Source organism: Pyrus communis, chromosome 16 (assembly GCF_041283825.1).
Source record: "Pyrus communis isolate YQ-2024b chromosome 16, ASM4128382v1, whole genome shotgun sequence".
In the NCBI taxonomy this organism is placed as follows: Eukaryota; Viridiplantae; Streptophyta; class Magnoliopsida; order Rosales; family Rosaceae; genus Pyrus; species Pyrus communis.
In genome coordinates, this window is record NC_142580.1 from 20,183,413 (window position 1) to 20,255,501 (window position 72,089).

The 72,089-nt window shown below is 38.7% G+C and overlaps 1 protein-coding gene and 2 pseudogenes across 2 annotated transcripts; all 3 read left to right on the forward strand.

Annotated features, from left to right (window-relative positions):
• Positions 1–41,731: 41,731 nt before the first annotated feature.
• Positions 41,732–45,816, forward strand: LOC137732831 (uncharacterized; annotated as a pseudogene). The gene is made up of 9 exons (XR_015957595.1): positions 41,732–42,380; positions 42,483–42,637; positions 42,735–42,905; positions 43,689–44,097; positions 44,209–44,327; positions 44,434–44,512; positions 45,244–45,361; positions 45,506–45,550; positions 45,652–45,816. The product of XR_015957595.1 is annotated as an uncharacterized LOC137732831 (transcript).
• Positions 45,817–46,235: 419 nt separating this feature from the next.
• Positions 46,236–47,185, forward strand: LOC148690122 (uncharacterized). The gene is made up of 2 exons (XM_088687342.1): positions 46,236–46,321; positions 46,945–47,185. Exons 1-2 carry the CDS (start codon positions 46,257–46,259, stop codon positions 47,159–47,161), a joined length of 282 nt encoding a protein of 93 aa, XP_088543468.1. The 5' UTR covers positions 46,236–46,256; the 3' UTR covers positions 47,162–47,185.
• A 2,930-nt stretch (positions 47,186–50,115) lies between these two features.
• LOC137712441 (uncharacterized) lies at positions 50,116–51,195 on the forward strand (annotated as a pseudogene).
• The last annotated feature ends 20,894 nt before the right edge of the window (positions 51,196–72,089 follow it).

The following is a 72,089-nucleotide window of genomic DNA, read 5'->3' on the forward strand; positions in this document are numbered from 1 at the left end:
ATGACATAGCCATATGTTCCCTCCACTACTCCTATAAATACCCTTGCATTCATTCATTCAATGACATCTCATTTCATACACAACACACCACAAACACATCCCTTTCTCTCTTAGCCGTGAGTCTCCCTTAGAATCCAAAAACCATCTTTCCATTTCCATCACTCCTCACTCCATTCCACACTTCCATTCCCCCAAACCAACTATCCTTAGACCTTATGCTACAATAAAGAGGAAGAGAAGAGGGCCTAAACGTTCATACAATTCAAGTTTGAGTTGTTGGAATGTTTAGGTGTTTCTTTGATTTCAATGTTTAATTTTAATTCTCTTTGTTTTGTATGAGGAACTAAACCCCCCCTTAGCTAGGGGGTGATTCGAAATATATGTTTATGCTTGCATTTTGATTTGATTACTTCTAATTGCATTTCATAAGTTGTTGATTCAATTTGTTTAATCGTTTGATTGATAACTTATTTATGTATGTTTATTAAGAATGCGCGCTTAATTTTCATGCATGAATATGACGCTAGAATATAAGTGATTTTCACCTAATCGTTATGAACTTATATTCACAAGTAGTGGAGGTTGCTTATAAACAATCGCGTTAAATGAATTCTTGGCACGAGTTTCATGCTCATCATAGTAACGAATGCCTCGTCAACACTTATAGTTTTCATAATGTTTAATGATCTTTGATTGTATCTTTATTGTGCTGTTCACGTAAAGGACTTTTGGAGAATGTTGTGAATTGCGTTGCGCTAACCCATCCAATTCATTAACTTAAGGAAAACTTGACGGTTAATTTAAGCGGACCTAATTAACCCGGGGTGATGAGTTTCATAATTTATCGAAAGATCAACTGGAAATCTTTTTATTATGCAAGTGTAACATATGTGGAGATGACCCCCTTAGCTATTCTATCATCCATTCATTCCATTTCATCAATTTCATATTTACATTCTGTCTAGTTTATTTAACTTGTTTCGTTATTTCAATTTTCGTATAAACTTAAATCCCCCTTTACTTTAATGTCAATTTAGTTAGAAATCATTTTAGTTTGTGTTTTTAAAAGCATTTTGAGTCTTTGGTTTGTCTTAGTGTTTTAAAGTTTAGTTTTACATTCTTTGAGTCTAGTTTAGTGTTTTATATTGTGTTTTTACGTTTTTGAGTCAAATCCAAGTGATTAACAATCCCTCCTAATCCCCGGTCCAGAACGATCCCTACTTATACTTATACTACAATTTGACGAAAAGAGGGTTTAATTTGTGTGCGTATAAATCTCGCATCAAATTTTGGCGCCGTTGCCGGGGATTAGAAAATTTGCTAATCCCTTGGATTGTTTGTTTCTGTATTGTCTTTTAGATTTAGTTTTTTTTATTTGTGTTTTGTTTGTTAAGAACAAGATGGCACTTGATAATGCTTCTCTTTTGTCACAACTCATGGAAAGGTCCCAAATGCAAAGAGTTGATATATTTAATCTTCAATCAAGGAATAACGTGTTTTCCAATACTTACAATTCGGATTGGAGTGATCATTCAAACTCTATGTGGTGGGAACCTCAAAATGCTCAACAAGGAGGATATTGGCAGCCACCACAACCTCATATTCAATATGCCCAACCAAACTCAAGTTCGTCAATAGATTATAATCAAAAGCTTAATGAATTAATTTGTTTGGTGCAGGGCTCACAAATTCAAGACAATGAGGCTCAACAAGAAGGATATTGGCAGCCATATGAGGAGTTCTATTCAACGCCTATGCAGCCACCACAAAGGTTGGACCACTTGGATAAGCAAATTGGGCAGATCGCGGAGTTCGTAGGACAGTTTCGAGACCAAGGCGAACTCCCTAGTTCAACAATTGCAAATACGAAGGGAGAATTTGAAACTGCCAAGGAAATCATGTTGAGAAGTGACAAGGAGGTTGGAACGGACCCTCAACCATCAAAATCAAATCACAAGGAAGAGGAATACACCCAACCCACGGAAAGGGTGGAAACACCTTTACCGGAGGCACCTATTGCTCCTATGCCATCTAATACAGGTATGGTTGTTCCAAATTTCATTATTCTTAACCCTGTTCCAAGATTCATGACTTCCAAGGAAGAAGAAGGTGAAAAAGACATCTTGGAAGCCCTTCCAAAGGTGACAAGTAAGGAATGTCATGAATTCATCAAAGAGGACGTTCTTGAAACCACAAAATCCAAAGAAGTTAAATTTGATGACATTGGACAAGTCATAACCATCACTTGCAATCTGGCCAAATCCAATATCCCTGAAATTTTCAAAGGAGTGGTGTTTGTCATTGAGTTCTTATCGGACAAAACAAGTAAGTTTTTTTTTCCAAATTCCATTAGATTTTATACTAACTTGCTATTTTTTTTTGAATCAGGCACCTACACTAGAATTCAAACCACTGCCGGTTCACTTCAAGTATCACCTTCCATTCAAGGACCAATTCCATGCCGTTTGATTTTATTTATGTTAATAAAAAAAAAAAAAAAAAAAAAAGAAAGATACTAAACATGGAGAAAGGTGGAGCTTCACAAAGGTTGTTTGCGTGAAGCCCCACTACGAGGCGCAGAAGCGGAAGGCATAGAAGCGGGAGGCATAGAAGCGGGAGGCATCGGAGCGGAAGCCATCAGAGCGAGAGGCATCGGAGCTAGAGCATTCCAGGCCTCAATACTTGGCCAAGCGCTGGATGACCCAGGAAAAAGGTGCCTCTGGAGATAAGACGCAAGCCTTTGACGGTCACTGTGAATTCGACCCTCAGATTCTTGCAGCTCATCAAGCTTCCTCTTCATCCCCGACGAATAGTTATTTGCAAGCACATGCAAACTTCTATTCTCGTACTTAAGCTGCTGGATCTCTTGCTTAAGTCTTTCCACCTCTGCCATCAACGATTCCACTTGGCGGGACCGAGCAAGCAGGCGTTGGCCCATGTTGGACACAGAACTCGCACACTGAACACTAAGTGCGAGGGACTCTTGAACGGCCAACTCATCGGACCGTCCTGACAGCAGCCTACTATCTTTTGGAGTGAGGAGGTTTTTAGCTACTATTGTAGATGTTGTGGCGTCCTGCATCACAGAGTCTTCACCTGAAAGAGGACCGTTAGAAGATAAAAAAGAAGGGCGCCATACATTACCTTGACGGGGCGCAACCGGATCGCTGCTGAGACTCAAATCTAAGCTAAGGTTCGATGAGTTTGCCATTTTTTTTCAACGATATTCAAAGAGAAGGGGTGGATGGAGTTAAAATTTCACAAAGGGCCGGAGTCGAGTTTCAGGAATGGGAAATCTTCAGAGTGTGTGTGTTGGGGTGATTGATAGCTCTATAAAAAGCCAAGACGACGCGTCCACCGATTCAAAGAGCCGGATTTTCCGGCGTAATTTAGGCGACGCCCCCTCGGCTTTTCAAGAAAACACGTTCAACTTTGTCAAAAGATTTCTGACAAAGCTGAAAACACGTGGAGGCCATCATCGCATCTACACATCTTTAGCCGACAAGCGCAAAGTTCGGCGATGCTTTCTCTGCTTTTCAGAAGACGCGTACAGCTTTGTCAAAAGGAGCCGCATCTGCACTACCACGTGTCGTTCAGAAAGCGAAGGGGCGTCGTTCAGAAATCGAAGGGGCGCCTGCTCAGAAATCGAAGAGGCGTATTCAAAGATCGAAGAGGCGCCACTATTTCAAAGAGCCGGATTTGCGGGATCAAAACGTTTGTCGACAAGGGTAAAAACTACCACCACTTGATATTATCTCTATATATGTCGACCTTCGTCTTTTATGGCAGGGCAAACCTGAAGAAAATGCCCAACTCTCCCTCACCTCTGAGGGCGGACTCCCAGCAAAGCCTTTCAAAATACTCAATTCTTTCTTCTTCCCCAAAGATGATACCAGATGCCTGGAGTACATATGACCCAGGAGGAAACGGCGGATTGAAGCATGTGCTGATTCATTCACCGCTTCTTCAAAGCAAAGGTATCTCATATCATCAAGGTCAAAAGCAAAAGTATCTCATATCATGCTCTTTCCCTGTCTTTTTCTTTGTCCTTGTTCTTACTTGCATGGCAAAGTAAAAGAAGCAATCAGCCGGCACTTGGAGTCAGTCTTCCGATCTGGAGCCAACTGCCTGGAATCTATTCCTGATTGCTTACCTAGCGTTGCTCTCGAGTAGTCATCTTCAACGGTTGTTACACTTCCAGAGAAGGGACCACTCCTGCAAAGATTGAACAAAGAAACAGATAACAGGAGGAAGCTCAGACCTTCGGGGGAAACCAAAAGAACCATCCTGCTGCCCAGTTCAAGAAGTAGCACAAAGGAAAATCAACGATGGGCAGAAACCAGTTCAAGAGTAAGCCTGTGGAATCACAAAGATCAAAGCCTCAATGCAATCACCAAGGAGAAGAGGGAATTTACACTCCATAACCAGATTTGCGTCCCTAAACTCTTCTCTTTGTTAATTACATTATGCCATGTTTAATATGTTTAGTTGCTTTTTGTGTGTTTACTTATGTTTTGTGTGAATCTATGCTTAAAACATTGAGGACAATGTTTGATTTAAGTGTGGGGGGGTAACTAATGTTGTTAATGCAAATTCGTGGGATTTTATCACCCACAACTTCAAATGTTGTTCCTTGCTGTTTTAAGGTGCTTTTAAATTGTTTTAGAATGTTTTAGTGTGTTTTGTTTTATAACTCCGAAAATCACATAAAAATTTGAAAAAAATGTTTTGAAAAGCCTAAAAAGAGTGTTTTGAGTCGTTTTTGTGTGTTTGTGTCTTAGGGTACCTTCCAACACAATGATAAGGATTTGGTTTGTAATTGCATGACGGTTAAAAAGAGTTATAAACATGGATGAAAGTTTGATTTACTCTTGGTATATGCTTGGTTATGGTTATAATGTATGACTTCACATGCAATCATAAAAGAAAAATTCATTTTTGTAACATGCTTGAAGAAAGGAACTCAAACAAACGCTACAACCTTGTGAGACTTGAGCCTAAACATTCTTTGAAGAGTTATTTTCTGTGATTCTTTGTTTTCTAAAGTTGTTGCATGATCTCATTATTCCTTGCTTGGTTGCTACTTAGAATGCAATTGTATCATGCTAGAACTAAATGCTAGAACTTATATCCATTTCATTCAAAGCATTGAATTGCATAACATATATCAAGATAAAGTTGTGTAGTTGCCACCATAGCCAAATAGCCTTACTTCCCATATTTCGTATTTGTTGTAAGTTTTAATCCCTTTGAGCCTTGTTTAGCCTATGTTCTTTGTTAACCCATGTTATCCTTACCTAGCCTAGAATAGGACCATCCACACCCTTGTTCTTAAAAGATAGTGAGCATGACTTAAATGAATTCCTTTTGAGTACATTATGAAAGAAAATGAGTGTGGGGGAGAGAATGTTTTGTTCTTAAGTGTTTATGTATGTTTTGAGAGTCAAAAGAAAAGAAGAAAAAAAAATTGTGAAAAACATATGAAAAAAAGAAAAACAGAAAAGAAAAGAAAGAAAGGAAAAAGAGCTTGTTCCCCCTTGTTGTTCAAAAGATTGAGTTTTCATTCAAAAGTGAATTCTACGTTAATTCAAATGCTTTGCTCGCTATTTCTTTAAGAACCTTTTTTTTCCATATCTCTTCTTTGTTAAGCCAAACACCTTTAGCCCCGTTACACCCCTTTGACTTCTATCTTGATCGTTATGTGTTCAATAATGTGGAGTTTGGCTTTGATATGAGCTTATGGTATCACTGGTTCTCGCGTCTAAGTAGTAGCATTCCATTCAGGAGATCATATCTTAACATGCTTATTAACTCCAGAAATTGCTTCCTTTGAAATACATATATGTGAGTGTTCGTTTTTATGATTACATCAATCTTCTCACATATAACTAGTTTAGGGTGTGTAGTCAGAAAATCTGTGTGAAAAACGAGAGCATATCTTGTAAGGATTTGAGCAAATTCTCTAAGGCATGTTACTACATTCAAAACATGGTTTTAAATGCTTAATTGTGAAATAGTATGTGGTGACTATGATTAAGAATGTATTCAAGTGTGAAGATGACTAAAATCTATGGGAATAATGATTTTTAACTTGTCTTGTGCATTGGAAATCCGTGAGACGATTGTTGGAAGGTGTAGGTTGTGTTTTGTTCGTTTTGTCTAGTTTCGTGTTCTTTTGTTTTGTTTTGCTCGAGGACTAGCAAAAGATAAGTGTGGGGGTATTTGATAGGAGCATATTCATGCGACTTAAATAGCTTGTTCTCGTGCATTTACGTTATGTTTCTTTAGTTATTTTAGTACTTTAAGCTATTTTCGTGTGTTTGTAGGTCCAAAGGGCTAAAGGAGCAAAAAGATGCATTTTGGAGACTTTTGGAGCACTTTTGGGCTAAGGACGGATAGCTTATGCTTGAAGCCAAAGTGTTGGACGAAATTGAAGACCTAATTGGAGCCAAAGTGTTGGAACCTTGTTCTCTTTAGTTTTAGGACATTTAAACCTTTCCTAATCCCAATCATGCCATGCATAACACACATCCATTCTAACACATTGTCATTGCACATGCATTTCCTTCATTAGTTAACCCACATGCACTTATCACTTATCATCACCACTTAACCACTTATCATATCATAACCACATATCATATCACTTATCACTTATCACTTAACATATCATACACTTATCACTTATCACTCATAATCATCTACACATTTCAACCATCCACCTACTTCACCTACAACATCCACCTACTTCACCTACAAATGACATAGCCATATGTTCCCTCCACTACTCCTATAAATACCCTTGCATTCATTCATTCAATGACATCTCATTTCATACACAACACACCACAAACACATCCCTTTCTCTCTTAGCCGTGAGTCTCCCTTAGAATCCAAAAACCATCTTTCCATTTCCATCACTCCTCACTCCATTCCACACTTCCATTCCCCCAAACCAACTATCCTTAGACCTTATGCTACAATAAAGAGGAAGAGAAGAGGGCCTAAACGTTCATACAATTCAAGTTTGAGTTGTTGGAATGTTTAGGTGTTTCTTTGATTTCAATGTTTAATTTTAATTCTCTTTGTTTTGTATGAGGAACTAAACCCCCCCTTAGCTAGGGGGTGATTCGAAATATATGTTTATGCTTGCATTTTGATTTGATTACTTCTAATTGCATTTCATAAGTTGTTGATTCAATTTGTTTAACCGTTTGATTGATAACTTATTTATGTATGTTTATTAAGAATGCGCGCTTAATTTTCATGCATGAATATGACGCTAGAATATAAGTGATTTTCACCTAATCGTTATGAACTTATATTCACAAGTAGTGGAGGTTGCTTATAAACAATCGCGTTAAATGAATTCTTGGCACGAGTTTCATGCTCATCATAGTAACGAATGCCTCGTCAACACTTATAGTTTTCATAATGTTTAATGATCTTTGATTGTATCTTTATTGTGCTGTTCACGTAAAGGACTTTTGGAGAATGTTGTGAATTGCGTTGCGCTAACCCATCCAATTCATTAACTTAAGGAAAACTTGACGGTTAATTTAAGCGGACCTAATTAACCCGGGGTGATGAGTTTCATAATTTATCGAAAGATCAACTGGAAATCTTTTTATTATGCAAGTGTAACATATGTGGAGATGACCCCCTTAGCTATTCTATCATCCATTCATTCCATTTCATCAATTTCATATTTACATTCTGTCTAGTTTATTTAACTTGTTTCGTTATTTCAATTTTCGTATAAACTTAAATCCCCCTTTACTTTAATGTCAATTTAGTTAGAAATCATTTTAGTTTGTGTTTTTAAAAGCATTTTGAGTCTTTGGTTTGTCTTAGTGTTTTAAAGTTTAATTTTACATTCTTTGAGTCTAGTTTAGTGTTTTATATTGTGTTTTTACGTTTTTGAGTCAAATCCAAGTGATTAACAATCCCTCCTAATCCCCGGTCCAGAACGATCCCTACTTATACTTATACTACAATTTGACGAAAAGAGGGTTTAATTTGTGTGCGTATAAATCTCGCATCAGTAGTGATTTTTAACATGTCATGTTGCATTGGAAATCCCTGAGGTAAATGTTGGAAGGTCTAGATTGTGTTTTGTTTGTTTTGTTTATTTTGTTTTGCTCGAGGACTAGCAAAAGCTAAGTGTGGGGGAATTTGATAGGAGCATATTTATGCTACTTAATTAAGTTGTTTCCTTGCATTTAGTTAGCTAATTACTACTTATTATAGTGTTTTAAGCTATTTTCGTGTGTTTGTAGGTCCTAATGACAAAGTTGGCAAGAAAAGGCAATTTTCAGCCTTTTAGAGCAGTTTTGGGCTTATTATGGATAGCTTGCATATGGAGCAAGGTGGATGGATGAATTTGGAGTCAAAAGAGGCTAGGAACATGCTACAAATCTGGAGAAACAAGTTAAAGACAAAGAAGATAAGGAAAGAGCAAGAAATAAGGAACATTATCCAACCTTATCCAAAGAACCTAATCTTATCCAAACCTATCCTAACCTAATCTTGTTCCACCTTAATTTCAGCTGCAAAGAGGACTTCATTTCAGATTAATACACCTAGATATATGGTTCAAGAAGGTCCTATCCCTCTCTTACAAAGGTGCCGCACCCCTTAGCCTTTGTTCTTCTAGAAATTTGCCCTAGTATTCTTTCTAGAAGACCTTATCTGCTCCTAAATGTATGCCGCACCCTCTCCATATTCTCTTTGGTTTTCTGATTTCCAGAAGGTCCAAAACCCTAACCTTTTCCCCCTAGGATTGTGCAATCTTTTTCCTTTCAGATTTGGGGCACCCTAGTCCCTTTCCTACCTGATTTCTGCCTAACCCTAGGGTTTGCCGTGCATCATTTATATATTCATGTTTGTGCCGTAACCCTCCTACCATCTATTCACTCATTCATTCATGCATACATTCAGCCATCAAACACCATAATTCACACATATCACCCTAGTGCCGCAAGTAAGGAGGGAAGGAGAATAGGACTTGTGCAATCTGCCATCCAAGGGAGTGCAGTGCATGCCAATGGAGTGTGGAGCGTTTTTGGGTGCTTTCTATCCTTAGTTTTAGTTCGATGTTTATTTTAACTTGGTTTTCAATTATGATGAACATGTGGAACTAATTTCTTTTTAGTTGGAGGCGAATTCGAAGCCATGATTATATGTTTTATATGAATTGATTACATCCAGTTATTGTTTCTTGAGTCTTGAATGTGATCTGCTTATCTGAGTTATTAAAACTTGTTTATGTATGTTGCTTGAGGGTCGACACTTAATTTTCATGCGTGAATTTGATGCTTGAGTATAAGGGAATTTCACTTAATGTTATTCACTTATATTCACAAGTAGTGGAGGTTGCTAGTCACAATCGTGTTAAGTAAATCCTTGGTATGAGTCTCATGCGTTTCATAATGATGAATGCCTTGTCAATGCTTATGATTTTCATAGAACTTAATGACTTTTGATATGTATCTTTATTATGCGTTTTATATGGAGAACTTGAGAAAGATAATTTGGTTGCAATGCGTATTCCATCCAATTCAATGAGTTAAGGAAAATCTGAAAGTTAATTTATGTTTTTCATGGTTAATTTGGGGCATTGTCATTCATAGTTTAAAGGAATAATAACTGGAAATTGGTTATGCATATGTCATGTGTGGAGAAGGACCCTCTGACTAGTCTTTCACCCATTTAATTCACCTTAATTTGAAGTCTTTTAAGTTGTTTTGCAATCTGTTAAGTTTAGGTTTAAATTCGTCCAAATAAGCCCCCTTTGACATTGAGTTGTGTCCTTTAGTTAGAACTAGTTTAAATCTGTCTCCATTGTTTATTTTGATTCTAAGTTAGTTAAATTTCGTCTAAATATCCCCATAGAGTCAGTTTTGTGTCTATTTGATAGTATTGAATTGTTTAGAGTCAGTTTAGCTTCTTTTGAGTCAAGTTAAGTTTTATTTTCATCAAAATCACTTGTTGGGTCTAGAATTGAGTCTTTTTTATTGTTTGTTGCTGTTTTGAGTGTTTTGAGTTAGTTTTAAGTCTATAGAGTCTAAATTAGTGTTTTTGAGTCTTATTTGTGTTGATTAGCATCCCTAGTTAATCCCCGGTCTAGAACGATCCCTACTTACATATATACTACAATTGTCAACAATAGGGTTTAATTTGTGTGTCAAGTTAATTTTCACATCATGTGTCACGCGCCACCCACGGCGAGTGGGTTCACGCAATATTAAATTAATTATTAAAAAATTAATTAATTTTGCACCGCCGCTTTGGGCATAGCGTGGGCCGTGTTTTTGGGACACAACTAGCGAGTGAATCAATGTGGTTCACTGACATACATAAGTGTATATTTATGTTTGGTATTAGCGATGTTTTTAATTTACTAAAATTTTGGAAATGTTCTTAATTAATCTTTAAAAAATATCCAACACATGCCAAGATTTTAGGAAAATCAAAAAGAGATAATGTTGATCAAATTTACTCATGTTGATTAAGCATTTTAAATTAGAAGGAAATATTCTGTAGGAGAAAATATAAAAAGGATTACCTAATTAACAAAAAATAATGAAATTAGACTAGGGTTCACTAATGGTCACCTCTTATTTGATGTGGTGTCTAGGAAAAATCTTTAAGGAGACACTTTGGGTGTCAAAGAGGTTTGGTTTTTAAAAGCTTTGCGCTACCACCCCTCCCGGATTTGACCTGGCCACACATACGGAAGCCTATATGTCGAGCCCATTGCCTAATGCAAGGAGTGGTCTGCTTGAAGCAAGCATCTTGATTAGAATTTGATGTGTCGGGTTTGGTTGTTATGCACTCAATTTGATGTTGCATGAAAAATGGATAAGCTTAAAACATAATAATGTTTAAATTAGATTAATTTGAAAAATAATTAGAAAATATGATCTTGACTCTTAGAATTGAATGGTAATTATGAGCGACTTAGCGAATTTTGCAATTTCAACCTAGAAGAGAAAGTGAAATATTTTCTAATGAGTTTTTGAAATAAATAAATGTAAGATGTGTAATTAATAATGTCAAAATTATTTCACCCTTGTAGAAAGAAATGGCTGCCAAAAATGTTGTTGTTGATTTGACCAAAGGAGAAAAGCTGGTTAGAACCAATTATGATATTTGGCATAGGAAGATCCTATTCTTCTTAATGAACAAGAGCTCGTAGAGCCTTTGGAGGCTTTGGTGGATGAGCCTAATCTTGAGAGATGGAACCACTGCGGCTTAGCATACAACTAGAGTAAGGTCTTATGAATCTTGGTTCTAGAAAGATCGAAGTTCATGCTTTACTATGTTAAGCAGCATGCATGATGATCTTATTGGTGAGTATGAAGGGTACTCGACCGCCAAGGAGATGTAGGACCAGCTGAAATTTGCTTTCGTTGGAACCTTAACTACTAGGCTGAGAAGTCTAGTGTTGAAGTTTGAGGTTTACAGAATGGATCCTAAGCACTTTGTATTAGAACATCTTAGGAAGATGTCCAGCATGATATGAGATTTGAAAGCTACTGGGAGTATCCTCACCGATGAACAACAAGTGCAAGCTGTGATTAGGTCTCTCCCGAACTCGTGGGATGGTCTTAAATTGATCATGACGCACAATGATCAAATTAATAACTTTCATGACATCTCGTGTCATGTTGAACTGGAAGGTGAACATTGAGTGGTGACCCAGAGTACTGCCCTTTTGACTTAAGGTGGGTCCAAAAAGGGTAGCCAGTTCAAAGGAAAGGGTAAAACCAAGTCTGAGAGAAAGGATGCAAAGCTTGCTCCTAATTCTAATAAGATCAAGGCATAGAGGTAAACGTGGCAAGAAAGACGAATCCAAATCAACGTGCTTTAACTGTAAAAAGAAGGGACACTTCATTCGTAATTGCATTGAGCCAAATAGAAAGGTAATTCCTAACCCTAAATCTATCATTGTTTGTGTATGTTTGCATATACATGTTGCTCACACGTCTGACAATTGGATTGTAGACACAGGAGCAACCAAGCATATGACGTGAGAAAAAAAAGGGTTAAAAAATTATCAATGCTTTCCAGCAAAGTCACACTGGGTGTATATGGGTGAAGGAAGTCATACAGAAGCTTTGGGAGTTGGTTCGTATCGACTTCAACTAAGCACTGGGTGTCAACTACTTCTGCATGATGTCTTGCATGCCTTTGGGATGCAATTAATTTACTTTCAGTTATTGCACTTTTATATGAAGGATATTGTTTTTACTTAAGCCCGTCTAGACTTGTGATATATTTGGATCAAGTTGAAGTTGGATATGGTTCAATAAAGAATGATTTTGTTTGCTTTGATTTGATTGATTCTTGTTGTTCTACTTCTTTAGTAACTGTTATTAAACATGTTAATTCTGAAACATGGCATGCTAGACTAAGGCATATAGGGTAAGATAGAATGACAAGGTTAGTTAGAGAAGGCCTATTAGAGGTAAGATAGAATGACAAGGTTAGTTAGAGAAGGCCTATTAGTGTCACTCACTAATGTCAATATACCTGTATGTGAGCCTTGTTTAGTTGGCAAAGCAGTTAGAAAGCCTTTTGGAAAGGCTGTTCGAGCTACTCAACCGTTAGAGTTAATCCATTCTGACATCTGTGGACCAATGAGTGTGAAAGCTCGTCATGACGCCTTTTATTTTCTGACTTTGATTGACGATTACACACGATATGGTAATATGTACTTGATCCCTCATTGCTATGAAGCTTTAGATTGTTTAAAATGCTTCGTAGCTGAGGTTGAGAATCAAACAGGGAAGACTGTAAAAGCTCTTCGCACTGATCGTGGACGTGAGTATTTGTCTGACCAATTCAAGGTTTTTTTGTGAAACTAAGGGGATATGCAAACAACTTTATGTTCCTTACACGCCATAACAAAATGGTGTTGTTGAAAGGAGAAACAAAACTTTATTAGACATGGTTATGTTTATGATGGCGCAGACAAATCTCCCCATATCTTCCTGGGGTGATGCATTATTGACTGCGACATATATACTTAACCGTGTGCCTTTAAAGACGGTTCCCTCAACCTCATAAAAACTTTGGAATGAGGTAAAACCCAATTTGGGTAATTTGCGTCCTTGGGGTTGTGCTGAATTTGTTCATAATCAATCACATAAGTTTGGAAAGTTAGGTACTAGAGCAAATAAACATATCCTTATAAGATATTGTGAAAACTTGAAAGGTTATATGATGTATGGTGAACATCTAGATGGAGGAACAACCGAGATTGATTCATGTGATGTGGAATTCATAGAGAATGACTTCCCAAAACTTGGTGATACTGTTAAAAACTTTGATCTCCATGAGTTGGAGAAAGATGAAGAACTTGTAACATCTTCAAGTGAAGGAGAAGAATTAATTTCCAATTTGATGGTCACTAAATATAATGTAGGAGGACTTGATCTGAGTGGGAGTACACGACCTAGCGGGAGTAATGTATCCATAAACATTCATGAGAATACGCCTAATGATGCGACAGTACCCTTTGAAATTGAAGGTCACATAGTTCGAAGAAGCAAGAGAGCTATTTCCCAAACGTGATTTTGAGGTTGATGGGGAGGACTACATTTGCATACCTTTAGTTGCAGATGAACTTTCTTCTTACAAAGAAGCGTTGTGTTCAACGACCAAAGAAAAATGGATAACTGCAGAGGAGGAAAAGATGAGCTCCATGAACAAAAATACTGTTTGGGAGTTAAATGACTTTTCACCTGGGTGTAAAACCATTGGAAACAAGTGGGTTTTAAAAATATAAGGCATGCCTTGTGGCGAAAAGATACACTCAACAATTGGGTATAGACTATGAAGAGACATTCTCCCATGTGGTAAGGTTTGCCTCTATTCACCTCCTTTTAGCTATTGTTGCTCAACTAGATTTGGAACTTTACCAAATGGATGTTAAGACAACATTTCTCAATGGAGAACTAGACGAGGAGATATACATGGATTAACCTCTAGGCTTTAAGGCCAAGGGACAAGAGCACAAAGTTTGCCGCCTAAAACATTCCATATATGGCTTCAAGCAAGGGTCTAGATAGTGGAACCTTAGATTCCATAATTCAATCAATTCATTTGGTTTTAAGATGATTGAGGAAGGCCACTGTGTGTATCTTAAGAAATCTGGAAAAAGTATTCTCATACGTTCTCTATATGTTGACGACATCCTAATAGCGAGAAATGACAAAACCTCTATAGAAACCATGAAAGTGTGGTTGTCATCCCATTTTGAGATGACAAATATGGGTGAAGCACATTATGTGCTTAGAGTTAAGATCACGAGAGATAGCTCAAGGAAACTTCTAAGTTTGTCTCAAAAGACTTCCATTAAGAAGGTACTTGAACGATTCAAGATGAAGAACTCTAAGCCCATAGACACTCATATGGAAAGAGGCGCGATATTGTCCTTAGAACAGTATCTAAAGACTAAGAAAGAGAAAGAACAAATGGCAAACGTCCCCTATGCCTCTGCAGTAGGAAGTATGATTAGCACTCCAAAATCTCATTATAGGAAAGAGGCGCGATATTTTTTTTATTTTTTTATAAGGAACTGTTATTAGCACTCTAAAATCTCATTATACACTCCTCATAAGTATATTTTTCTTTCTAATTATAGAATGTTTGAAGTGCTAAATAAGATTTTTGGAGTGTTAATAGCAATTCCATTTTTATAATTTTTTGTATTTTCAATTAATTTTTTATAATTTTTTATTAATTTTTAACAACTTGATGTCACGTCATTGCCCCTGGGGGCTGGGCCAGTTGATTAGTCAATGGGTGAGTAACTGGGCTTCCTAGGAGGCCAGTGGTTTTTTTTTTTTTTTTTTAGGGGGGATTAAATCAACTACCTCATACGGTATATTTGTTAGGGTGGTAGTGCTCTAAGACAAGTCCACGGCAATTGGGTGATTGAATCCCTCAAAACCCACAAAATCCTCTCCACCTCAAGCCCAATTAGTCAGGCTACATTGAAAGGAAGCAGGCTCATGATAGGAGCATATTCATGCGACTTAAATGGCTTGTTCTCGTGCATTTACGTTATGTTTCTCTAGTTATTTTAGTCCTTTATGCTTCTTTTGTGTGTTTTCAGGTTCTAAGGGCAAGGTATGCAAAAGGATGCCTTTTGGAGCCTTTTGGAGCAAATTAGAGATTGGAATGGATATCATATGCTTGGAGCCAAGAGGATGGACGAAATTAAAGACTTGAAGTAGGAAAGTTGAATCCTAAAAGACCTCATGTTTAAGCATCATTGAAGACTCCTACGCATTTTAGAACACAAAAACAACATTCCTTGCAACCTTAGGACATTGTCGTGTGTTTCCTTGTGTCTCCCTTCCTTGCCATGCAAGGAAGGGCTTTGTTCCCTATTTTAAACACTTAAAGCATTCACTTATCAAACCAATCACTTATCACTTCCATTCACTTGTCACTCACCACATATCATTCATTTATCACTTAACATATCATTCATTTATCACTTAGCATATCATTCATTTATCAATTATCAAACCATTCACTTATCACTTCCATTCACTTATCACTCACCACATATCATTCATTTATCACTTAACATATCATTCATTTATCACTTATCACAACAACAACCTAAAACACATGCACATGCACCACTAATCCCTTCACTTTCATGCCATCATTTCTCACCCACCCCCCCCTTTGCCGTGCAATACACATCAACACATTCCAGCTTTTCTCCTTCTCTTTGCAGCCACAAGTCACATGCATTCACACATAATCATTCACCCTATCCATCTTACATTCCACAAACAATGTCACATGCAAAACAAGAATCATTCACACACAAAACAGCACCATTCACCCTTGTCGTGGCCTTCACTCACATTTCCAGCTTTCCACCTAGCATTTCCACATGCATTCACTTCATCATTACACACCACTCATTCTCTAATTCCACATGCACATTCAATCATTCACTCAAGCACCCTTGTGCCATGTTTCCCCCTTTGTTCCCACCCATCACATGCATTATCATCAAACAAACAACCCTAACCCGTGGCATTCACTCCCATTTCCAGCATGCATTCACATGCATTTTCAGATTATTCCTTCATCATTGCATCCATTCCTCATGCATCCTTCATCATTGCACCACAAAACACTCATCCCACACCCTAACCAGTGGCATTCACTCCCATTTCCAGCTTGCTTATGCAATTCCAGCATGCATTCACATGCATTTTCAGCACCATTGACACCTTTGCCGTGTATCCCCTTCATCATTCCAGCATTCCACCTAATTCACATGCCTTCATTCATTCTTTATTCCACTTACACTCATCATCACACACCTTAGCAATCAACACATGCAATCACATGCATCACAACCACAAAGAACCATCCCCAAAACACTTTGCCGTGGGCACCATTCCACATTCCAACTTTCCACCATGTTTTTCCATCATTCCTCCACACAAATGCTTAAACAAACAGCCATATGTTCCCTCCACTACCCCTATAAATACCCTAGCATTCATTCATTCATGCATATCATATCTCATTCCATTGTAGATACCACAACACAAACATTTCCTTCCTTAGCCGTGAGTTTCTCTCCATTTTCTGCACCATTTTCTCCACCACTCCTCATCCATTTCCATAATTCCCCAATCCATTCAACACACCAACAACATCCCTTAGTCCTTGTGCCACAATAAAGAGGAAGAGAAGAGGGCCTAAACGTTCATACAATTCAAGTTTGAGTTGTTGGAATGTTTAGGTGTTTCTTTGATTTCAAAGTTTAAATTCAATTCTCTTTGTTTTGTACGTATGAGTAATGGAAGAAAAGAGGGCCTAAACGTTCATACAATTCAAGTTTGAGTTGTTGGAATGTTTAGGTGTTTCTTTGATTTCAAAGTTATGAGGAACTAAACCCCCTTTAGCTAGGGGGTGATTCGAAATACATGTTTATGCTTGCAATATGAATTGATTACTTTTGGTTGGAATTTCATAAGTTGTGGATTCAATTTGTTTAACCGTTTGAATGAATATGACGCTAGAATATAAGTGAGTTTCACCTAATAGTTACGAACTTATATTCACAAGTAGTGGAGGTTGCTTATAAACAATCGCGTTAAACGAATTCTTGGCATATGTTTCATGCGTATTCCATAGTAACGAATGCCTCGTCAATGTTTATGATTTCCGTTGAACTTAATGATCTTTGTTGAATGTCTCTATCATGCGTATTCCATAGTTAGGGACTTTGATTAAGAATAAATTGGTTGTAATGCGTATTCCATTCAATCCAACGAATCTAGGGAAATCTGAAAGTTAATTTAAGCGGACCTAATTAACTTGGAGCATTGAGTTTCATAATTTATCGAAAGACCAACCGAAAATCAATCTTGTATGCAAGTGTAACATGTGCGGAGAAAAAAACCCCTTAGCTATTCCATCATCCATTCAAATCCATCACATTCATATTTACATTTTGTCTAGTTTATTAATTTGTTTCATTATTTCAATTTTCGTCAAATCTAATTCCCCCTTTACTTTACATTCTGTTTTAATTGCAATTTGTTCATTTAGTTTAATTTTGTCAAAACCTAAATCCCCCTTTACTTTAATGTCAAATTAGTTAGAAATCAATTTAGTTTGTGTTTTTAAGAGTTTTGAGTCTTTTGAACTTGTTTGAATCTTTTGGTTTGTTTTAGTGTTTTAAACTTTAATTTTGCATTCTTTGAGTCTAGTTTAGTGTTTTAAACTTTATTTTACGTTTTTGAGTCAGTTTCCAAGAGATTTGCAATCCCTCCTAATCCCCGGTCCAGAACGATCCCTACTTATACTTATACTACAATTGTCAAAAAGAGGGTTTAATTTGTGCGCATATAATTGGCGCATCAAATTTTGGCGCCCATATAGGCAAGGATTTCAAGCCAATCAATGTCCACAAAGAGATTGGAGGGATCATTCAAACTCTATATGGTGGGAAGATCAACAAGTTCAACGTGAAGCATATTGGCAACCATATGAGGAGTTCTATTCAAGACCTATGCAGCCACCACAACTTCATATGCAATATGCTCAATTAAATTCAAGTTCGCCAATAGATTATATTCAAATTCTTAATGAAATAAATTCTTTGGCGCAGGGGTCACAAAATCAAGCCAAGGAGGCTCAACAAGAAGCATATTGGCAACCATATGAGGAGTTCAATACAACACCTATGCAGCCACCACAACCTCCCCCACAACAATTCCAATCAAGTTCAAGTATGTCCATGGATAATGATAAAAATTTTCAATTACTAACCTCTTTGACGCAGGACGAACAAAATCAAGACAAGAAGTTGGGTAAATTGGACGAGCAATTTGGGCAGATTATGGAGTTCATGAAACAAATTCAAGAGCAAAGTGAACTTTCCAACTCAACTATTGAAAACTCGAAGGAAGATTTTGAAATCCATAATGCTATCACTTTGGGAAGTGCTATGGAGGTTGGAGCTGAGCTAAAAAAATCCAAACATAGCCTAGAAGTGGATGAAGAGCTGCTAATTGAGGAGGAGGAAGAAGACATGCACACGGCAAGGGTAGAACAACCCTTGCCGCAGCCCCCTAAGCCCTCTAAACCACCCACCACCAGTAAGGACGTCCCAATTCCATGTTATTCAGATGTTATTCCACCCAATGTCCCTTTTCCTAGCAGGTTTTTGATTCCCAACCAAGAAGAGAGTAAAAAGGACATCGTGGAAGCCTTCCCAAAGGTGCAAAATGCTATTCAAATTCTTGGTGCAACACAGCAAGTTTTAGATGGTGTTGAATTCTTCAAAGGACTTTGTACACCAAGAAGAATGATTCAAGAGAAGGTAGTGGCTGGAGAAGATGTAGAAGGCATCAAAGAGGACATATTTGAAACCACAATTCCCAAGGAAGTTGGATTTTATGACACGGGACAAGTCATAACTTTCGAAGGGGTGTTTATTCTGGAGTTCATTTTGGAGCACACAGGTAAGCCGCCTCCCCGAATTTCAATTTTCTTTTATACTAACATGTGGTTAATGATTCAGGCACCCAATCTGGAATTTAAACTATTACCGGATCATTTCAAGTATCACCGCCCATTCAAAGATAAATTCCATGCCGTTTGATTTTATTTATGTAAAAAAAATAAAATTAAAAAAAAAAAAAAGATAAAAAAAAAAAAAAAAAAAAAAAGAAAAAAAAGATACTAAACATGGAGAAAGGTGGAGCTTCACAAAGTTTGTTTACGTGAAGCCCCACTACGAGGCGCAGAAGCAGAAGGCATAGAAGCGAGAGGCATCGGAGCGGAAGCCATCGGAGCGGGAGGCATCGGAGCTAGAGAATTCCAGGCCTCAATACTTGGCCAAGCGCTGGATGACCCAGGAAAAAGGTGCCTCTGGAGACAAGCCGCAAGCCTTTGGCGGTCACTGTGAATTCTACCCTCAGATTCTTGCAGCTCATCAAGCTTTCTCTTCATCCCCGACGAATAGTTATTTGCAAGCACATGCAAACTTCTATTCTCGTACTTAAGCTGCTGGATCTCTTGCTTAAGTCTTTCCACCTCCGCCATCAACGATTCCACCTGACGAGAGCGGGCAAGCAGGCGTAGGCCCATGTTGGACACAGAGCTCGCACACTGAACACTAAGTGCGAGGGACTCTTGAACGGCCAACTCATCAGACCGTCCTGACAGCAGCCTACTATCTTTTGGAGTGAGGAGGTTCCTAGCTACTATTGTAGCTGTTGTGGCGTCCTGCATCACAGAGTCTTCACCTGAAAGAGGACCGTTAGAAGATAAAAAAGAAGGGCGCCATACGTTACCTTGACGCGGCGCGCCCGTATCACTGCTAAGGCTCAATTCCAAGCTAAGGTTCGATGAGTTTGCCATTTTTTTTCAAAGGTGTTCAAAGATAGGGGTTGATGGAGTAAATTTTCAAAGGGTCGGAGTCGATTTTCAAGAATGGGAATTCTTCAGAGTGTGTTTGTTGTGGTGATCGATAGCTCTATAAGAAGCCAAGGCGACGCGTCCACCAATTCAAAAAGCCGGAATTTTCGGCGTAATTTAGACGACGCGTTCTCGGCTTTTCAGAAGACGCGTTCAACTTTGTCAAAAGATTTCTGACAAAGCTGAAAACACGTGGAGGCCATCATCGCAACTACACATCTTTAGCCGACAAGCGCAAAGTTCGGCGACGCTTTCTCTGCTTTTCAGAAAACGCGTGCAGCTTTGTCAAAAGGAGCCGCATCTGCACTACCACGTGTCGTTCAGAAAGCGAAGGGGCGTCGTTCAGAAATCGAAGGGGCGCCTGCTCAGAAATCGAAGAGGCGAATTCAAAGATCGAAGAGGCGCCACTATTTCAAAAAGCCGGAGTTGCGGGATCAAAACGTTTGTCGACAAAGGTAAAAAGTACCACCACTTGCTATTATCTCTATATATGTCGACCTTCGTCTTTTATGGCAGGGCAAACCTGAAGAAAATGCCCAACTCTCCCTCACCTCTGAGGGCGCACTCCCAGCAAAGCCTTTCGAAATACTCAATTCTTTCTTCTTCCCCAAAGATGATACCAGATGCCTGGAGTACAGATGACCCAGGAGGAAGCAGCACAACAAATACATGTGCTGATTCATTCACCGCTTCTTCAAAAGCAAAGGTATCTCATATCATCAAGGTCAAAAGCAAAAGTATCTCATATCATGCTCTTTCCCTGTCTTTTTCTTTGTCCTTGTTCTTACTCGCATGGCAAAGTAAAAGAAGCAATCAGCCGGCACTTGGAGTCAGTCTTCCCTTCTGGAGCCAACTGCCTGGAATCTATTCCTGATTGCTTACCTAGCGTTGCTCTCGAGTAGTCATCTTCAACGGTTGATACACTTCCGGAGAAGGGACCACTTCTGCAAAGGGGAGCGAGTAAGGCAAGTGAAAATGATACATTGAAGCATGTGGAGACAAACATAGGCTGAGTTATCCTCCAACCCTTTTCAATACGAATTGGAAAGATTGAACAAAGAAACAGACCAAAGGGGTAAGCTCAGACCTTCGGGGAAGACCAAAAGAACCATCCTGCTGCCCAGTTCAAGAAGTAGCACAAAGGAAAATCAACGATGGGCAGAAACCAATTCAAGAGTAAGCCTGTGGAATCACAAAGATCAAAAGCCTCAATGCAATTACCAAGGAGAAGATGAAATTTACACTCTATAACCAGATTTGCGTCTCTAAACTCTTCTCTTTGTTAATTACATTATGCCATGTTTAGTATGTTTAAGTGCTTTTTGTGTATTTGCTTATGCTTTGTGTGAATCTATGCTTAAAACATTGAGGACAATGTTTGATTTAAGTGTGGGGGGGTAACTAAGTATGTTGATGCAAATTCGTTGAATTTTATCACCCATAACTTCAAGTGTTGTTCCTTGCTGTTTTAAATGTTTTTAAGGTATTTTTAAACTGTTTTAGCGTGTTTTGTTTTATAACTCCGAAAATCACATAAAAATTTGAAAAACATTTTTTGAAAAGCCTAAAAAGAGTGTTTTGAGTCGTTTTTGTGAGTTTGTGTCTTAGGGTACCTTCCAACACAATGATAAGGATTTGGTTTATAATTGCATGACGGTTAGAAAGAGTTATAAACATAGAGAAAAGTTTGATTTACTCTTGGTATATGCTTGGTTATGGTTATAATGTATGACTTCACATGCAATCATAAAAGAAAAAAAAAAAAAAAATCGTTTTTGTAACATGCTTGAAGGAAGGAACTCAAACAAACGCTACAACCCTGAGAGACTTGAGCCTATAACGTTCTTTGGAGAGTATAATCTGTGATTTCTTGTTTTCTAAAGTCGTTGCATGATCTCATTATTCTTTGCTTGGTTACTACTTAGAAGGCGTTTCATCATATAGTTCCAAATGCTAGAACTCATGCCCATTTCATTCAAAGCATGTTATTGATTTGCATAACACATATTCAAGATGAAGTTGTGTAGTTGCCACCATAGCCAAATAGCCTCACTTCCCATATTTCGTATATGTTGTAAGTTGTACCCCCGTTGAGCCGTGTTAGCCATGTTCTTTGTTAACCCACTTTTTCCTCACCTAGCCTAGTTTAGGACAATCCCCACCCTTGTTCTTAAAAGATAGTGAGCATGACTTAATTGAATTTCTTTTGAGTTACATTATGAAAGAAAATAAGTGTGGGGGAGAGAATGTTTAAGTGTTTATGTTTTGAGATTCAAAAGAAAAGAAAAAAAAAAAAAAAAAAAAAAAAAAAAAAAAAAAGAGAGAAAAGAATAAGTGATTGAAGAAAGGTTCCAAAACACCAATTCTGGGCGTAAATTGTCTAAATTCTCCCTTTTTGTTCAAAAGTTGAGTTTTCATTCAAAAGTGAATTCTAAGTTGATTCAAATGCTTTGCTCACTATTTCTTTAAGAACCTTTGTTTTCCATATCCCTTCTTTGTTATCCACATACACCAATCCCCGTTACAACCCTTGACTTCTATCTTGAGTGTTGTGTATTTCAATTTGTGGAGTTTGAACTTGGTATGAGCTTATGGTATCACTGGTTCTCGCGTCTAAGTAGTAGCATTCCATTCATGAGATCATATCTAAACATGCTTATTAACTCCAGAAATTGCATTCTTTGTGATACTTATATGTGAGTGTTCGTTTTCATGTTACATCAATCTTCTCACATATGACTAGATTAGGGTGTGTAGTTAGAAATTCTGAGTGAAAATCGAGTGCATATCTTGTAAGGAATTGAGCAAATTCTCTAAGGCATGTTACTACATTCAAAACATGGTTTTAAATGCTTAATTGTGAACTAGTTTATGGTGACTATGATTAAGAATGTACTTAAGTGTGAAGATGACTAAAATCTGTGGGAATGATGATTTTTAACGTGTCATGTGCATTGGAAATCCCTAAGACGGTTGTTGGAAGGTTTAGGTTGTGTTTTACTTGTTTTGTTTCGTTTCGTTTTGTTTTGTTTTTCTTTCTGTTTTGCTCGAGGACTAGCAAAAGATAAGTGTGGGGGTATTTGATAGGAGCATATTCATGCGACTTAAATGGCTTGTTCTCGTGCATTTACGTTATGTTTCTCTAGTTATTTTAGTCCTTTATGCTTCTTTTGTGTGTTTTCAGGTTCTAAGGGCAAGGTATGCAAAAGGATGCCTTTTGGAGCCTTTTGGAGCAAATTAGAGATTGGAATGGATATCATATGCTTGGAGCCAAGAGGATGGACGAAATTAAAGACTTGAAGTAGGAAAGTTAAATCCTAAAAGACCTCATGTTTAAGCATCATTGAAGACTCCTACGCATTTTAGAACACAAAAACAACATTCCTTGCAACCTTAGGACATTGTCGTGTGTTTCCTTGTGTCTCCCTTCCTTGCCATGCAAGGAAGGGCTTTGTTCCCTATTTTAAACACTTAAAGCATTCACTTATCAAACCAATCACTTATCACTTCCATTCACTTGTCACTCACCACATATCATTCATTTATCACTTAACATATCATTCATTTATCACTTAGCATATCATTCATTTATCAATTATCAAACCATTCACTTATCACTTCCATTCACTTATCACTCACCACATATCATTCATTTATCACTTAACATATCATTCATTTATCACTTATCACAACAACAACCTAAAACACATGCACATGCACCACTAATCCCTTCACTTTCATGCCATCATTTCTCACCCACCCCCCCTTTGCCGTGCAATACACATCAACACATTCTAGCTTTTCTCCTTCTCTTTGCAGCCACAAGTCACATGCATTCACACATAATCATTCACCCTATCCATCTTACATTCCACAAACAATGTCACATGCAAAACAACAATCATTCACACACAAAACAGCACCATTCACCCTTGCCGTGGCCTTCACTCACATTTCCAGCTTTCCACCTTGCATTTCCACATGCATTCACTTCATCATTACACACCACTCATTCTCTAATTCCACATGCACATTCAATCATTCACTCAAGCACCCTTGTGCCATGTTTCCCCCTTTGTTCCCACCCATCACATGCATTATCATCAAACAAACAACCCTAACCCATGGCATTCACTCCCATTTCCAGCATGCATTCACATGCATTTTCAGATTATTCCTTCATCATTGCATCCATTCCTCATGCATCCTTCATCATTGCACCACAAAACACTCATCCCACACCCTAACCAGTGGCATTCACTCCCATTTCCAGCTTGCTTATGCAATTCCAGCATGCATTCACATGCATTTTCAGCACCATTGACACCTTTGTCGTGTATCCCCTTCATCATTCCAGCATTCCACCTAATTCACATGCCTTCATTCATTCTTTATTCCACTTACACTCATCATCACACACCTTAGCAATCAACACATGCAATCACATGCATCACAACCACAAAGAACCATCCCCAAAACACTTTGCCGTGGGCACCATTCCACATTCCAGCTTTCCACCATGTTTTTCCATCATTCCTCCACACAAATGCTTAAACAAACAGCCATATGTTCCCTCCACTACCCCTATAAATACCCTAGCATTCATTCATTCATGCATATCATATCTCATTCCATTGTAGATACCACAACACAAACATTTCCTTCCTTAGCCGTGAGTTTCTCTCCATTTTCTGCACCATTTTCTCCACCACTCCTCATCCATTTCCATAATTCCCCAATCCATTCAACACACCAACAACATCCCTTAGTCCTTGTGCCACAATAAAGAGGAAGAGAAGAGGGCCTAAACGTTCGTACAATTCAAGTTTGAGTTGTTGGAATGTTTAGGTGTTTCTTTGATTTCAAAGTTTAAATTCAATTCTCTTTGTTTTGTACGTATGAGTAATGGAAGAAAAGAGGGCCTAAACGTTCATACAATTCAAGTTTGAGTTGTTGGAATGTTTAGGTGTTTCTTTGATTTCAAAGTTATGAGGAACTAAACCCCCTTTAGCTAGGGGGTGATTCGAAATACATGTTTATGCTTGCAATATGAATTGATTACTTTTGGTTGGAATTTCATAAGTTGTGGATTCAATTTGTTTAACCGTTTGAATGAATATGACGCTAGAATATAAGTGAGTTTCACCTAATAGTTACGAACTTATATTCACAAGTAGTGGAGGTTGCTTATAAACAATCGCGTTAAACGAATTCTTGGCATATGTTTCATGCGTATTCCATAGTAACGAATGCCTCGTCAATGTTTATGATTTCCGTTGAACTTAATGATCTTTGTTGAATGTCTCTATCATGCGTATTCCATAGTTAGGGACTTTGATTAAGAATAAATTGGTTGTAATGCGTATTCCATTCAATCCAACGAATCTAGGGAAATCTGAAAGTTAATTTAAGCGGACCTAATTAATTTGGAGCATTGAGTTTCATAATTTATCGAAAGACCAACCGAAAATCAATCTTGTATGCAAGTGTAACATGTGTGGAGAAAAAAACCCCTTAGCTATTCCATCACATTCATATTTACATTTTGTCTAGTTTATTAATTTGTTTCATTATTTCAATTTTCGTCAAATCTAATTCCCCCTTTACTTTACATTCTGTTTTAATTGCAATTTGTTCATTTAGTTTAATTTTGTCAAAACCTAAATCCCCCTTTACTTTAATGTCAAATTAGTTAGAAATCAATTTAGTTTGTGTTTTTAAGAGTTTTGAGTCTTTTGAACTTGTTTGAATCTTTTGGTTTGTTTTAGTGTTTTAAACTTTAATTTTGCATTCTTTGAGTCTAGTTTAGTGTTTTAAACTTTATTTTACGTTTTTGAGTCAGTTTCCAAGAGATTTGCAATCCCTCCTAATCCCCGGTCCAGAACGATCCCTACTTATACTTATACTACAATTGTCAAAAAAAGGGTTTAATTTGTGTGCATATAATTCTCGCATCAGCTCACTGCTATATCGGGCCACAATCGCCCAACCCAACGCCTGATGGAGTATGACGTCATTCACGTTATAATTTTTTGTACCAGGTGTGTACGCTTCACACGCTTGTGAAGTGCAAGTTAGTTATCCAAACCTACAGCATTGGGGTCCGCCCCTTCAACGTTTGATTTGCACCGAGTTTTTATCCTGCAGTCCATATTTTTCTAGCAAAAAAAAATAATAAAAACAGAACAAAAAAAAAAAAAAAATTTAAAAGAAAGGAAAAATCTATAAAAAAAAAAATCAGCTATTACCTTTTCGGCCCACATGGCACAATATGAGCTGTTGGATTACAAAAAAATGTAATCTAACGATTCATATGAATTACAGGCCATGACACGTGGTATGACAAGATTGGTTAAAAATCTTATTTGAAATTAAACATAAATTTATCTTTTTGTTAATTTTTTTTTTTTTTATGAAAAATTATCTTTTACGGGATAGAGATGCACTCGAATAATTACTATTCATTAAAGTAATAATTTATTTGCCTAATTGCCCAAGCAATTGTTGCCTTGAGTATGGAAATGCTCTTAGAGCAATGATGTTGTAGAGATTGGATGGGATGAATCAAGGACTGTTTTTTGTTCTTTTTGAAAGGCCTACCTCGCACGATCATCATCCTTCAACAGGGTTATAGCCAAGCATTTTGCTTATGTGTGCGGAGATGTTTCTAAACTTGTAGCATTAATGGTTCAAATTAACTAATGGATTCGTGTCTCCTTTAGAAAAACAAATTGTATGAAACGAGATTACCAACATGATGACATTTTGTTCAATAATATAAAGTCATGCAAAAAGATGCTATCACATCTTTGTATTGGAGCACTTCCAGTGTGGTGGAGGCCCCCTAGCTATCCACCTAGTGAATAGTAACTACCCTTAATGAACAGTTACCGCTTTTTGCATCTCCACCCCTGCACTTGAATAGCCCTGACAATTGGTAATAAAATATTACTATTTTATTTATTTATAAAATAATACAAAATAATTTTATTTGTAATTTCGGATAAGATTTTTAATCGTTCTCGTTATACCACGTGTCATTATCTGAAAAGACAATTATTGGTGATGGATTTCCGATAAGACTTTTTAATTGTTCTCGTTGCACCATGTGTCATTATCCGAAAATACAATTATTGGTGATGGATTTCCAATAAAATTTTTAACAAATTACGTCGCGCCACGTGTCACAATCTATTTACAATCTTTGAGGATAGATTTCAATCAGATTTTTAACGAATAACGGCATGCCACGTGGCATTAACTACAACCTAATCCTTTCTGAATCCTCCATATAATCCACCATCCATCCTCACAAATCTTACACTATTTTTCTCAAGATCTCTATTATTATTCATAGTTTCTGCTTCCTTCTTCACCAAAATCAAAATTTGTCTCATTATTCATAATTTCTGCTTCCTTCATTCATTGTATTGATAATTGGATAACGGGTCAACCCTGACGCTTGTTCAGGGGGGCGTTTCGGGCACTTCATGTTAGAGTAAAATGTAGAAATATAGAGAATAATCCGAATGATGACTTTGAGGTATGACTTGAATTGTTTCCTTAAAGTGTTACTTGCCTCCACTTGAATGAGTTTGCTAAAGGGTTCTTGGCAAGTCACTTCCAGAATACAACAAAATATGGAATATTCGATTAGCAAAACCGAATTGTATTCCCTTAGAAATAACCAGAAAGAAATTGTATGAATGTTATGGAGAGAAAAGAGAGCAAGGAATGTAGAAACAAATTTCTAAAAATTGTGTAGACAACAAATTTCTGAATGATTCCTTTTCTACTAATGTCACCAATATACATAGAGAGAATTACACCCGTTCGACACATCCTTTGATTTGAGTATGTCTTTTCACCATGGAATACAACACATTGCAGCAGTATGTCCAATGGATATATTTGACACAAAACACCTCTTATCCAAAGGATCATGAAACATGTCTTTTTGGCAATAATCAAAAGATGCATGTTCAAATTGAAGAGATGTGCTTTTTGGGTCAATAACCCAATCCCATCCCCTGTCAATCAAACAGCCGCATATATATATATATATATATATATATATATATATATATATATATATATGTTATATTATATTTTTAAAATATTCAACAATCCTTCCCTATTTTAAGAATATATAGAAAATGATATTACAACTATTCTCTCTTTATAATTAATCACAAGCATAACGATATAATCATGCATACAATAAAGGTGTCTTTCGAATTAAACCTTTAATTAGTGTAAGTAATTCAAAGTTATAACGAATGCGATGGTGACCTAAGTTTAGACCAACTATTCTTATGTTAAAACCGACACACATGATTATGTCTTATTTCCTTAAAGAAATTTCTGAACTAATTAAGCACTATTATGGCATTGTGCTTCATCTTGGTTTCATAAATATTTACAAGAGAAAACCCAACTCTTGGCAAAAGCGGCACCACTTCTTATGTTCATATAGGTGAGGTTCTTTCCCATGCCCCTGCTACTATAGACATAACTACAAATAATCTCATTAAGAGATAAAACTCATCCTCCTAAACGTAGTAGTCGTGCACTGATCATTCTGGAATGAGCTATATATTAATTTCAGTGCTTTCTCAACCACTTAACAATAACTTGTTATTACCCATTAAACTTTTAAACTAGTGATATTTTAGACAAAGTCAGGTTACCATTATTGGTGGCCAATTTTCAGTAAAGGGTTTTAGCCCCATTCCACTAGATGTACTAACTACCAAAGCTCTTGAAAGTGTTTTCGTTAACGGATCCGCCAAGTTATTACTTGATTTAACATAAATAATATTAATAACTCCATCAGTTATTAATTGCTTGACATAGTCATGTCTCAAGCTAATATGTCTAGACTTTCCATTGTATACCTTATTGTATGCTCTAGACAAAGTAGCCTCACTATCACAGTATAAAGAAATGGATGGCATTGGTTGTGGCCACAACTCTATTTCCAATAACAAATTTCTAATCCATTCCGTTTCTTTACCTGCTGCTGCTAATGCTATAAATTCAGATTCCATATTTGAATGTGCTATAAATGTTTGCTTCTTCAAAGCCCAAGATATTGCTCCTCCGACAATTGTAAAAATCCACCCTGATGTAGACTTATTATCATTAGCACTTGTTATCCAACTTGCATCTAAATATCCTTCAAGTACTGTTGGAAACTCATAGTAAGTTAAACTCAGGTTTATAGTTCTTTTAAGATAACCAAAAATTCTATTTATTGCTTTCCAATGAGCAGTACTTGGATGACTAGTGTATCTAGAAAGTTTGCTTACTGCAAATGCGATATTTGGCCTGGTACAATGCATGACATACATTAAACTTCCGATTACACTAGCATACTCAAGCTGTGCAACGGACCTACCAGAATTATTAAGCAAAGTTTCACTAGGGTCATAAGGGGTATTTGCTTCTTTTATTTGTAGATACTTAAACTTAAGAAACAATGTTTTGTATATAATGTGACTGACACAAAGCGTAACCCCTACTATGCTTGTTTACTTTAATTCCTAAGATAGTATCTACTTCATTCAAGTCCTTCATCTTAAATTTTGAATTTAGATACGCTTTAGTTTCAGATACACCTTTCATGTTTGTACCAAAAATTAGCAAGTCATCGACATATAAACATATAACAACACCATAATCAATTGTGAATTTAGAGTATATGCATTTATTAACACTGTTATATCTAAATCCATATGCTATAATGACAAAATCAAACTTTTCATGCCATTGTTTTGGTGCTTGCTTCAATCCATATAACGACTTTACTAATTTACAAACCTTCTTTTCATTCCTAGGGAGAACAAACCCTTCTGGTTGTTCCATGTAGACTTCTTCATCCAAATCACCATTTAAAAATGCTGTTTTCACATCCATTTGATGCACATGCAAATTATATAAAGATGCCAATGCAAACAATATTCTAATTGATGTGAGCCTAGCTACTGGTGCATATGTATCAAAATAGTCTATTCCCTTTTTCTGCTTAAAACCTTTGGCAGTCAGCCTGACTTTAAATGTCTGAATAGACCTGTCTGTATTGTATTTTCTTCTAAATACCCACTTACAACCTATTGCTTTTGATCCTTGAGGCAAGTATACTAAAACTCATGTCTGATTAGATATCAATGATTCAAATTCATCATCTATAGCCTCTTTCCAAAAGGCTGCATCTCTTGAAGTCATTGCTTCGCTTAGACTTTTAGGATCATCCTCAACATTCAACAATATGGGTATTTTTTTAAGAACCTTTGTTCTATTTCCTTCGACTAAAAATACAATAGATTGAGATGAAATAAAATCAAAGCCTAGAGTCTTTTCTTTTCTTACTCTTTGGCTTTTCCTTGGTCCATTAACAGTTTCAGACTGTTTTCTTTTCTCACCTTGAGAATGACTACTAGCCGGATTAGAGAAAAGTGTTTGATCATTCTCTTTCCCAAACATTGAGTAGTCGTTATAGAATTTATTTTCTATAAATTCGACATCTCTAGACTCAACTATTGTATTTGAGTCTAAATTAAGCAACCCATTTGCCTTTGAATTTTCTGCATATCCTACAAATATGCTTTTAATTCCTCTTGGACCCAACTTGGATCTCTTAGGGTCTAGTGCCTTGTAAAAGGCTACACAACCCCATACTCTCAAATATGACAAATTTGGTTTTCTTCCTTTCCGAATTTCATATGGTAACACATGTGCCTTCGTAGATGTAATTCTATTGTGTATATGGCATGTAGTAAACAATGCTTCACCCCATAAATATTTTGGAGTATTAGCATTAATCATCATAGAATTAATCATTTCAGTGACTGTCCTATTTTTTCTTTCTGCCAAACCATTTTGTTGTGGTGTATAAGGTGCAGTTCTTTGATGTATAACACCATGTTCTTCACAAAAAATATCAAATTCATGTGAAAAATATTTACCACCTCTATCACTACGAAGGCATGTAATTTTCCTTCCTTTTTGGTTTTCAACTTCAGCTTTATAGTGCTTAAAACAATCAAAGGCTTTATCTTTATTAGACAATAAATAAACATAAGTGAACTTAGAACAATCATCTATAAATGTGATAAAATATCTATTTCCTCCTCTTGTTAAAACACCATTAAATTCACATATGTCAGAATGTATTAATTCTAATAAATTTGTATTTCTTTCAGTAGTTGGAAAAGGTTTCTTAGTCATTTTCGCTTGAATACATGTTTCACATTTATCATTATAATCATCATTGCAAGCAATTAAACCAATTGTGGGCATGTTTTTTAAAGATCTAAAATTTATATGTGCTAAATGTAAATGCCATAAATGAGAGGGAGATTCAACAATATAAGCAGAAGAATTCACTTTATTATTAATACTTAGTTTGAACATCTCATCATAAGAATACCCATTCCCAACAAACATTCCATTTTTCGACATTATTAACTTGTCAGACTCTATAACAGTCTTTATACTGTTCTTACATAATAAATTTGCAGACACAAGATTCTTTCTAATTTCTAGAACATGTAGTACATTAAGCAATGTCAATTTCTCCCAGAAGTAAACTGAAGTTCAACGGTTCCTTTTCCTAGAAATTTGGCGGAATTATGATTCCCCATTAAAACCTCTTGATTGTCCGTTGATGCTTCATATGTCATGAATTGTGCCTTATCGTTGCACACATGTATAGTAGCTCCTGAGTCGAGCCACCAATCAGAGGATTTACCATTGCAAGAATGTTATTAATTCCAGAGTTTTCCACCATATTTATGCCATTGGTCTTACTGGCATATTCCTCACTTGCTTTTTTGTGTCTACAATCACAAATGTAATGGCCTTTCTTTCCACAATGATAGAAGGCACCATTTGCATTTTTTTGATTGTTGTTGGAATTGGTCTTTTTCAACTTCCCTTTGTCAATTTTGACTGTGAAGTTCTTTTTGTATTTGTTTCCTTCGACAATGTGAACTTTGGAGAAACCTTGATTTGCAACACAATTTCGAGTTTCTTCTTCAATTTGAATACATTTTTCCAAATCCTCCAAACTAATATCTTTCACCATGTGTAGAAGTTTCTTACTATAATTATTCCATGTTTGGGGTAATTTTGCCAAAATAGCCCCAACTATCATAGGATCCGGAATAACTATTTTAAGTTCATGAAGCTTTGAAACCAAGGTTCTAAAAGACGTTAGGCGCTAGTCGAGCGGCGAGCTGGGGCCTAGCGCCTAGGAGGCTAGGCGGGGTCTAGGCGGACTAGACAGATTTAACTAATTCCATTATATTTCATGTAAATAAGTGTATGTTTATACTTAAAATATATATAATTTCAACATAAATTATAAAATAGAATGACACATATATTATGAAGTATTGGAACATAATGAAAACATGGGGAACAAGCATATAATGTGTGCTCATTTAAGTATTCGACAAGTCTCTTACAATTTATTGAAAAAAAATAAAATGCAAAATGAAAGTTATCTATTTTCTGCCTAAGTGAGTCGATGCCTAGGCGGGTCTGGACGAGTGCCTAGGCGGTTTAGGTGGGCATCTCAGTAGGTTTATGGGCCTTTTCTTAATTTTCAAACTCCTAGGCATTATCGGGGCGGTGACCAACCGCCTAGCGCCTAGGCGGGGATTTTTAGAACAGTGTTTGAGACCAAGACCAATAATTCATGAACTTGGTCTAGGATGGGTTTGTTATCAAACATAGTGAACTCATAATATTTGAACATTAAAAATTTATCGGTACCTCTTTTCTCTGTTGTGTACATGTGTTCGAGTGCTTCCCATATGTGTCATATCAGCGATCAGATAATGTGCCCTAGATGTGTCCTCGACATACCAATTCATCTTCTTCATGCTTCTTTCGATCGGTAACTATTTTGTCCGAGTCTTCGTCACTTGGTTCACAAATAGGATCCAATTTTGGGTCCAACACATAAATGACATTTAGAACAGTAAGCATGAAACACATCTTATCCTTCCATCGGGTGAAGTTTGATACATCAAATTTGGCTAGCTTGTAGACATCTTGATTGATAATCTTCAAAGCCATGTTATCAGACTTGCTCTCCATGATGAAAATAACACTTTAAGATTGTTAGAGTAAAATGTAGAAATATAGAGAATAATCCGAATGATGACTTTGAGATACGACTTGAATCGTTTCCTTAATGTGTTATTTGCCCCTACTCGAATGAGTTTGCTAAAGGGTTCTTGGCAAGTCACTTCCAGGATACAACAAAGTAGAAATACTCGATTAGCAAAACCGAATTGTATTCCCTTAGAAATAACTAGATAGAAATTGTATGAATGTGATGGAGAGAAAAGAGAGCAAGGAATGTGGAAACAAATTTTTAAAAATTGTGTAGACAACAAATTTCTGAATGATTCATTTTCTACTAATGTCGCCAATATATATAGAGAGAATTACACCCATTCGACACATCCTTTGATTTGATATGTCTTTTCACCATGGGATACAACACATTTTAGCAGTATGTCCAATGGATATATCTGATACAAACCACCTCTTATCCAAAGGATCATGAAACATGTCTTTTTGGCAACAATCAAAAGATGCATGTTCAAATTGAAGAGATGTGCTTTTTAGGTCAATAACCTAATCCCATCCCCTGTCAGTCAAACGGCCGCATACATATATATATTGTTTTTAAAATATTCAACACTTCTTCTGCATCATCTTCATGAACATGCGAGGCATGATCGGGTGTGGAGTGTAGAGGGATGTTGTTCATGAAAACTTCTGGATCGACATGCATAACTCTGAATTTAGGACAATCTTTGACAATATTCCAATACACCCACCGGGTGAATGATTTGTTTTTGCTTTTGGTTTTGGCATTATATCAAGTTTGTGCTTGAAGTTCCTACAAAATGCGGGAGAAGAAATAATTATAATGAAAGTAGGTAATAAATAAATAATACAAACAAATAATTATTATCAAAGTAACTAACAAATAAATAATACCAACAAATAATTATAATCAAAGTAGCCAACAAATAAATAATACAAACAAATAATTATAATCAAAGTAGGTAACAAATAAATAAGACAAACAAATAAATAATATATTGTTACCTAATCCGCTAAATTTTCCCCACTTCGAAGATTACCACTAGCTTGTGCCAAGGTGTCTCTCCACGTACTATACGATTGGCTAAGTAATTTCCAACGACTGGACATCGATTCTTTGGTTCTTTTCCCACCCATTTTCTCAAGATAATTGGTATAAATAAGACCCCACATTTCTCGCAATTGCATCTCATTACCCATAAGCAAATCATGAGTAATTTCAACCCAGCTACTACACAACGCAATATCTTCAAGAAGCGTCCAATTCGCACCTGCCTCATTAGTCATTCTGTTGGAAAAAAAATTGGATTGAAACTTTGAGAGAAAGATCGGAATGTGATTGGTAGTAGTTGAGCAAATATGAACTTGTGGTGCAAGGTAGAAGATAATGAGAAGGTATTTATACAAAAGTAAAATCAATTTTTTTTTTAATTTTTCAAAATTTTTTTTTTGGATTTTTAATAATTTTTTACATTTTTTTTAAAAATTTTTTATTCACCTAATTAATCAATACTGTTGGATTAAAACAAATTTGAATTCCAACACTCCAGATTGTGCCACGTGGCACAACGGTAACATTTCTAATTTTTTAATTGTTTTTTTTAATTTTTAAAGTCGAATACCGTGGACATTTAATCTTAGATCCAATGGCTGATATTAAATAAGGTTATTTAATTTTTTTTTACCGTTGGAAATCCAACAGTCCACAAATTGTAGTCGTTGAAATCCAACGGAGGTGGGGAAGCCACGTGACTCCCCAACGGTAAGAAAACTGAGTGCACCGCGATCCCCTTTTCTAAATTTTTGTGTGCTGACGTGCGCCCATGTGCCAGACAAAAAAAATATAAAAAAGACGGCTTACGTCTCTCTGACTTTAGCTCACGTCAGACTGCCTTCAGACGCTTGGGCCGACATGAATCCACGAGCCTCTTCCTCGGGCCTGCTCGGGCTCGCTCGCTAGCCAACGCTGGGCTTCCTCCGTCGGACAATCAAGCCCTATTCGGCAGCCTGTCCCTCGAGCACGAGCTCCCGCTGGAGCTGCTCTTATGACACGGGCTGCCGCATGGAGGGGAACCGCCCATTTACAAAGAACATTAAGCATTAGGCCTTAGCCGTTGGGCGCACAAGTATAACACTAAAAAATTAAAAAAAGAACAAAAATTTGTAGGGATGCTCCAATTGGAGGGCTCTTGTATTTCCTTTTGGCTTTGATTTTTTTTAGTAGCCACCAAAAACTCTTAGGGTGCATTTATTGTACTCGACTATCTCAAACTGGACTAACTTTAGAGACTAAGCTAGATTGGCTTGACATGGATTAAGTAGTATAAGGATAATGAAGTATTTTGTGTAGTATCAAACTAAATGACGGATCTTCAAGGGGCGTTGGGCTTGATCTTGAAGAATGGGTGTATGGGTTTGTTAAGGTTGTTGATCCAAAGGGCCGTTGGGGCTTGATCTTAGGATGAACGGATGATGAATGATGAACACTTTCTTCAAGGGCCGTCGGGGCTTGATCTTGAATAATGGTTGTGTGGATTTCTTCAAGGGCTTTTGGGCTTGATCTTGAAGGTTGATGGATGAGCGGATCTTCAAGGGCTTTTGGGCTTAATCTTGAAGAACGATTGGATGTGTGGATTTGTTGAGGTTGTTGATCCAAAGGGTCGTTGGGGCTTGATCATAGGATGAACAGATGATGAACGATGAACGCTTTCTTCAAGGGTCGTCGAGGCTTGATCTTGAGTTGGTGGGAGTTCTTCAAGGGCCGTCGAGGCTTGATCTTGAGTTGGTGGGAGTTCTTCAAGGGCCGTTGGGGCTTGATCTTGAAGGAGGATTTGACAAAGAACGAAGAGTGCTTTCTTGATCTTTCGGGATTTTCTTGAGAGCTTTAGAACTTTAAGGCTTCAAGGTTTTGGTGTGTGTCGGTTTGTTGAGGTTGTTGATCCAAAGGGCCATTGGGGCTTGATCTTAGGATGAACGGATGATGAATGATGAACACTTTCTTCAAGGGGCCGTCGGGGCTTGATCTTGAGTCAGTGGGAGTTCTTCAAGGGCCGTTGGGGCTTGATCTTGAAGGAGGACTTGACGAAGAACGAAGAGTGCTTTCTTGATCCTTCGGGATTTTCTTGAGAGCTTTAGAACTTTAAGGCTTCAAGGTTTTGGTGTGTGTCGGTTTGTTGAGGTTGTTGATCCAAAGGGCCGTTGGGGCTTGATCTTAGGATGAACGGATGATGAATGATGAACACTTTCTTCAAGGGGCCGTCGGGGCTTGATCTTGAGTCGGTGAGAGTTCTTCAAGGGCCGTTGGGGCTTGATCTTGAAGGAGGATTTGACGAAGAACGAAGAGTGCTTTCTTGATCCTTCGGGATTTTCTTGAGAGCTTTAGAACTTTAAGGCTTCAAGGTTTTTTTTGGATGTGTGGGGAGTATTCTCTTCCATTTTGGGAGTAGAGAAATGTATTTGTGAATTGGTGTCATTTTAGGATGATAAATGATGAACACTTTCTTCAAGGGGCCGTCGGGGCTTGATCTTGAGTTGGTGGGAGTTTTTCAAGGGTCGTTGGGGCTTGATCTTGAAGGAGGATTTGACGAAGAACGAAGAGTGCTTTCTTGATCCTTCGGGATTTTCTTGAGAGCTTTAGAACTTTAAGGCTTCAAGGTTTTGGTCCCCCCTATTCTTTTGTGGGGAGTATTCTCTTCCATTTTGGGAGTAGAGAAATGTATTTGTGAATTGGTTCCCCTCTTCCTCTTGATGGAGAAGCCTATTTATAGGTATTGAGAGTGAATCACCACCATTCATTTTTTTGGTGAAGTGAGTGGAGGTTGTAGGTGAAGTGAGTGGAGGTTGTAGGTGAAGTAAGTGGATGTTGTAGGTGAAGTAAGTGTATGAGGTTGGTGAAGTAAATAAATGTTGTAATTTTAATACATTGTTTAACATTTATTTTACCGAAATTTCGATGTCTACAAATGCCCCCACTTCAAGGCGCGTCGTAGACATGTGCTTGTCACGTGTAGAAGATGCGTTTTGAAGTCCCTTAATGTAGATGTCAACCCAAGGGCCGTCGAGGCTTGATCTTGAATTGGGCTGGAAATTTCTACAAGGGCCATCGAGGCTTGATCTTGAGTTCGACTAGAAGATTTTCTGGTTTCCTCCAATCGTTGATTTTCCACAGGCTTAATCTTGAATTGGGCTGGAGGATTCTTTTGGTCTCCCCCGAAGGTCTGAACTTAACTCCTTTTATCTGGAGTTGAATTTGATTCAAGGGTGGTGAACACTTGATTTTGAATCGGACTTGTGATTTCTTCAAGGGCCATCGAGGCTTGATCTTGAGTTCGACTGGAAGATTTTCTGGTTTCCTCCAATCGTTGATTTTCCACAGGCTTAATCTTGAACTGGGCTGGAGGATTCTTTTGGTCTCCCCCGAAGGTCTGAACTTACTCCTTTTATCTGGAGTTGAATTTGATTCAAGGGTGGTGAACACTTGATTTTGAATCGGACTTGTGATTTCTTCAAGGGCCATCGAGGCTTGATCTTGAGTTCGACTGGAAGATTTTCTGGTTTCCTCCAATCGTTGATTTTGGTGATGATTTTGCCGTACACAGTTTATGCTCTTGCGGGCCAGGAGCGTTTGGTTGTCACCTTTTAGGCTCGTACGAACGAGGAGCTTTTGGTGCCGTTTGCAGTTTCAGCTCGTGCAAGCAAGGAGCTTTTGGTTATCGCCTTTTAGGCTCGTGCAGACGAGGAGCTTTTGGTGTCGTTTGCAGTTTCAACTCGTGCAGACAAGGAGCTTTTGGTGCTGTTTGCAGTTTCAGCTCATGCAGGCAAGGAGCGTTGGTTATCGCCTTTTAGGCTCGTGCGGACGAGGAGCTTTTGGTGTCGTTTGTAGTTTCAACTCGTGTAGACAAGGAGCTTTTGGTGCCGTTTGCAGTTTCAGCTTGTGCAGACAAGGAGCGTTTGTTGTCGCCTTTTAGGCTCGTGCGAGCGAGGAGCTTTCGGTGCCGTTTGCAGTTTCAGCTCGTGCAGGCAAGGAGCGTTTGTTGTCGCCTTTTAGGCTCGTGCGAGCGAGGAGCTTTTGGTGCCGTTTGCAGTTTCAGCTCGTGCAAACAAGGAGCTTTTGGTGCCGTTTGCAGTTTCAGCTCGTGCAGGCAAGGAGCATTTGTTGTCACCTTTTAGGCTCGTGCGAACGAGGAGCTTTTGGTTATCGTCTTTTAGGCTCGTGCGGACGAGGAGCTTTTTGAATTTGTCAAACGATCTTAGAGAGGTATTCCTTGCAATCTTCATAGCAAGGAGTCTTGACTGAGTGATTGAAGAAGTCTTTGGGGAAGAAATCGCGCATCGTGATGGGGATGGACGATCTTTGTGTCGAAATTTCATTATCTCCAACACTTTCACATTGTTTTGGAGGTTGACAAGAGCTGTTTTGCCCCCTTTTCGACTGATAAACTTGTGGACAAGATGGTTGCTGCTTGTCCAATTTCTTCGAAGCGATCTTCGAAATGCATTCCTCACAATCTTCATAGCAAGGAGCCTTGATCGAGAAATTGAATAAGTCTTCGAGGAAGAAAAGATCCCGCATGAATGATCTTTGTGTTGAAATTTTCTTATCTTCAACATTTTCACATTGCTTTGGAGGTTGGCGAAAACTGTTTTCCCTCCTTTCTGATTGGTGCACTTGTGGAGAAGACATATGTTTCTCGTGCAGTTTCTTCGGAGTGACATGAGTCCATCCTTCAATTTCACTTGACTTGGAGCATGCCCCCAACAGTCGAGGTGAAGACTTTGAGTCGAAAGAGCCAGAAGTGACGTCTTTCTTAGGGATTTCATCTTCAGTGCCGTTCTCTTGGGTTTGTTGGCATGAAGATTTGCCAGTGTGGACGATGATGCGCCTCCTTACCTTCAGTGGTCCTTTTGTGTCGACCTCTAGGATTGCTTGGCGCTTCATCCTTGAAGGAATCAAGCTTCGAACGTCGCCTTTTTCTGCTAACCCATCGAACTTTTCTTCCTTTGGTGTTGTCTTCCTCTTTCCAAAAGGCTTCTCATTATCTTCAAATCTTTCCGAAGCTGATCGTCGCAGAGGAGAGATAGCTGTGTTGCTTTGTTTCTTAGGCTTTAACAACCTTTCAAAAACAGAGCTTTGGGATGTTGGCGCGTTAAGCCTCTTGAAGACAGAGGTTCGGTCTTGACTACCAATGCGATTAAGCACTGAAATTCTGGAGCTTGAATGGCTCATCCTATCGAAGACCGACGTCCGAGGGGCGGGTTTAGGCTCTTTTTGGTCTTGTTCAATGCTCACGCTGATGTGTTGAGCGCTAGCTTTCTTCACTTTGCTTGAAATCTTCACGGGTGCATTTGGTGTGAAGCCAAGTCCGGCTTTGTTGTTGTCAACTCCGTAACCATGCTCCTTCAACTTCTTTTGAGTTTTGGTGAGGTTACGTTCTTTGTCATTGACAGTGTTTGAAATCTTCTTTCCAGCCGCCTCAGAAGAAGCGAAGTCGTACCCGGCCTTTGACATGAGTTTGTAGGCGTTTGGGTCGAAACCTTCCTCGGTCCTCTTGGTTGGAAGAGATCTTGGTTTCACTTTGACGCCATGCTGCGCCTCCAAACGGTTGATGAGTCCGGTGGTTTGCAAGTTTTTCTCCTCCGCAGTCTTTATCAGCCTTGTAATTGTTTCCTTCATCTGAACCAGCTGTTTTTCAATGGAGGTAGCGTCGATGGTCATGACTTGTTCTTTGTTTGAAACCATGGAGTGTTGTGAATATCTCGCCAGAGGATAGAGATGAGAGGTAGAGATGTCCCACTGGGCGTGCCAAATTTGTGAACACAAAAAATTCCTGAAACAAGAAACAAGAATACGTGTACAAGATAATATTTTTGGTGTTTAATGATTTTGGGGTTACGATCTCTCTCAAATTTGGTCCTCTGATTCTATCTCCGTAAGATGTAGATTTGTTGATCCAAGGGCCGTTGAGGCTTGATCTTGGATGAACAGTTGTAAGTTTCTTCAAGGGCCTTCGTGGCTTTGATCTTGAAGGTTGATGGAAGTTTCTTCAAGGGCCTTCAGGGCTTGATCTTGAATGTTGATGGATGAGCGGGTCTTCAAGGGCTTTTGGGCTTGATCTTGAAGAACGGTTGGTTTTCTTCAAGGGCCGTCGAGGCTTGATCTTGAATGAACAGTTGGTTTTCTTCAAGGGCTTTTGGGCTTGATCTTGAAGAATAGATGTGTGGATTTGTTTGTTGATCCAAGGGGCCGTCGGGGCTTGATCTAAGGATGAACAGTTGATGAATGGATCTTCAAGGGGCGTTGGGCTTGATCTTGAAGAATGGGTGTATGGGTTTGTTGAGGTTGTTGATCCAAAGGGCCGTTGGGGCTTGATCTTAGGATGAACGGATGATGAATGATGAACACTTTCTTCAAGGGCCGTCGAGGCTTGATCTTGAATAATGGTTGTGTGGATTTCTTCAAGGGATTTTGGGCTTGATCTTAAAGGTTGATGGATGAGCGGATCTTCAAGGGCTTTTGGGCTTAATCTTGAAGAACAATTGGATGTGTGGATTTGTTGAGGTTGTTGATCCAAAGGGCCGTTGGGGCTTGATCTTAGGATGAACGGATGATGAACGATGAACGCTTTCTTCAAGGGCCGTTGAGGCTTGATCTTGAGTTGGTGGGAGTTCTTCAAGGGCCGTTGGAGCTTGATCTTGAAGGAGGATTTGACGAAGAACGAAGAGTGCTTTCTTGATCCTTCGGGATTTTCTTGAGAGCTTTAGAACTTTAAGGCTTCAAGGTTTTGGTGTGTGTCGGTTTGTTGAGGTTGTTGATCCAAAGGGCCGTTGGGGCTTGATCTTAGGATGAACGGATGATGAATGATGAACACTTTCTTCAAGGGGCCGTCGAGGCTTGATCTTGAGTCGGTGGGAGTTCTTCAAGGGCCGTTGGGGCTTGATCTTGAAGGAGGATTTGACGAAGAACGAAGAGTGCTTTCTTGATCCTTCGGGATTTTCTTGAGAGCTTTAGAACTTTAAGGCTTCAAGGTTTTGGTCCCCCCTATTCTTGTGTGGGGAGTATTCTCTTCCATTTTGGGAGTAGAGAAATGTATTTGTGAATTGGTGTCATTTTAGGATGATGAATGATGAACACTTTCTTCAAGGGGCCGTCGGGGCTTGATCTTGAGTTAGTGGGAGTTCTTCAAGGGCCGTTGGGGCTTGATCTTGAAGGAGGATTTGACGAAGAACGAAGAGTGCTTTCTTGATCCTTCGGGATTTTCTTGAGAGCTTTAGAACTTTAAGGCTTCAATGTTTTGGTCCCCCCTATTCTTGTGTGGGGAGTATTCTCTTCCATTTTGGGAGTAGAGAAATGTATTTGTGAATTGGTTCTCCTCTTCCTTTTGATGGAGAAGCCTATTTATAGGTTTTGAGAGTGAATCACCACCATTCATTTTTTTGGTGAAGTGAGTGGAGGTTGTAGGTGAAGTAAGTGGAGGTTGTAAGTGAAGTGAGTGGAGGTTGTAGGTGAAGTAAGTGGATGTTGTAGGTGAAGTAAGTGTATGAGGTTGGTGAAGTAAATAAATGTTGTAATTTTAATACATTGGTTAACATTTATTTTACCGAAATTTCGATGTCTACACTCAGATTTTCTTCCACTGATAATCAAACCCATAAACTTTCTCTTCCTTTCATTTGCTTTCTCTTCAACTAAAATCCATATTTCTCTTCTATTAATTTACTTTCTCTTCAGATCAAACCCAGAAAAATCCCAATTTTTTTTTTTTTCAATTTGCAGAAGCGCTTAACGGCCTTGAGAAGGACGCGATGGTCGGAGAAGAAAAGCATAATGGTCGTGGGTTGGAGATCTGTGGAAGACGACTGAGGAAGTCGAAGCCTCAGCACGATGATGATGCGAAGCGCTGGTCTTAGCAATCCCATCTTTTTTGCCTGGCCTAGCTAAAGCCAAGCTAGTGAAGAGTTTAGTCGGAACGAGTCCGAGCTAGTCCCATTAAACTCAATCCTGGCTTGCACCAAACACGGATTAATATTCTTAGCTAAGCCAATCTAGTCCCGTGAGGCTTAGTGAGTGAAAACAAACACGCCCTTAAACCCAGAACCCCAAAACCCTCCGGCGGCCACGAAAGGGGTTGCCCAGCCGTTGCAGAGAGACAGAGATGCTTAGGGGCGGCAAGAGCTACGTGTCAGCACGTCCGGCCTTCTCCACCGACGCCAAGCGCCTCCTTGTCTGCACAGGCACCGCCGTCTGCATCTTTAGCACCTCCGCTGGTTTGCGGGTTTTCCAACTTTACCCTCCTGTTCCTACTCAATTTACACTCCCATACCCCCTCCTGCCTGACAATATTCGATTTTTTTGTTTATTTCTTTCTTGTGATTAGATATCGTCCTTGGAGGGTCACAATGCGTTGGTCACCTCCGTCTTAGTAGTTCCCGGCAACAAAGCTCTGAGCTGATGAAGACCATTCGCTATTGGGACTTTGCAGTCCCTGAGTTGATGAAGACCATTGATATTAAAATGCCCATTTTCTCTATGGTAGATAGCTTTGCTGTTTTATTCTAGTTTCTTTAATTTTGTGTTTGGAGCGGAGAAATTTTTTGACGGCGTCACGCTATTTGGTTTTGATTTTCAGGTTGTTCCGTCTACAATGGGCCAACCTGTGAAAGGAACACAAGAAAATGATTCTAATGCAGCTCACGTTTTTGCTTATTTGTCTGTTGAAAATACACCAAAGCCATTGCATGGACAGATTCGGAAGTGTAATTTGACTGAATCTCGTTTGGCTGGAGGTGCTCTCTCAGAGGTAGAGCAATAGCGAACTAGAAGTTATTTGACTCTAGATTTTTTTTCCTATACATTATTATGTGATATTCGTGAGGTTTACTTCCGGTATGCGTGGAAATGAATTTATGAAGGGAACGAAAGAGAAGTGCTTTGATATGATTTATTGCATAAAAAGTTACATTTACGTGTTTAGTGCTTCTCTTATAGGTTGATAGGTATGTGTTATCATGTGTTGTTATGTATTGCCTGCCAATGTAGTTATGTTCTCATACCCTATTTGATGCTGGTGTATTGTTGCTCATGATCAGAACTGGAAGGATTAACAGTTGAAGTCCATAACATTGATGCAAACACATGTCTGTATGAATTTTTCTATAATATACTGATTAAGAGCTAATATTTTTTGTGATCAATTTCCTTTATATTATCCAAGACCAAAAGAATTATTTAATTCCCTCTCAGGAATTCATATTAACTTTTTTGAGATGAAACTTCCTCTAAGAGATACATGAAGATAATTCCATTCATTCTTGAGTTCTTTTAGAAAAAACCTCCTCCTCATATTCAGAAGTGCCACAGCTTCCTTTCCTAATTCCAATCGCGACATTGGTATCAGTATCCAGAAATTGTGTAGGAATAGCTTTTACTTAACTACATTAAATTTGTGGGACATCTGAATCTATATGAAAGGAATTGGAACCCCCCACCCACCCCATGGTAACTTGTTATTTAATTCCAATATTTTTTCTCGTATTGCAATTTAAGAGGCATGAAAAACTGACAATGGGTTTGAATTTGACAGACTCGAAAACCAGAGGCTATAACTATCAGTCCCTCAGGAAAATTCTTTGGCATCCGGAACAAGCGGAAGCTTCATATATGGAGAGTCCCTGCTAAAGACTCGAAACTCATGATTGCTAAGAATTTTACTCTGCATCATACAAGAAACTTTAACGTTCTTGCATTTCATCCAACTCAGACAATTGTTGCCGCGGGTGATACAAGTGGGAGAATTCTAATCTGGACAGGATTTGGTAAAGGTACATTTTCTGATGGTGACAAAAGAATGAATGAAAGATCAATGAATAATGAGGATGAAAGGGATGGAGTTAGGGGAGATGACGATGCTGATGCTTCCTCCACATGGCATTGGCATGGTACTGGCATAAGTGTTCTTTCTTTCTCTTCTGACAGTGCCTATTTATATTCAGGTATGTGGGTTTTGAGCGAATTCAGGTGAAACTCGCCCTGGATTATTCCTTGTTTTGTCATGGATTTCTTACTTTAAAGTGACATATTTATGACACTTCTATCTTATCCAGGTGGAATGGAAGGAGTTTGTGTGGTCTGGCAGCTAGACACAGGGAAAAAGAAGTTCTTGCACAGAATTGGATCTCCTCTTCTATATTTGACTGATTCTCCAGACCCATCACTTTCTTCTGTAAGAAAACATCCAATTTATTGGGATGGAGTATCGTAGCATAGTAATGCATTCTCTGTGATAAAGAACTAATGTATTCCACTGTTCACTGATATATGGATTGTAGATTTCTTGTGCAGATTATCAAATTCATATACTAAAAATGCCCTACATGGAAATCTTGGAAGTCTATTTCACGGATCAAGGTATTTGAAAATTCTCAGTTTTTTTTTATAGAATACATAAGAGGCTTCTTTTCAAGGCCATGCTATTGTGTGTTATTGACTATTGTGGTAATAATGATTAGAAGACAGGTTATGTTCTCTTATAGGAACCACAGATTAGTAGGTTACATTATTGACAGTGCACATCATTAGGTAGTCACATGTAAGTTGCATATAGAATGCTACTAAGAATAACAAAACCTTGTGAAGTAGTCCTCAATTTTGGAGGCAAACAACATGCAAATAAATCAGAGTCAAGTTTCCTCTAAAACAAATCAGAGTAGACTGTACCTTTTGTTGTGAGCCAAGTGATGAAATCCTACTCATTATTTTCTCTTTAAGAACCTTTGGAATTGGTAACAAGAGTTTGGGCCCTGTGGTTTGTTGCATAAGCATGCAAAAACGACATCATTAAGTCACCATACCTTTGCGGTGAATATCCATGATGAAATTTCTTCTTATAATTACGTTGTGACGGGCCTTAAATTTCTTTAACCTTGGATGCAGGGTGAATGCAAATTTGTGCATATGTGAGATAAAGTGAGCTCGCGTTTTTAAGCTACTTTTTTTCTTTCTTTCATGAATGTACCAGGATACATGCTTAGTTTGATAGATTCCTTCACCTTTGTGTACTATATGTCTTTGTTGTTTCAGCGGCTTTTTGTGAGGAATAAAATAGTTTCCGCTTCTAAATAGCTATCTCTACTTTTCAGCTTCCTTATTCAGGTCCAGAGATATACGATGGAATATGCAGCAAGTTTGGTTGCCTTGCGTACAGAGAATTATTGCATCCAGTTCTACAGCTTGTTTGATGACCGTGAAATGTCTGAGGTGAAGATGTTTGTTGTTTACTTGATATTTCAATGGATAATCAGATGTTGAATTTTCTACGGCGAGCGTTGTTTTTTGAGAGAGAGAGAGAGATTATAAGTTATGGTATGTAAGTGAAATTTTTCTAACTTGGACATTTTGCAGGTTCAAATCTGTGAGAGAAATCATCAACCAGGAGATGAAGTCACAGTAAGTTGCTCATTTTAGTTTCAAGCTTGAGATTTTTTGTTTTCGTTCTTCTAAAACACATGACCATAATTTGACCATATCTTGGGTTATTGCGGTCACAGGTAATAGTGACTTTGGTGTCTATCTGGAGATGGCTCTATGATGAGCACAGTTGAAGTTAAGCTTCCTGAAGAGGGGTTAGGTGGTCTTGTTTGTCTTAAATTTTGGTCATCAGGGTCACAGAATAAAAGTTTCAGCCTGTCCACTGTTGTTTATGAACCTCACAGGTATGGACCTGACTGATCTGTTGTGGATTTTGATGTCTATATGTTGCCATAATACTAGTTGCAAGGCCTGCTTCTGATAAATTAGTGACTGCTACTGAACTTGCTAAAAATGAGGAAAAACTTGTATCTTGTTAATTTAAAGTCTCGTATCTTATGTGCTTCAAAGTCATGATGATAAATATATTTGTTAGTTAAGTAGCATTGTGATTTGTATGCATGATACGGACTCGAGGTAACTGTTAATATTTTGTGTTGTGTAGGGATGCTAGAATTTCTTCCCTTGCGTGCCATCCTACTCGTCGTATGGTTGCCAGCTCATCCTAATATGGAGATTTCAAGGTAATTTCTGAATGATTTGTATGTTTGCTTATCAGAATTTTGTTTTCCATGAAGTTTTCAGTTTTGTTTCACTGTGTCAGATTTGGGTTTGCAGTGATGAGATGCTGCAGAAACATGAGGTTCTGCAACATTCTGGTTGGATGTGTCATGCCGTGGGTTCATACAAGTATGTTCCTACTCTTTCTAGGAAGGAAAAGCTTTCATGTAGATGTGGTCACTGTGTTCTTGCTGAGAGTTAAAAATCCATCATTTCTTGAAAAAAAAAAATTACTAACTATAAAGAGATTATTAATTCATGAATGGCCAAAATTTTTGGTGAATTATTAAGATTTTATTGTGTTTTACAGACACATTATTTTTTTTTGGATTGGAATCAGATGTCAATCATGATATTTCGAACTGAATATTGGTTAGTTGTAGTAGCTAACTCTGCTGTGTGAATTTCTTGTTCTGGTGTCCTTCCATAAGGGTTTTGATATCGTAGTGTTTTAGAGTACTGTTTTTATAGGCAAGAGGAAACCTTGTCATCTGTTTCGCACTCCGTTTTTCTTTTATGAAAATTTGTTTTCTATATAGAAGTGGACACCTCAGGTGCGGAATGCAACTCATGGAAAAATGGGCGGGGGATAGAGTACCAGGGTAAAAGGGAAAAAGGAATGATGTACATTTTAGATGCTTCTGCACATATAACATAACCTGGTGTTCAAAACTCTTGGCTTTTGGTTGTCTTTGTAACACATCTGAGCTGCTTTGATAACTCTATCTTATGGATATTCATTTCCTTCTTAGGAATAAGCCAATGACAGCTGCTGCATTTTCTGGTGATGGTTCTGTTCTGGCAGTTGCAGCCGAAAATGTAATCACACTATGGGATCCCGACAACAATGCACTTGTAGCTGTGATTGGAGAGAGGCAGAAACATATGTTATTTCATTTGAATCATTATATTAGTGTGTGGAAAATGTGGCTTGCCCTTTCTACTTGTAATCTTTACAATGGGTTCTAAATCATTATATCAGACGTCTTTGCTGCTCCTGGTTGAGCATAGTGATCTTAAGTTGTCTAGGTATGGGTTGTTTGTGACAGCCCGTCCCGGACCTTTCGTACCGTAGGGGTGAAATGACGGTTTTGCCCCTAGTATGCTTGTTTCGTTGTGTGGTCGTTTTTGGAATTTGGTTGGTTGATTTTGGACGACACACATACCCACACTCATTTCTCTCTCTCTCTGCCCTGTCTTGAGTCCCTCTCTCCGTTTCCTATCTTCTTCGTACGGTCAACACCAAAAACCCTTGGAATCGTCACGGATCGAGGAAACAAACTCCATATTTGTGCTCGTGAGGTCCTTAGGGGGAACCTTCAATTTCACGTCGAACCCGAGTGGTGTAAATTGGGGTACTGTTCATGCACACGTTAATTCTTATGTTTTTGAGAATTTCAAGCTTGTAGGAAGCTTGGTGAGGTCCTTAGGATGCTCGAGGTGGTTCGTTTGAAGGTTTTGGACGTTGGGATCGTGAGTTGCAGGTTTGGCCGGAGTTGGTGGTGTTTTCCCGGCGAGATTTCGTTGGTTTTAGTGCTTGAAAGTGATAAGGATTTGTTCCTCTTGTTGTAAGCTTCATTTTGGTACCAATTTTGTGAAATTTGGTTGAAAAACGAATGAGATATCAAGTTTAGAAATTTTCCCGGTTTTCCAGCTCTGGCGATGATGCCGGAGGTTGGTCGGAGAAGATGACGGAATACTCCTAACGGCGTTAACAGAATCAGTTAGACTTAACGGAATATTCCTGATGGCGTTAACTGACGCCGTCAGTGTGCCAGGCACGTGCCTGCGCGTGGGCGACGCGTGTGGCCGTGCCTTGGCCGGTGCGTGGGGGCGCGTGCGGTGTCAGAAATTATTTTAAAATATGGGAATGTTCGTGAGGTTGAGTAGATCACGTTGGTGTATTCATACACCCCATTTGGGCATTGTATGAGAAGTTATTTCGTAATGTTGGTTATGTGCTTTAAAATTAACGTTTTTATAGTTGTTTCGCATATAGGGGAGATCTATCCCGAGGACGAGCGCAGTCACTCGAGGCAAGGGCGTTACAACCCTTTTACATACCAACGAGTGGGCTTTTGGTTTTCTGTATATACCTATATATTTGTGTTTTTCCCAGAAAGTGAAATGAAACGTTTATATGTTTTATATGCCATGCATTATGTTTGCCCGTTTAATTATGCATTATTAGTTGCATATATATATGTTTGGTTTTGCGGACGCACGGGTAAGTGCCAGGTAAGTTATGGTTTATGTTTATGTTTAGTAGTGATTTGAGATGCATAGAGAGCTCATAACCTGTACCCCCGGTGTTAGTGCTCCTGCCCAGAGTTGGACACAGTCCTTCACTTGATGTTCACCTCCCGCACCACACACTCATATTGGATCCAAGTTAGGTGCACAATCCTGTTGTACATACCACTTTAGGTGGTTCCGACTCGTAGGTGACCCGCGATTATTCGCCCAGTCTTCACGTGATCGTAGCACTTGAGCGTACTTATTTTACACCCAGTCCTGTCGTACAGACCACTTTAGGTGGTTCCGACTCGTGTCAGGTGTAGTTAGTGAGTTGGAGATTTGAGCTCTAGATTCAGCCGTACATGTCACGTTCAGTGACTCCTGTTGACAGATGACTCAATTTCACAATCTTGCAAAAGTGATGACGTCCAGCTCTGTGGAGTCAAATCACTATTAACACTTCACGTGAAGCAGTGGCCTTGCTAACAACATCGTCTGTCTTCATATATATTTGTTGAAAAGTCTGATGGCAATGAATGCCCACACAGTATGTTAGCAAAAGTCTTCAGCATGGGCAGAAGTTTTCAATGCCCATGCAAAGTGAAAGTTGAATACATAGAGATTGTATAGTCAGACGAAGTGTCGTAAATTTCAAAATGCATTAACTGCATCAGTTTGGAGTTGCTCTATAAATAGAGCACTCCGCATGTTTTCATGTAACAGAAAATATAAGAAGAAGCAAACGAGAGAGAAATATCAGTAACATCATCTATTCCTCTGCCTTTTATTTGTTATCCTCTTGTGCTATAGTTTTCGTGTGGCATTTTACATCTACCAAATAACCTCTTGTGCTATAGTTTTCGTGTGGCATTTTACATCTACCTTGCACCTACAATTAAAAAGGTTATTCCTCTAACTTTGACCTATTTATAACACGTTATCAGCACGAGTCTCTAAATATAATTATTCTCTCATCTCTCTTCGCCGAACAAACGAAAGAAAGAAAAAATGTTTCCTCTAAGGTTTTTACTGTTCATCTTCTTCCTCTGCCTCAACTGAGCCGTATACCCTCGCGATGAACTGTTTGCTCCATGCCTGCTCTTAGTTCTCAATCTAACGGTTACATACATCTTTGATTACTTGTTTGGTGTAGAGATTGATTACTAACCCAGTATTTATTTATGTTAATTTTACTGCAATCCAAGATGGTGCGGTACAATCGCCCATCTTGAACTGCACATTTATTCTTACTGCGATCCAAGACGGTGCGGTATCATCGCCTATCTTGGACTGCAGATTTAATTTTACTGCAAATTTTAGGTGGAGCGGTATAATCGCCCACCCTACCCTGCATATATAAATTTACCTGCTGTTTAATTTCATTGCAATTTTAGGTGGTGCGGTATAATCGCCCACACTGCTCTACATATTTAATTTTCCTGTTACTTGAGTGGTGCGAAATAATCGCCCATTCTATATTACATTATTTCAATGAGAATGGTGCGGTACAATCGCCCTCCTCATTCACCCTGAAAATCTCGAGCCAGAAGTTTCGAGTCCTTATCATTTTGGCCTGAAGATCAAAATGAAAAATTTGTAAGAACCAGAAGTTCTAACATCATATTCCTCCAGGAATACATATTATTGCAAGTTCTTACACATCTCATTTTCTTTCAGAAAAGAAAATGGCGAACTTGGCGAACTTGGTGAAGCTTGAATTTGCTGCCCTGGATATTACCAGGAAGAATTACCTGACCTGGGTACTGGATACCAAGATCCATCTGGAAGCAGGGAATCTTGGAGATACCATCAGGGAAGAGAACAACTCATCCTCTCAAGATCAGGCAAAGGCCATGATTTTCATTCGCCGCCATCTTGATGAGGCGCTAAAGAGCGAGTACTTAACGGTTGAAGATCCGTTAGCTCTCTGGAATGCCTTGAGAAACAGATACAATCACCAAACAACAGTGATTCTTCCAAGGGCCCGCTATGAGTGGACTCATCTGAGGATCCAAGACTTCAAGTCAGTGGCAGAATACAATTCTGCATTGTTCAGAATTACCTCTCAGATGAAGCTCTGTAGGGATATTATTACTGAGGAGCATATGCTGGAAAAGACTCTCAGCACATTTCATGCCTCCAACGTGCTCCTGTAGCAACAGTATAGAGCGCGAGGCTACACTGAGTACAACCAGCTGATATCTGTGCTTTTAGTAGCTGAACAGAATAATGAGCTCCTGATGAAAAACCATCATTCCCGACCTACTGGATCTGCACCATTCCCAGAAGTGAATGCTGCTTCCCTCGAAGTGAACGCCATATCCTCTGGTGGTGATAATCATAAACGAAGACATGGCCACAAACGAGATCGATGGAATAGGAAGGGCAAGAACCATGGAGTTCAGTTTCACAACCAGGTTCCGAGGCATAATTCAGGCCCGAGCTTCAAAAATGCGAATCGCCACAAAGGCAAAGCTCATATGAACAATGCTCCTAGAAACTCTGAAGGAGCCTGCCATAGGTGTGGTGGCAATGGGCATTGGGCGCGTACTTGTCGTATCCCAAAACATCTAGTGGATCTGTATCAAGCCTCCCTCAAGGAGAAGGGTGTCGAGACCAATTTTCTCGACCAGGCTAGACCAATGGATATACCTGATCCCTCAAGGAGAAGGGTGTTTGACTTATCAGGGCAGTTGAACACAACTCATCTAGATGTTCCAGATTTTATTGTGGAAAGGGGAAATGAAGTATACCGGTCCGATTAAAACATTGATGTACTTTTATTATGTTGAACTTGTAGTATTTTCAGATTCAATAAAAGTGGCATGTAAATTTCTTTTAACTCTGATTCTCTTACTCAGAAAGCATGGATAAAAACTGTGGTTATTCTCAGAACATGAGAAATGGCGGAGATATTTGTCTTGCAGACAGTGCAACCACACATACAATACTTTGTGATCGAAAGTATTTCTCAGGCTTAATACCTACAAGAGTAGGGGTAACAACAATATCAGGACCTTCAGATGTAATTAAAGGTTCAGGGCAAGCCCAGATTATGTTACCAAATGGAACAATATTGTCCATACAAAATGCATTGTATGGTACTCGATCTACTTGAAATTTGTTGAGTTTCAAAGACATACGTTTAAATGGATACCACATTGAAACAAAAAGTGCAGAAAATGTGGAGTATCTATGCATTACCTCCAATGATACCCAGAAGTGTATATTGGAGAAGTTGCGTGGTATGTCGAGTGGATTGTATTATACATACATAAGGACAATTGAATCACATACTGTCATGAACCAGAAGTTCATTGATTCAAAAGTTTACATGCTTTGGCATGACCGTCTGGGTCATCCAGGATCTACCATGATGCGTAGGATCATTAACAACTCTAATGGACATCCATTAGTGACCAGACACATTGCTGCCTCACCCTTGCAAAGCTTGCTCTCAAGGGAAGTTGGTAATTAGACCATCTCAACTAAAGGTTGATGCTGAATCCCCATCATTTCTGCAAAGAATTCAAGGGGATATTTGTGGGCCTATTCAACCATCATGTGGACCATTTCGATATTTTATGGTTTTGGTTGATGCATCTACCCGATGGTCACATGATTGTCTCTTGTCTACTCGGAATGTAGCCTTTGTGAGACTTCTTACTCAGATAATTAAGTTACGAGCACAGTTCCCAGATTATCCCATTAAGTCAATCCGACTTGATAATGCTGGTGAATTTACGTCTCAAACCTTTGATGATTATTGCATGACTTTGGGCATTGATGTTGAACACCCTGTTCCTCATGTCTATACTCAAAATGGTTTAGCAAAAGCATTGATCAAGCGACTTCAGTTAATAGCTCGCACTCTGCTTATGAAAACCAAATTACCAGTCTCTGCATGGGGACATGCCATCTTACATGCTGCATCATTGGTTCGATTGAGACCTATAGCCAACCATCAATACTCTTCAGTACAACTCGTGTTTGGACATCAGCCAAACATTTCCCATTTACGAGTTTTTGGTTGTGCTGTTTATGTGCCTATTGCACCGCTGCAACGCACTAAAATGGGACCTCAGCGTAGACTGGGAATTTACGTGGGTTTTGATTCACCATCTATAATTAGTTATTTGGAACCCTTGACAGGTGATATGTTTACAGCTCGTTTTGCTGATTGTCACTTTGATGAGACAATTTTCCCGTCGTTAGGGGGAGAAAAGACCGTTCCAGAAGAACGGAAAGAGCTGACATGGGTTGTTCCCACCTTGTCTCATTTTGATCCTCGCAACATTCAATGTGAAAATGAAGTGAGAAAGATCGTTCATCTTCAAAGTATTGCCAATCAAATGCCGGATGCATTTAATGATGCTATGAAAGTGACAAAATCACATATACCAGCTGCAAATGCACCTGCAAGAATTGATGTCCCTGTTGGACAAAATAAAGTGGCAGCGAATGATTCATCTGGTGCACGCCTGAAGCGTGGTAGACCCCAAGGTTCAAAAGATTCAGCCCCTCGAAAGAGAAAGTCGAGGGCACAATTGAATCCAAATGAAATCATTCAAGAAGAGAAAATGAATGATACATCCACAATTCATGATTCTGGACTTCCAGAGAAAGAAAATGTCCTTGATGAGACATATGTCCCTGAAGAGACAGAAGTACATGAAAGCAAAGAAATCTCTATAAATTATGCATGTACAAATGAATTGTGGGATCAGAATGAAATAATCATCGATGATATGTTTGCATTCGCAGTAGCCACTGAAATCATCTTAAGTGATGATATTGAGCCCCGCTCTGTTGATGAATGCAAACAGAGACAGGATTGGCCTAAGTGGAAAGATGCAATCCAGGCAGAATTAAATTCCTTGGAAAGGCGGAATGTTTTTGGACCAGTAGTCCAAACCCCGCCTAGTGTAAACCCCATGGGTTACAAATGGGTATTCACAAGGAAACGTAATGAGAAAAACGAGATCGCAAGATACAAAGCACGACTAGTTGCACAAGGTTTTTCTCAAAGACCTGGAATTGATTATGAGGAGACATACTTTCCTGTAATGGACGCAATTACGTTCCGTTACTTAATAAGTTTAGTGGTTTCAGAAAGACTTGACATGCGACTTATGGATGTCATCACTGCGTATCTATATGGAGAATTAGATACTGACATCTATATGAAAATCCCAGAAGGACTTAAGTTGCCTGAAACAAGTAACAAACCACGAGGTATGCTCTCGATCAAATTAAGGCGATCATTGCATGGTCTGAAACAATCTGGACGAATGTAGTATAATCGTCTCAGTGAGTATTTGATCAAAGAAGGGTATATCAACAATGTTATTTGCCCTTGTGTGTTCATTAAGAAATCCAATTCTGGATTCGCTATAGTGGCAGTAAATGTTGATGATATGAATCTAGTTGGAACTCCTGAAGAGCTCAATAAAACTGCTGAATATCTGAAAAGCGAATTTGAAATGAAAGACCTTGGAAAAACAAAATATTGTCTCGGCCTGCAGATCGAGCATTGTGCTAGTGGAATTTTGGTCCACCAATCAGCTTACATTGAAAAAATTCTGAAGCGATTTGGTATGGACAAGGCTTATCCACTAAGCACGCCAATGGTCGTTCGTTCTTTGGACATTAAGAAAGATCCATTTCGTCCAAAAGAAGATGATGAACTGGTCCTTGGTCCAGAAGTACCATATCTGAGTGCAGTAGGTGCTTTGCTGTATTTAGCACAATGTACTAGACCAAATATAGCTTTTTCAATTAACTTGTTAGCAAGGTATAGCTCTGCTCCAACAATTCGCCATTGGAAGGGTATCAAAGATGTATTGCGATACCTTCATGGGACAACAAACATGGGTCTCTTCTACTCAAAGAACTCCACAAATGATCAGGTCCTTGATGGATATGCAAATGCTGGTTTCCTCTCTGATCCGCATAAAGCCCGCTCACAAACTGGATATGTGTTTAAGAATGGAGATACAACAATCTCATGGCGCTCAACCAAGCAAACATTAGTTGCTACATCTTCAAATCATTCAGAAATATTTGCTTTACATGAAGCAAGTCGTGAATGTTCTTGTTTAAGATCAATGATCCATCATATTCGGAATTCATGCAGTCTAGCTTCGAAGACAGACAACCCAACTGTCATCCATGAAGATAATGCAGCCTATGTTGCCCAAATGAATGAAGGATTCATCAAGGGCGATAAGACTAAACACATATCTCTAAAGTTTTTCAGTGCTCATGAGCTTCAGAAGGCTAAAGTTATTGAAGTTAGACAAATTCGTTCAAATGAAAATCTGGCAGACTTGTTCACCAAATCTCTACCAAAGTGCACATTTCAGAAGTTAGTGCAAGGCATCGGATTACGTCGACTTACCAAACAGCTAAATTTGGAGAATGCGGAATCAGGGGGAGAAACATATCAGGGGGAGTATCCATGATACATGCTTGTTGTACTCTTTTTCCTTCGATTAGGATTTTTCCCACTGGGTTTTTCCTATCAAGGTTTTAACGAGGCAACATAAGCATACTTGACATTATATCAACGATCCAGGAAAGTTGTACTCTTTTTCCTTCGTTATGGTTTTTTCCCACTGGGTTTTTCCAAGCAAGGTTTTAACGAGGCAACTCATGTTGATATGTGGACATCCAAGGGGGAGTGTTGAAAAGTCTGATGGCAATGAATGCCCACACAGTATGTTAGCAAAAGTCTTCAGCATGGGCAGAAGTTTTCAATGCCCATGCAAAGTGAAAGTTGAGTACATAGAGATTGTATAGTCAGACGAAGTGTCGTAAATTTCAAAATGCATTAACTGCATCAGTTTGGAGTTGCTCTATAAATAGAGCACTCCGCATGTTTTCATGTAACAGAAAATATAAGAAGAAGCAAACGAGAGAGAAATATCAGTAACATCATCTATTCCTCTGCCTTTTATTTGTTATCCTCTTGTGCTATAGTTTTCGTGTGGCATTTTACATCTACCTTGCACCTACAATTAAAAAGGTTATTCCTCTAACTTTGACCTATTTATAACAATATTTGCTTTATAAATATATATATATATATATATATATATATATATATACACACACACACATACATACACATTGTGTACCATACATGTGTAAACCTATATATATGTACACGTTGATGAAATTCAAGGTTAGGAAGTCATATATAATAATAATAATAAAATTGACATAAAGTTCGTGCCCAACCCCTTTTCTTTATAGCTCTTCAACCAGAATTATTACATCTAATTAACAACTTCCTGTTGATATGGAATCGTGTGGTGAAATTGAGAAGGAAGCGTTGCATTCATATTCTAGATCCTCAAAACCCCAAAACTCATCTACTTCTTCTTGCTCTGCCATCTTCCACCTCTCTTTGTCTATTTCCCCTTCTGATTCCATAACCTCCAATACCTGCAAATATAGTGGCAAATTAAATTACTATACCGAATGTATTCATGTCAATTCCTCGTTTTTTTATTTTTATTTTTTGGAACAAATGATGTTATCTTCACTAAGAGGAGGGGATCAGCCTAGTCTCACAATGAGTTAGCAATAATGTAGTTTGAATTCGTTTTTCACGAAAATCGAATCTAAATACCTCATTTACAAGTAAAGAGAAATATCATTAGACCGTATTACTAAGTGACCCTCGTTTCTTAAAGTTGATGAAATACATTTTAATTTCTAAGTTTAGTATTTGGACTGATTATTGGACTTCACATTAATAATATTGAACCATAATGTATTTTCTATATACCATAACAAGTATACTAAATCCACGAAGCTCATTGATTCGATTGGATAATAATTTTCGCATTCTTTTTTTTTTCCTTATGCGCATCTCTTTTTATTTTTGTCTATTAAATGTCATAAATAATTAGAAGTGTGCAGAATGAAAAGATAGGTATACAACCTACAACATAATTATGATACAACTAATTTTTATATACTTCTATCTTAAACTCATAAATTTATGCAAGGGGAACTGATATGGGTGAACTTGTTGTGATTCACATTGTGTAGTTTTGCGAGACCCAAATTTTCAAATAAAATAATGTGTTACCAATAAGAAACAAACACGTTAATCGATACTTAATTAATAATCCAATCATTTACAACCACATCATTTATTTTGCGAATTTTGTTTAAAAAATCTGGTCTCACTAACAGTACCCATGTATTATATATGCAAATGAAAATGACTAGTGAAGATGACATGACACACCCGACCTAGATCAGGGCATGCTGGCCGTCACTTGGAAGTGACGTAACCATGTGCACAGTGCGGAAGCTAATAAAATAATAATGGAAATAGTAATACGAATAAATAAAAGCTAGTCTTACATAAAGTAATAACAAGTGCAAGCGTAAGTGTGACGCTAAGTTCAGAGCATAAGGCCTAAAGCAGTCCGGGAGAAAATGACGCAACAAAAGTACACCCGAAGGTGGTCCTACGCTGGTGATCGTCTGTCAGATATGCCGAGAAAATCCTCAGGGAAACCACCAAACGTGCTAGCCAACTAGAACCTGGAGGGGCGCAAAACAAAAGCGTGAGTGGGCAAAAACAAAGCTTTTCGAAAACCATTTAATAAATAAGTTCTAACCCCTCGTCGTAAAACCTGTATACTTCCCAGAAGATAGATATGTAGATATATATACCAATGCTCAAGAATATGCTATGCCAAAACCTCAAAATGAAATGCAAGTGCTCAGGTAATATCGCATCAATAGCATATAAACTGTCAGCCGGAGTCACCTAACGTGACCTGTACGTCTGAATCTAGAGCTCAAATCTCAATCTCACTAACTAGACCTGCACACGAGTCGGAACCACCTAAAGTGGTCTGTACGACAGGCCTAGGTGTAACATATATATACGCTCAAGTGCTACGATCACGTGAAGGCTGGGCGAATAGTCCCGGGCCACCTACGAGTCGGAACCACCTAAAGTGGTCTGTACGACAGGACTGTGCACCTAACTTGGATCCAAGCTGAGCGTGTGGTGCGGGATGGGAACATCACGTGAAGGACTGTGCCCAACTCTAGGCGGGAGCACTAACACCGGGGGTGCAAGTTATGAGCTCTCTATGCATCTCAAATCACTACTGAAAGTAAACATGAATTACACTTACCTGGCACTTACCTGTGCGTCCGCAGCACCAATACATACACATATATAAATGCAACTAACCATGCATAACAAACGGCAAAATAATATATGGCATAAAACTAATAAACGTTTAAATAGATTTCTGGGAAAATATAAGTATATAGGTATATACGGAAAACCAAAAGCCCACTCACTAGTATGTGGAAGGGTCGTAACCCCTCTGCCTCGAGTGACCACGTTCGTCCTCAGGATAGGATTCACCTATATGCGAAACAACTACAAACACGTTAATTTTAAAGCACATAACCAAACTTAAGAAATAACTTCTCATACAATGCTCAAATGGGGTGTATGAATACACCAACGTGATCTACTCAACCTCAGGAACATCCCCACATTTTTAAAATATTTTTTCACCGTCGCACGCACCCTTACGCGCAGGCACGTGCCTGGCACGCTGACGGCGTCAGTTGATGCCGTCAGGAATATTCCGTTATCCCTAATGGTAACCGTCAACGGCGTTAGGAATATTCCGTCGTCTTCTCCGGTGAGGCTCTGGTGCCGTCGCCTGATAGGAGCATATTCATGCGACTTAAATGGCTTGTTCTCGTACATTTATGTTATGTTTCTTTAGTTAATTTAGTCCTTTATGCTTCTTTTGTGTGTTTTCAGGATAATAAGACGTGTTTGACGAAAGGATGCATTGTGGAGTGTTTTGGAGCACTATTGGGCTAAGGATGGATAGCTTATGCTTGGAGCCCAAGTGTTGGATGAAATTGAAGGCCTTGTAAGCACTTGAGGACACAAAACAATGGCCCTAACCCAATTTCATTCACCTTGCCTTGGGCTTAACACAAACACCATTCCTTGCCATGCAAGGGGGAGCAATTTGGGTCCATTTCATGTACTTAAACTCTAGCCCAATCCACAATCACTTCAAAGCCATGCAAAACCTTTCAACACCCTTTAATCATTCCCCTTTAAGTTATGATTTTATTTCCTAACCCTACATGCATTATTTATTAGCATCTTCACATGCATTCACACACCATCTTCCCTTTTACAAAACACATTGCCGTGCATTTCTTCCCATTTTCTGCACCTTTCCTCCTTGCAATTCCACATGCATTCATCATTATAACCCACCTACATTCCACCTAATCCACATGCCTTCCCAACAATATAATTGAGTCAAACACATGCACCCAAACAAAGCCAACCTAGCTAACCCTACATGCATTTCTTTATTCACTCTTCATCACATGCATTTTCACCACCATTCACACACACATGCATCCTGAAAACCTTGTGCCGTGTATCCCCTTCAACTTTCCAGCTTCCCACTCATTCAATTCAGCCATCATTCATTCTTTATTCCACATACACTCATCATCACACACCCTAGCTATCATTCACATGCAAACACAAGCTTTAACCAACAAACAAAACAGCAAACACATGCACCAAAACACTTTGCCGTGGGCACCATTCCACATTCCAGCTTTCCCTTTCATTTCCAGCTCTAACTCTTCATCATTGCAGCCACAAACACCTTAAACAAACAGCCATATACATCTCCACTCCTCCTATAAATACCCTTGCATTCCCATCACCTAGGCACATCTCATTTTCATACACTTCACACAACACTTCACACAACCCTTGTGCCGCAAATCCCCTTCCATTTCTGTGTAGTTTTTCTCCTCCATTGCAGCCACTATCCAACCACTTCCCATCCCTCCAAAACACTTCACATAATCCCCAAAGCTCACTTAGACCTTGTGCTACAACAATGAGGAAGAAAAGAGTGCCTAAACGTTCATACAATTCAAGTTTGAGTTGTTGGAATTTTTAGGTGTTTCTTTGATTTCAAAGTTTAAATTTAATTCTCTTTGTTTTGTACGTATGAGAATGGAGGAGAAGAGTGCCTAAACGTTCATACAATTCAAGTTTGAGTTGTTGGAATGTTTAGGGGTTTCTTTGATTTCAAAGTTATGAGGAACTAAACCCCCTTTAGCTAGGGGGTGATTCGAAACTATGTTTATATTTGCAATATGAATTGATTACTTTTGGTTGGAATTTCATAAGTTGTGGATTCAATTCGTTTAACTGTTTGATTGATAACTTATTTATGTATGTTCATTGAGATTGCAAGCTTAATTTTCATGCATGAATATGACGCTAGAATATAAGTGAGTGTCACCTAATCGTTATGAACTTATATTCACAAGTAGTGGAGGTTGCTTATAAACAATCGCGTTAAACGAATTCTTGGCATAAGTTTCATGCGTATTCCATAGTAACGAATGCCTCGTCGATGTTTATGATTTCCGTTGAACTTAATGATCTTTGTTGAATGTCTCTATCATGCGTATTCCATAGTTAGGGACTTTGATTAAGAATAATTTGGTTGTAATGCGTATTCCATTCAATCCAACGAATCTAGGGAAATCTGAAAGTTAATTTAAGCAGACCTAATTAACTTGGAGCATTGAGTTTCACAACTTATTGAAAGACCAACTGAGAATCAATATTTTATGCAAGTGTAACATGTGTGGAGAAGAACCCCTTGGCTATTCCATCATCCATATTTTTATCACCTTTGTATTTACATTTTGCCTTTAATTATATTCTGTCTTTTTAATTTAATATCGTCCAAACACATTTCCCCCATATTTCGTTGAGTCTTATTCATTTGATTTGTCTTATTTTATGTTTTTGAGTATTTGGAGTTTTTTTAAACTTGTTTTGAGTCTTTTAGTTTGTCTTAGTGTTTTAAAAGTTAGTTTTATTTATTTGAGTCAAGTATTTAGCATCCCTAGTTAATCCCCGGTTAGAACAATCCCTACTTACATCATTACTACAATTGTCACAAATAGGGTTTAGTTTGTGTGCGTATAAATCACGCATCAAATTTTGGCGCCGTTGCCGGGGATTTAGCAAATTTGCTAATCCCTTGTCTTTATTTTTATATTTTGTTTTTCGTGCATTCTTATTTCAGATTCTTAGTTTGTTTGTTTCCTTGTTTTTTAGGTACTGTGTATGACTCGTAGCTCTCGGCCTATTATAGAGAACATCTCCGACTTTGACGGTGATTTTGAACGCACTTTGAGGAGAACGAGGAGTCAACAAGAGCCACCACAACCTCCACCACAACCTGGGCTTGAAGAAGACGAAGTAGGTGTAGAAGAAAAGCCCACGGATCAGATTTTTGAAGAAGAACAAGCCATGGCAGCAGATAATAGAACCATCAAGGAGCTTTCGGCCTCGGGTTTGGCCAATGCAGCCCCTCTTTGCATTCAATACCCCGCGGCTGCCCAAGGCAAGACCGATGAATTTGAACTCAAATCCAGTTTGTTACACCATATTCCGAAGTTCCATGGCTTGTCTATGGAAGACCCCAACAAACACTTGAAGGAGTTCGAGGTGGTTTGTTCGAGCATGACCCCCATCACTGTGGATGGGAGTATATTGAAGATGAAGGCCTTTCCATTTTCACTTATGGACAAGGCCAAAGATTGGCTCTACGAACTAGCCCCGGGAACTGTGACTTCGTGGGAGAGTATGAAGCGTGCTTTCTTGGAGAAATTCTTCCCTACTTCGAGAGTGATTCTCCTACGGAAGCAAATTAGTGGTATTCAACAGAATCATGGTGAGACATTCCCGGCTTATTATGAGCGCTTCAAGGGCCTTGTAGCTTCATGTCCTCAACATCAAATGAAGGAGGAACTTCTCCTTCAATATTTCTATGAGGGCCTCCTTCCTATCGAACGTCAAATGCTTGATGCATCAGCGGGAGGAGCATTGGTGGACAAAACACCAAGGGATGCCAAGATTCTCATAGCCAACCGAGCGCTCAACGCTCAACAATATGAAGGAGTGGGCCAAAGGGAAGCCCCACGGCAACAAAGTGTAAATGAGGTGAGTGCTATTTCTGAAATCCAATCACAACTTGCTAATCTTACTTCTCTTGTTTCTCAGGTTGTGATTGGTCCAAAAGCACAAGAACACCAAGTTTGTGGCGTGTGCTCAATTCAAGGGCATCCATCCGACAAGTGCCCTCAACTAATCGAGAATGGTGGGTGGGAATCTGCCAATGCAATTGGTTTCCAAGGACAAAATCAAAACAACCCATACTCGAACACTTACAATGCCGGATGGAGGGACCATCCAAACTTCAAATGGAGGGAGCCACAACAAGCTGCCCAACAAGGAGGATTTAGGCCAAACCCCCCTGGTTTTTATTCCAAGCCGTATGCACCCCAACAACCCCAACAAACCCAACAACCTTCGGCATCATCTCATTCAGGTACGTCCTTGGAAAGTGATCAAGCTATGCAATTACTAACCTCTATTTCGCAGGGATTGCAAAATCAAAACAACCGGATATCAAATAACGAGAAGGAGATGATGGATATGAAGAAACAAATAGGGCAGATTTCTGAGTTCCTTGGACAGATTAGAGAGCAAGGAAAGCTTCCTAGCTCAACCACAGTCAATCCAAAGGGAGGATTCGAATCCGCCAAGGCCATCACCCTAAGGGGTGGAAAAGAAGTTGGGACCGAGCCAAACAATCCCAAATCTGCCCAGAAAGTAGATGAAGAGACGACACAACCTGAGGCAAATCACCCTAACTCGGCCAAATCAGGTAATTTAAGTTCAAATTCATGTACGTCACGTCCTAATCTGCCAAATGTACCTTTTCCTAGCAGGTTCATGCAAGAAAAAAAGGAAGAAAGCGAGAAGGACATTCTTGAAACGTTCCGGAAGGTGCAAGTGAACATACCGCTTCTCGATGCAATCAAACAGGTTCCAAAGTATGCTAAATTCCTCAAGGACCTATGCAATACAAAGAGAAGAAGGGCAAACAAAGAGGTAGTGAAGGTAAGCGAGAATGTGTCCGCTGTTTTGCAACGTAAACTGCCTACCAAGTGCAAAGACCCCGGTAGTTTCACGATTCCTTGTGTGATTGGACATAATCGTTTTGAACATGCCATGCTTGATTTAGGTGCATCCATAAATGTCATGCCTTATTCTATTTATGCATCTATGAATTTGGGTGAATTAAAACAAGATGGTGTAATTATACAATTGGCCGATCGTTCTAACGCGTATCCAAAAGGAGTTTTGGAAGATGTGCTTGTGCAGGTGAACCATTTAATTTTTCCGGCTGATTTCTACGTCCTAGACATGGAGGATTCAGCCCATTCTACATCTTTGCCGATTCTCCTTGGTAGGCCATTCATGAAGACGGCCCGAACGAAGATTGATGTATACAAAGGCACCTTGACAATGGAATTCGATGGGGAAGTGATTGATTTTAATATTTCTGAAACTATGAGATATCCCGTTGATGACCATTCTTGTTTTTCCATTGATGTTATCGATTCTTTGGCGCAGGTATACCTTGAAGAATTGAACGAGGACGCCCTGGAAACAACCATCACTAAGGCCATAGAGCGCAAAAATGAAGGATTTGGGCCAATGCAAGGCCACGGCAAGGAGGAGGAATTCTTTGCAATGGGTTATAGTGAAGAAATAATTGAGGTTGTGGCAGCCCTTGAGTCATTGCCATAACAATATGGTAAGGTTCCACTCTCACTTTCAAATTCAGTTTCCACTAAGATGCTACCTTCTGTTGTTCAGGCACCATCGCTTGAACTTAAGCTGTTGCCGGACCATTTGAAGTATGTGTTTTTGGGAAAAGGCGAAACATTGCCCGTCATCATTTCATCAAGTCTCACGGCAATGGAGGAGGAGAAGCTTGTGAGGGTGCTGCAAGAGCACAAAACGGTCATAGGGTGGACTTTGGCCGACATTAAAGGAATAAGCCCTACCACATGCATGCACCGTATACTTCTTGAGGAGGGGGCTAAACCAACTCGAGAGGCTCAGCGCCGTCTCAACCCTCCAATGATGGAAGTTGTGAAAAAGGAGATTATCAAACTTCTTAATTGTGGAGTGATTTATCCGATCTCTGATAGTCGTTGGGTGTCACCGGTGCAATGTGTTCCAAAGAAGTCCGGAGTGACAGTGGTGAAGAATGCTGAGAATGAGCTTGTGCCAACCCGCATTCAAACAGGTTGGCGAGTATGTATCGATTACCGGAAGCTAAATGCCATGACTAGGAAAGATCACTTTCCTTTGCCATTCATCGACCAGATGCTCAAAAGGTTAGCCGGTCATGTTTTTTACTGTTTTCTTGATGGATACTCTGGATATAACCAAATTGTGATAGCCCCGGATGATCAAGAGAAGAGCACATTCACATGTCCCTTTGGAACATTTGCTTATCGTCGCATGCCATTTGGCTTATGCAACGCACCGGCCACTTTCCAAAGGTGTATGGTAAGTATATTTTCCGATTTTGTTGAAAAGATCATTGAGGTTTTCATGGATGATTTCAGTGTATTTGGGAGTTCATTTGATAATTGCTTGGATAATCTGACCTTAATTTTGAAACGATGTGTTGAAACTAACCTTGTCTTGAATTGGGAGAAATGTCATTTTATGGTGAAACAAGGTATAGTTTTAGGACATATTGTTTCAGAAAAAGGAATTGAAGTAGATAAATCGAAAATAGACCTTGTACGTCACTTACCCTCTCCTACTTCGGTTAGAGAGGTATGTTCGTTTCTTGGCCATGCAGGGTTCTATAGGCGTTCTATCAAGGACTTCTCCAAGATGTCCAACCCTCTTTGCCGATTGCTGATAGGAGCATATTCATGCGACTTAAATAGCTTGTTCTCGTACATTTACGTTATGTTTCTTTAGTTATTTTAGTACTTTAAGCTATTTTCGTGTGTTTGTAGGTCCAAAGGGCTAAAGGAGCAAAAAGATGCATTTTGGAGACTTTTGGAGCACTTTTGGGCTAAGGACGGATAACTTATGCTTGAAGCCAAAGTGTTGGATGAAATTGAAGACCTAATTGGAGCCAAAGTGTTGGAACCTTGTTCTCTTTAGTTTTAGGACATTTAAACCTTTCCTAATCCCAATCATGCCATGCATAACACACATCCATTCTAACACATTGTCATTGAACATGCATTTCCTTCATTAGTTAACCCACATGCACTTATCACTTATCATCACCACATATCATATCACTTAATCACTTATCACTTATCATCACCACTTAACCACTTATCATATCATAACCACATATCATATCACTTATCACTTATCACTTAACATAACATCCACCTACTTCACCTACAACATCCACTTCACCTACAAACCTACAACATCCACTTCACCTACAACATCCACCTACTTCACCTACAAATGACATAGCCATATGTTCCCTCCACTACTCCTATAAATACCCTTGCATTCATTCATTCATGAACATCTCATTTCATACACAACACACCACAAACACATCCCTTTCTCTCTTAGCCGTGAGTCTCCCTTAGAATCCAAAAACCATCTTTCCATTTCCATCACTCCTCACTCCATTCCACACTTCCATTCCCCCAAACCAACTATCCTTAGACCTTATGCTACAATAAAGAGGAAGAGAAGAGGGCCTAAACGTTCATACAATTCAAGTTTGAGTTGTTGGAATGTTTAGGTGTTTCTTTGATTTCAATGTTTAATTTTAATTCTCTTTGTTTTGTATGAGGAACTAAACCCCCCCTTAGCTAGGGGGTGATTCGAAATATATGTTTATGCTTGCATTTTGATTTGATTACTTCTAATTGCATTTCATAAGTTGTTGATTCAATTTGTTTAACCGTTTGATTGATAACTTATTTATGTATGTTTATTAAGAATGCGCGCTTAATTTTCATGCATGAATATGACGCTAGAATATAAGTGATTTTCACCTAATTGTTATGAACTTATATTCACAAGTAGTGGAGGTTGCTTATAAACAATCGCGTTAAATGAATTCTTGGCACGAGTTTCATGCTCATCATAGTAACGAATGCCTCGTCAACACTTATAGTTTTCATAATGCTTAATGATCTTTGATTGTATCTTTATTGTGCTGTTCACGTAAAGGACTTTTGGAGAATGTTGTGAATTGCGTTGCGCTAACCCATCCAATTCATTAACTTAAGGAAAACTTGACGGTTAATTTAAGCGGACCTAATTAACCCGGGGTGATGAGTTTCATGATTTATTGAAATGCAATTGGAAATCGTTTTATTATGCAAGTGTAACATATGTGGAGATGACCCCCTTAGCTATTCTATCATCCATTCAATTCCATCACATTCATATTTACATTCTGTCTAGTTTATTAACTTGTTTCGTTATTTCAATTTTCGTAAAACCTAAACCCCCCTTTACTTTCTTGTTCTTTAATGCTTAGAATCTTTTTAGTTTATGTTTTAAAGTATTTTTGAATTCTTTGAGTCTAGTTTAGTGTTTTATATTGTGTTTTTATGTTTTTGAGTCAAATCCAAGTGATTAACAATCCCTCCTAATCCCCGGTCCAGAACGATCCCTACTTGCACATATACTACAATTTGACGAAAAGAGGGTTTAATTTGTGTGCGTATAAATCTCGCATCAAATTTTGGCGCCGTTGCCGGGGATTAGAAAATTTGCTAATCCCTTGGATTGTTTGTTTCTGTATTGTCTTTTAGATTTAGTTTTTATTTGTGTTTTGTTTGTTAAGAACAACATGGCACTTGATAACGCTTCTCTTTTGTCACAGCTCATGGAAAGGTCCCAAATGCAAAGAGTTGATATATCTAATCTTCAATCAAGGAATAACGTGTTTTCCAATACTTACAATTCGGATTGGAGTGATCATTCAAACTCTATGTGGTGGGAACCTCAAAATGCTCAACAAGGAGGATATTGGCAGCCACCACAACCTCATATTCAATATGCCCAACCAAATTTAAGTTCGTCAATAGATTATAATCAAAAGCTTAACGAATTAATTTGTTTGGTGCAGGGCTCACAAAATCAAGACAATGAGGCTCGACAAGAAGACAAAAGGTTGGATCACTTGGAAAAGCAAATTGGGCAGATAGCGGAGTTCGTAGGACAATTTTGCGACCAAGGCAAACTCCCTAGTTCAACCATTGTAAATCCGAAGGGAGGATTTGAAGCACCTTTGCCGGAAGCACTTATTGCTCCTACGCCATCTAATTCAAGTAAGGTTGTTCCAATTAGTTCTAACCCCATTCCACCTAATATCCCTATTCCTTGCAGGTTCATGAATTCCAAGGAAGAAGAAAGTGAAAAAGACATCTTGGAAGACCTTCCAAAGGTGCAAAGTAGGGAATTTCATGAATTCATCAAAGGGGATATACTTGAGACAACAATGCCTAAAGAAGTTGAATTTGATGACATTGGACAAGTCATAACCATCACATGCAATCTGGCCAAGTCCAATATCCCTGAAACTTTCAAAGGAGTGGTGTTTGTCATTGAGTTCTTGTCAGACAAAACAAGTAAGTCATTTTTTTCAAATTCCATTACATTTTATACTAACTTGTTGTTTTTTATGAATCAGGCACCTACATTAGAATTCAAACCAATGCCGGTTCACTTCAAGTATCACCTTCCATTCAAGGACCAATTCCATGCCGTTTGATTTTATTTATGTTAAAAAAAAAAAAAAAAAAATAAAAAAAAATAATAATAAAAGTGGCGAGGCTTCACAAAGGTTGTTTACTTAAAGACCCACTACGTGGCAAAACTCTTGAAGCGGAAGGCATCGAGACGGAAGGCATCGGGGCAGAAGACATAGGAGCGGAAGGCATCGGAGATAGAGGCATCGAAGATAGAGCATTCGAGGCCTCAATACTTGGCCAAACGCTGGATGATCCAGGAAAAAGGTGCCTCTGGAGGAAAGACGAAAACCTTTGACGGTCACTTTGAATCCGACCTTCAGACTCTTGCAGTTCATCAAGCTTCCTCTTCATGCCCGTCGAATAGTTGTTGGCAAGCACGTGCAAACTTCTATTCTCATGCTTAAGCAGTTTGATCTCCTGTTTAAGACTTTCCACCTCTGCCATCAATGATTCCACCTGACGGGAGCGGGCAAGCAGGCGTTGGCCCATGTTGGACACAGAACTCGCACACTGAACACTAAGTGCGAGGGACTCTTGAACGGCCAACTCATCGGACCGTCCTGACAGCAGCCTACTATCTTTTGGAGTGAGGAGGTTCCTAGCTACTATTATAGCTGTTGTGGCGTCCTGCATCACGGAGTCTTCACCTGTGAGAGGACCGTTAGAAGATAAGAAAGAAGGGCGCCATACGTTACCTTGACGCGGCGCGGCCGTATCACTGCTGAGACTCAATTCTAAGCTAAGGTTCGATGGGTTTGCCATTTTTCAAAAGTGTTCAAAGAGATGGGGTGGATGGAGTTAATTCTCAAAGGGCCGGAGTCGATTTTCAAGAATGGGAATTCTTCAGAGTGTGTTTGTTGTGGTGATCGATAGCTCTATAAGAAGCCAAGGCGACGCGTCCACCAATTCGAAAAGCCGGAATTTCCGGCGTAATTTAGGCGACGCGTTCTCTGCTTTTCAGAAGACGCGTTCAACTTTGTCAAAAGATTTCTGACAAAGCTGAAAACACGTGGAGGCCATCATCGCAACTACACATCTTTAGCCGACAAAGCGCAAAGTTCGGCGACGCTTTCTCTGCTTTTCAGAAGACGTGTGCAGCTTTGTCAAAAGGAGCCGCATCTGCACTACCACGTGTCGTTCAGAAAGCGAAGGGGCGTCGTTCAGAAATCGAAGGGGCGCCTGCTCAGAAATCGAAGAGGCGTATTCAAAGATCGAAGAGGCGCCACTATTTCAAAAAGCCGGATTTGTGGGATCAAAACGTTTGTCGACAAGGGTAAAAGGTACCACCACTTGATATTATCTCTATATATGTCGACCTTCGTCTTTTATGGCAGGGCAAACCTGAAGAAAATGCCCAACTCTCTCTCACCTCTGAGGGCGCACTCCCAGCAAAGCCTTTCGAAATACTCAATTCTTTCTTCTTCCCCAAAGATGATACCAGATGCCTGGAGTACATATGACCCAGGAGGAAACGGCGGATTGAAGCATGTGCTGATTCATTCACCGCTTCTTCAAAGCAAAGGTATCTCATATCATCAAGGTCAAAAGCAAAAATATCTCATATCATGCTCTTTCCCTGTCTTTTTCTTTGTCCTTGTTCTTACTTGCATGGCAAAGTAAAAGAAGCAATCACCCGGCACTTGGAGTCAGTCTACCGATCTGGAGCCAACTGCCTGGAATCTATTCCTGATTGCTTACCTAGCGTTGCTCTCGAGTAGTCATCTTCAACGGTTGTTACACTTCCAGAGAAGGGACCACTCCTGCAAAGATTGAACAAAGAAACAGATAACAGGAGGAAGCTCAGACCTTCGGGGGAGACCCTAAAAGGAATCCTGCTGCCCAGTTCAAGAAGTAGCACAAAGGAAAATCAACGATGGGCAGAAACCAGTTCAAGAGTAAGCCTGTGGAATCACAAAGATCAAAGCCTCAATGCAATCACCAAGGAGAAGAGGGAATTTACACTCCATAACCAGATTTGCGTCCCTAAACTCTTCTCTTTGTTAATTACATTATGCCATGTTTAATATGTTTAGTTGCTTTTTGTGTGTTTACTTATGTTTTGTGTGAATCTATGCTTAAAACATTGAGGACAATGTTTGATTTAAGTGTGGGGGGGTAACTAAAGTGTTTTGATGCAAATTCGTAGGGTTTTATCCACCATAACTTCTAATGTTGTTCCTTGCTATTTTAAGGTGTTTTTAAGTTGTTTTAGAGTGTTTTAGTATGTTTTGTTTTATAATTCGAAAATCCCATAAAAATTTGAAAAATTGTTTTGAAAAACCCAAAAAGAGTTGTTTTAAAGTTGTTTTTGTGTGTGTGTTTGTGTCTTAGGGTACCTTCCAACACAACGATAAGGATTTGGTTTATAATTGCATGACGGTTAGAAAGAGTTATAAACATAGAGAAAAGTTTGATTTACTCTTGGTATATGCTTGGTTATGGTTATAATGTATGACTTCACATGCAATCATAAAAGAAAAAAAAATTCGTTTTTGTAACATGCTTGAAGGAAGAAACTCAAACAAACGCTACATCCCTGTGAGACTCCAGCCATTACTTTCTTTGGAGAGTTATTTTCTGTGATTCTTTATTTTCTAAAGTTGTTGCATGATCTCATTATTCCTTGCTTGGTTGCTACTTAGAATGCAATTGTATCATGATAGAACTAAATGCTAGAACTCATGCCCATTTCATTCAAAGCATGTTATTGATTTGCATAACACATATTCAAGAAGAAGTTGTGTAGTGACCACCACCATAGCCAAATAGCCTTACTTCCCATACTTCATATATGTTGTAAGTTTTAACCCCGTTGAGCCTTGTTTAGCCTTTATTCTTTGTTTACCCACATTTTCCTCACCTAGCCTAGTTTAGGACAATCCCCACCCTTGTTCTTAAAAGATAGTGAGCATGACTTAATTGAATTCCTTTTGAGTTACATTATGAAAGAAAATAAGTGTGGGGGAGAGAATGTTTAAGTGTTGATGTTTTGAGATTCAAAAGAAAAGAAAAAAAAAAGAGAAAAGAAAGAAAGAAAGAAAAAAAAAAAAGAGCTTGAAAAAAAAAAAAAAAAAAAAAAAATGAAAGAATAAGTGATTGAAGAAAGGTTCCAAAACACCAATTCTGGGCGTAAATTGTCTAAATTCTCCCTTTTTGTTCAAAAGTTGAGTTTTCATTCAAAAGTGAATTCTAAGTTGATTCAAATGCTTTGCTCACTATTTCTTTAAAAACCTTTGTTTTCCATATCCCTTCTTTGTTATCCACATACACCAAGCCCCGTTACAACCCTTGACTTCTATCTTCAGTGTTGTGTATTTCAATTTGTGGAGTTTGAACTTGGTATGAGCATATGGTATCACTGGTTCTCGCGTCTAAGTAGTAGCATTCCATTCATGAGATCATATCTAAACATGCTTATTAACTCCAGAAATTGCTTCCTTTGAAATACATATATGTGAGTGTTCGTTTTTATGATTACATCAATCTTCTCACATATAACTAGTTTAGGGTGTGTAGTCAGAAAATCTGTGTGAAAAACGAGAGCATATCTTGTAAGGAATTGAGCAAATTCTCTAAGGCATGTTACTACATTCAAAATATAGTTTTAAATGCTTAATTGTGAATTAGTATGTGGTGACTATGATTAAGAATGTACTTAAGTGTCAAGATGGCTAAAATCTGTGGGAATAATGATTTTTAACTTGTCTTGTGCATTGGAAATCCGTGAGACGATTGTTGGAAGGTGTAGGTTGTGTTTTGTTCGTTTTGTCTAGTTTCGTGTTCTTTTGTTTTGTTTTGCTCGAGGACTAGCAAAAGATAAGTGTGGGGGTATTTGATAGGAGCATATTCATGCGACTTAAATAGCTTGTTCTCGTACATTTACGTTATGTTTCTTTAGTTATTTTAGTACTTTAAGCTATTTTCGTGTGTTTGTAGGTCCAAAGGGCTAAAGGAGCAAAAAGATGCATTTTGGAGACTTTTGGAGCACTTTTGGGCTAAGGACGGATAACTTATGCTTGAAGCCAAAGTGTTGGATGAAATTGAAGACCTAATTGGAGCCAAAGTGTTGGAACCTTGTTCTCTTTAGTTTTAGGACATTTAAACCTTTCCTAATCCCAATCATGCCATGCATAACACACATCCATTCTAACACATTGTCATTGAACATGCATTTCCTTCATTAGTTAACCCACATGCACTTATCACTTATCATCACCACATATCATATCACTTAATCACTTATCACTTATCATCACCACTTAACCACTTATCATATCATAACCACATATCATATCACTTATCACTTATCACTTAACATAACATCCACCTACTTCACCTACAACATCCACTTCACCTACAAACCTACAACATCCACTTCACCTACAACATCCACCTACTTCACCTACAACATCCACCTACTTCACCTACAAATGACATAGCCATATGTTCCCTCCACTACTCCTATAAATACCCTTGCATTCATTCATTCATGAACATCTCATTTCATACACAACACACCACAAACACATCCCTTTCTCTCTTAGCCGTGAGTCTCCCTTAGAATCCAAAAACCATCTTTCCATTTCCATCACTCCTCACTCCATTCCACACTTCCATTCCCCCAAACCAACTATCCTTAGACCTTATGCTACAATAAAGAGGAAGAGAAGAGGGCCTAAACGTTCATACAATTCAAGTTTGAGTTGTTGGAATGTTTAGGTGTTTCTTTGATTTCAATGTTTAATTTTAATTCTCTTTGTTTTGTATGAGGAACTAAACCCCCCCTTAGCTAGGGGGTGATTCGAAATATATGTTTATGCTTGCATTTTGATTTGATTACTTCTAATTGCATTTCATAAGTTGTTGATTCAATTTGTTTAACCGTTTGATTGATAACTTATTTATGTATGTTTATTAAGAATGCGCGCTTAATTTTCATGCATGAATATGATGCTAGAATATAAGTGATTTT

Excerpts from the sequence above, each read along its gene's own strand:
- LOC148690122 (XM_088687342.1), top strand. The coding sequence starts at position 46,257 with ATGCTGCAGAAACATGAGGTTCTGCAACATTCTGGTTGGATGTGTCAT. Across the intron at positions 46,322-46,944 it reads CATGCCGTGGGTTCATACAA|GAATAAGCCAATGACAGCTG; the intron begins GTATGTTCCTAC and ends TTTCCTTCTTAG.